Genomic DNA, 72089 nt, shown 5'->3' with positions numbered 1-72089 from the left:
TGAATTAAAAATTATATTAACAAGAATCAGAAATCAGAAATTGGAATCGGTGAGGCTGCCTGAAACCAGATTAACATGAATACATGATGCAATTTTTTTGAAGGATGGGTGAAATCAGATTATGATGTATTAAGAAATATTGAAATCGGAAATTAAAAAACATAAATTGAAATTGGAAATCAGAAGGTTGAGTTAAAAAACCAGAGTTGATTTATTATGAATCATTTTTTTTTCTTTTCTTTGAGAAAACTAGAATCGATTCATAGAGTTCTTCGATCGATGGATCTTCGGGTTTACACGCAGATCCTTGTTGGATCTTGGGTTGCTTCATGGAGCTGCTTGCCCCATTATATTTAATGAGTTGCTTATTCTCATTTTGTTCATTCACTTCTTAAAATTTGTATACAATTCTCTCTTCCGTATTAGGGTTTTCTCAGTTTAGGGTTAGATAGATTTGAAGGTTCTTCTGTAATGGTTGATCTTGAGGTTTATGTAACCATCTGAGAGTGAGTGTGATTGTAGAGAGGTTTCAATTGTAAGTTGATGTATGATCGAACTGGTTTATAGTGAATAAACTGTTCAAGTTGGGAGTCTTTGGTGTTTTTCACTTTCTTTACATGTAACGACCCAAATTTCACGTCTAAAAATTTTCTTTTTAAATCAATACTTTATAAAACGGTTGTAATTAAAACATTGTCTGGTCAAACCATTTCAAAACATACATCGTGTCTGAAAACCGAAACATGAAAAACAATCAACTATCAGAGTACAAAATCCCAAAATAACTCATGGTACGGAAAACAAGGTGCGTGTATGATGTGCCGCTACCGCGCCAACTCCTTCCCTCTTGAAGAAGAGGTACCTGAAAACAAAACTGTAAACCGTAAGCATGAAGCTTAGTGAGTTCCCCCATAATACCTCATATCATACAAACATACAATGAACAACTAGGAGATATGGGCCTCGCCCACACTCATGAAGATACGGGCCTCACCCACACTCTGCTGGCTGGAGATATGGGCCTCGCCCACACTCCGCTATCTGGGAGATACGGGCCTCGCCCACACTCCCCTATCTGAGAGATACGAGCCTCGCCCACACTCCACTATCAGAGAGATACGGGCCTCGCCCACACTCAGCTGCTACCATAACATACAAGTATCACACAGACAACAAGTATAAACCATTCTATCATACTGGCATATATCATAATCAACCTCAACTATGAGATATGGGCCCTGCCCACACTCCGACACTAACATATCGTCTGTACGGGTCGGCCTTGGTGCCTTAGACCCGTTACTACTAAAAGGAAACTCACCTCGTAACGTAGCTACCGAAAGTCTGACTGCTAGACGTCTGGCGGCTATACCGGTAATCCTCCGGCTACAAATCCATAAACATAGATTAGCCACTCATAAATACCCTTAGGTCAATTGACTGACCCACCCCTGGTCCAAGGTCAACTCCTTGGTCAAAGTCAACTTCCAGTTGACTGGACTCGCCGAGTCTTGGCACAGATTCGTTGAGTCCTTCTCCTACTAACCCGGTCCTACTCGCCAAGTCCCTCTTCCCACTCACTGAGTCACCCTTAACTCACTACTCGGGACTATAGAACTGACTCGTGATCCGACTCGCCGAGTCCAAGAACGACTCGCTGAGTCCCCACGAGCAGATCTCCTACTCACTTCCAAATCCTCACCAGAGCATCCCTTAAGAGGATTTGGGGGTTCTGGGACTATTGCTACACGTTAAATTGCTAATTCTGCGTGCAGATACGATGGGTTGGACATTTAACACTTAAACCCCTCTTACTCAGTGACAGTTCATATGACTCGCCGAGTTTGAAGAACAACTCGTTGAGTCCTAGGAAATCTTCATAGGACTCGCCGAGTTGTTCATCCAAGTCGCCGAGTCTAAAGCCATCTTCATAGAACTCGTCGAGTTCCACTTTGGGACTCGCCGAGTCCCTTCGACCCACTTCCCATACAGACCAAATCTGAGACATGCAATGCTTCTAAACCATAGATCTATGCTCCTAGGGCATGCTTATCACGTAAAGTTGCAAACTTTACGTGCATGCATGGCCTTACAAGCTCAAGAAGGCAAATCCAAGCTCTTTAAGAGGTTATACACTCAATAGGGACCTCAATAACTCCAACCACAGAGACTTTACACTTCTAAGATGTCTATAAGGTCCCAATCTGAAGTCCTTTCAGAACATAGAGCATGAATACATGGAGTTTGAGGTTTTAGGGCTTGAAAACCACTAATTTGGGACAAAAAGGGGATTTAATGAACTAGTGATCAAGGTAAGAACTTTTCTACCTGAATGGAAGCTTCTCACAGTATAGATTCCAGATCTACCTCCCCTCCATGCACACTTCAACCTCTTCCCTCTTCTTCTAAGCTCCCAAACCTTCCTCACAAGGCCAAAATCACTCTCAAGAACAATATGGGGGCTAGGGTTTCTTTCTACAACTCTCTGGAAGTGTTAGGGACAAAGGAGGCCAAGTTAGAGTGTTTAAATTGGGTGCAAACACCCAGATTAGGGTTTTTGCCCAAACAGGGTCTACTTGCCGAGTCTGGGGGCCGACTCGCCGAGTCCAAAGTTCAGACCCCGCGTCTTATCCCGCTTCTACTCGGCGAGTTGGTCCTTCAACTCGCTGAGTTCAAGGCAAAAATGCACTATTTTAGAATATAAATCACAAGGAGTACGTACCAGGAATTAGGTGCTACAAATCTCCCCCACTTATTTTAGACTTCGTCCTCAAAGTTTGCTACTCGATCCTGAAACAGCTTGGGGTAGTGCTCCATCATCTCTTCCACCGGCTCCCAAGTCCACTCCGACCCCTTCCGGTGCTGCCATTGCACCTTCACGAGTGGACCCTCTTATTCCTTAGATCTTTCGACTTCCTGTCGAGGATTGCCACAGGCCGCTCAATGTAATTCAAGCTGTCACCGACCTAAATATCCTCCAAAGGCACCACTGCCGAGTCGTCTACCAAACACTTCCGCAACAAAGAGACGTGGAAAGTGCTGTGGATCTGGCTGAGTTCGGTTGGCAGATCCAACCTATACGCCACCTTGCCCACCCGGGCTACAACCCTAAATGGCCCGATGTACCTTGGGCCCAACTTGCCTCGCTTCCTGAATCGCATGATGCCTTTCCATGGCGACACCTTCAGGAGAACCATATCCCCGACTTGGAATTCCAAGTCTGAACAGCGCTAGTCGGCATAACTTTTCTACCGAATCTGAGCAGTCTGAAGCCTGCTCCGGACCTGCTGGTTCTTCTCTGTCGTCTAGAGCACCACTTCGGTGCTTCCCATGACCCTCTGGCCGACCTCTCCCCAACATATCGGGGTCCTGCACCTCCTCCCATACCACATCTTGAAGGGAGGACGGTCGATGCTCGCATGATAGCTATTATTATATGAGAACTCCGCCAACGGGAGGTAGGTATCCCAACTACCTCCGAAATCCAGAACACATGCCCACAACATATCCTCTAACGTTTGGATGGTCCGCTCGCTCTGACCATCCGTCTGCGGGTGGAAAGCGGTGCTGAAATGCAGAAGAGTACCCAACTCGTCGTGAAACTTCTTCCAAAACCTGGAAGTAAAACGCACATCCCTGTCTGAAATCACTAATACTGGCACCCCGTGCTGCGCCACTATCTCCCTGATATAGATGTCGGCCAACTTCTCGGCCGAGATGCTTTCCTGAATCGGAATAAAATGGGCGTTCTTGGTCAATCTATTAACGATGACCCATATAGAATCCACTCATCGCACGGTCCTGGGTAGCTTCGTGATAAAATCCATCGTAATATCTTCCCATTTCCACAACGGGATATCCAACGGCTGCATCTTGTCGTGTGGTCTCTGATGCTCGGCCTTGACCTTCCTGCAGGTCAAGCACCGCTCGACGTACCAAGCCACATCCCGCTTCATGCAGGGCCACCAATAGTCCAGACGAAGATCCCTATACATCTTCGTCGCGTCGGGATGAATGGAGAATCGAGATTTGTGCGTGTCCTCTATCAAGACCTGGCGCACACCTCCGAGGTATGGCACCCACACCCTACGGTGTAATGTCAATAATCCCCTGCTATCATAGTCGAAGGAGGAAACCCGACCCACTATGCGCTCACTCTTCCGATGTTCCTCCTTCATGGCCTCCTGCTGGGCCTCCCGGATCCGCTCCAAAAGCGGAGTCACCACTGTCATCCGCATGCAAATATCCCTGATCGGCGCCGCCTTGCGGCTAAGAGCATCGACCACCACATTGGCATTTTCCGGGTGGTAAAGGATCTCACAATCATAATCATTCACCACATCGAGCCACCGATGCTGCCTCATGTTCAGGTTCGGCTGATCCATGAGGTACCTCAAACTCTTGTGGTCCGTGTAAATGGTACACCGAACCCCATAGAGGTAATGCCGCCAAATCTTGAGGGTGAAGACCACCACCCCCAACTCTGAATCGTGCGTCGGGTAGTTCGCCTCGTGAGGCTTTAGCTGCCTCGAAGCGTAGGCAATGACATGCCCTCTCTGCATCAGTACCGCGCCCAACCCTGAAATGAATGGGTCACAATATACCACAAAATCCTCTACGCCCTCTGGCAGGGCTAAGATTGGCGCCTCGCACAATCTCTGCTGCTTAGGCCCCCATCGAAAGACCATGACTTTCTTAGTCAACCGTGTCAGTGGTACGACTATCTTGGAGAAGTCCTGAATGAATCTCCGAAAGTAGCCCGCTAATCCCAGGAAACTCCGAATCTCAGATGGAGACTTCGGAACCTCCCACCTCAACACGGCCTCCACCTTGGCCGGATCGACCGAAATCCCATTTTGGTTGACAAGGTGCCCAAGAAACTGCACCTCGCGCAACCAGAACTCACACTTGGAGAACTTAGCATATAAGCTCTCCCTCCTCAGGGTCTCCAACACCTCTCACAGATGCCCCTCGTGTTCCTCCTGCATCTTGGAATAAACCAAAATGTCATAAATGAAAACTATCATAGACCGATCCAGCATCGGTCTGCACACGCGGTTCATGAGTTCCATGAATGCGGCAGCCGGCAGGGGCATTGGTGAGCCCAAACGGCATCACCACAAACTCATAATAGCCATAGCGTGTCCGAAACGCGGTCTTCTGCACATCCTCTTCCCTGACCCTCATCTGATGATATCCCGAACACAAATCGATCTTGGAGAAACACGATGCTCCTTGTAACTGGTCAAAGAGGTCATCAATCCCTCGGGAGTGGGTAACGGTTCTTCACCGTTACCTTATTCAGTTCCCGATAATCTATACACATCCGATGCGACCCGTCCTTCTTCTTCACAAACAGAATCGGGGCTCCCCAGGGTGAACTGCTCGACCTAATGAATCTTTTGTCTAACAGCTCCTGCAACTGTGTAGACAACTCCTGCATCTCGGGATGAGCTAACCGATAACGGTGCCTTGGCTATCGGAGCCGCACTGGGGACTAGGTCGATCCTGAACTCTACCTGTCGCTCCGGAGGTATTCCCGGAAGCTCCTCGGGGAATACATCAGCGTAGTCTCGTACCACCGGAACCTCGCTTATCGTCGCCTTACCCGCCTCCCGGGTGTCCATAATATACACGACATATCCCGTGCAACCCTAGTGAAGGTAGCGCCTAGCTCTCGCTGCCGATAACACTGCGGGTCCACATTGTGACCTCTCACCGTGGATCACCAACTCTCCCCCACTTGGGGTCCTGATCCATACCAGCTGCTGTGCGCAATCTATCACCACCCCATTAGGGCTCAACCAATCCATGCCTATAATCACCTTGTTCCCACGCAACGGAATAGGAACCAAATCCACCAAGTAGCGCTCCTCAAACAACCTTAGAACACAATCCCTGAACACTGCTGATGCTCGCACCGATCGATCATCGGCAATATCCACCTCCAAAGGGCAATCCAACGTGCTCGAAGACTCACGAAACTTCTTGCTAAGCGCAAGAGAAACAAATGATCCGGTAGCCCCCGAATCAATAAACACCTGAACCGTGATACCGTTCACATGGAACGATCCTAAATAGAGCACATACATATAGCATATCAAAATTACATCAGCATAACATAAAACATAAATAAGAAATCATACCCGTCACCACATCTGTAACGTCCCAAAATTCAAGACTAAAAATTTCTTTTAATAAAACATTACTTAAAGTAAAATCATCAATTCCAAACATAATCAGAGTATTAATTTTCAAACTACATATCCGTTATCAGAGTAAAACATTCCCAGGCTGTCTGGTCTATGGTGTGTGCTATGCGATCACCCCGAGCTCTTCCCTCCGCTACCGGAAGTACCTGAAACCAAAACTAAAAACCATAAGCACGAAGCTTAGTGTGTTCCCCACCCTACCACATACCATGCATAACCACATACTGCACAAACTGGGCCACACCCGCTATCCTGGGCCTCGCCCCTACCTCGGGCCACGTCCGCTACAACGGCTCCGCCGCTCCAGGCCTCGCCTAGCTTCGAGCCCCGCTCGGATACAGATCTGTTTCACTTTGGCCTCGCCTGTCACAGGGCCTCGCCCGCTAACATATAATAGCACATAAACATATCACAACACATAAGCTAAACACATACTAACAGATCCTGTCCGAAGGCCTCGCCTATCCTGGGCCTCGCCCTTATACTGCTACCGATGAGTCATGGAACCCCGTCTATGCTCCTACTGATAGTGAGATACGGACCCAACCCACACTCACTATTTCCCTAACTTGGGCCTCGCCCCTGATCTGCTGTTAATGAGATGTGGAACGCCATCCACACTCTGCTATTGGTGAGATACGGAACCTTGCCCACACTCACCTCCCTACCAGGCATATACAAGTATCACACAGACAACAAGTATAAACTATCACATAAACCATTCCTTGGGCACCCGCCCGCTATCGTTGGACCTCATCCTGAATACCATACTAGCATACTATACCTAGGGCTAACCCCCGGGTCTTCTACTCATAACTACATGGGCCGGCATTGTGGCCGTAGACCCATTCACACAAAAAGGGAAACTCACCTGCACCGGCTAAACACGCTGATGAGCCCGCTAGCTGCTGCTCTAAAACTCTCTGAACTCCTGCTCCACTAGCTCCCCGAGCTATCAATATCAATGCAACACTTAGTCTAACTGACCCCCGAAAGACAACCAAGTCAACTCTGGTCAAGGTCAAAGTCAACCTCCCAGGTCAACCCTACTCGCCGAGTCAACCTACTGACTCGCCGAGTTCATAAGTTCAGAGCCTTCCATTCGCGACTCGACTCGCCGATTCAGTCCATGACTCGCCGAGTCTACCGATTTCCGAGTCCTGACCTGTCTAACTCACCGAGTCTCCATTCGACTCACTGATTCGAGTCTAAACTTGAAGGGTTTGGGGTTTCGCGACTTGACTCGCCGAGTCTTAGAACAGACTCGCCAAGTCCAAGACAACCTTCAACAGACTCGCTGAGTTGTTCTTCAAACTCACCGAGTTCCTGCCTAACTTCATTCGACTCGACGAGTTGTTCATCCCACTCATCGAGTTCCTCCTAATCTTCATGCTACTCGCCGAGTCCACTCAAAGGACTCACCGAGTCCATTCAGATCTACATACATGCAGAGGACTTTCGAGTCATGCATGGACTCCAAACCATAGATCCATACTTCCAAAGCTCAATCCCCACGTAAAGTTGCAAACTTTACATATAACTAAAGAGATCTAGGCTCAAAACACACTAGGGTTTGGTTTGAGGACAAAAGGGCTTCACCAACTACTCATCTTATGATGCTTTATGACATACTGGACCATCCCAACACTAGATCTGAAGTGGCAACAACATATCTAAGCCCCCAAACTCAAATTGGGTCTCAATCAACCATAAAAACCCCAAATCTCATAACAAAATAGATCTAGATGCAAAGGAGGGAAAATGGCAGTTTATTACCTCCAAGATGAACACAAACTGAAGTAGATATCGGATCTACACCTCTCCTTTGAAGCAACCTTCTTGATCTTCAAGTTCCTTTCCAAAATTTCCTTCCTCCAAAGCTATTTCTCTCAAATGATGGAAGCTCACACGAAATCTAGGGTTTACAGGTTCTCTAGGATGATATGGAGGCCGAGGGAGGGACATAACACCCTTTATATAAGATACAACTCTCGGAATTAGGGTTTTCCTCGTTCAGACCAGACTCGCCGAGTCGGTCACTTACTCCTCGACCCGGATCCCGCTCGGACTCGCCGAGTCATCCCTTTAACTTAGGGTTTCCTTTCCTTTCTTGGCCTTTCTGACTTTGGGTGTTACAATTCTCCCCTACTTAAACTAAAATTCGTCCTCGAAGTTTGCTATGGCCCACCGCCTGCGATTTGCTTTCAATACCCAACTAATCATTCCAACACCTGCTGCCTACCTTCGCTGGTCTTCCGCCCGATCATTCTGACTAACATCAATCCTTGCGGATAATAGTCTCGTGTGACATCCCCAAAATCTCGGTCAGAAAAGACCGATTTCATTTATGCTTTTTAAACATTTTCAGAGTAAATCCTTTTAATTTTAAAAGAGATGCAGAATTTGTTCCCCAAAAACAAAACATGATAAAATAGATATTTATCAAAATATTTCATAAAGAAATATGATTTCATTTCATAATCAAAAGTCGGGATGTCATGTTCCAATACAGATCATAAAGCATAAACGATAACATTACAAGTCATTCAACAAATATATACATATACAGACTTGTAAACAAAAACAACTTGATGATTTGCCCATCTTAAGCTCTTGCGCCACTTCCTGTAATACAAATAAACTGAGTGGGTCAGGCTTGGGAGCCTGGTGAGCATATAGGGTTTTCAACCCACAATAATTATATTTAATTTCAACAATCCACAATAAACCCGATTACCCATTTCCGTTATCCTCACTTTTACGTCCCTAAAATAACTTCTATTATAAGGAACCTAATTCAGGATTTTCATCGGGACGGACATTACTGTAGAGGGGCTTCCTCAACAATAAGTATCCTAAAGGCAACCATGTGGGGGATAGAGTACACCGGTGAACACGTCGTTCACAACACCTATAGGTAATGAGCCTGCTAGTGTTCCACAGGACAGTCTAGAATAGTCCGTGGTCCTCATCCATACTCTGCTGAATGACTAGAATAACACCAATAACACCGAGGCCTCTCATCTGTTTATTTCACACCAATTATCTACCCATGTTCTACCTAACATATTAGTAGATAAAAATATACATTTTTATACGTTGTTTAAAAACCTGTATAGCATGCTTTAATCAATACATATTCTACATAACAGATGAGGCATACACACATAACACGTATTTCATAGAGAATATATCAGATCTATGAGGTAGAAGAGAGTGAATATACATTCACACATATAACCACAAAATATTTACACGTAGCACGTATTTTATATTAAATACTTCATAATATTGCGTTGGAATGAAAATAACTACACACTCACTTGATCAGAAGATGATCCGACAGCACTACGGCTTATAGAAGTAGTGTCTCTCCGTAGATCTAGAAGATCTTCACAAAAACCGGGCTCCTCACGGGCAGAGCTTTGGCTCGGGAATAACGCTCTTCGGGATCCTCGGGACTTCGGATCTTGCTTCGGGGCTCGGGAATAATACCGGGGCTTCGGGGTATAAACGGCACGCAAAACGAGGCAAAAGACTAGAGAGAAGGAAGAAATTGTAAAAGAAAAGAGCTGCCTTCGGATCCCCTTTTATAGGTGCTGAACCCTCGCACGTACGCGGGGCGTACGCCTCGGTTGTCGTCAGCGCTTACGTCATCGGTCCTCTACGTCATTGCATACGACTCCGGAGTACTCGAGTGTTGGTTCGTCACCCTTCGCTGTACGCGGGGCGTACTTCGGATAGACCGGCTGACTCCTCTTCGGATAATATCGGAGGTTTAATTAAAAATAAATATTAAATATTTAATAAACTTCAAAAATTCATATCTCCTTCATACGAACTCCGTTTTCGTCGTTCTTTATATCCACGCGAAGGTGAGACTACGTTCTACAACTTTCGTTTAGACTCCGTCGGCTAATTTTGACTTTTATTTTTATTATTAATTTTTAGAAGGCCGGGACAGAAAAACTTCGTTATAAATTCATAACTTCTTCGTCTGACGTCCGTTCTCACCTAACTTTTCATCGTTTCGCTACTAACAACGAGATCTTCGATTCTCATTTAGATTGTTTCGTCTAAAAACCGCTCGATCTCAAATCGAGTATTCGGGCTGCATACTGCCCAGTCGAAACTTCAGAAAATCATAACTTCCTCATACGAAGTCAGATTTGGGCGTTCCTTTTATGCACGCTCTCGGTTTAGCGAAATCTACGACTTTCGTTTAGATCGCTAAGGCTAAATATCGCTCTATCTTAAATTCATATTTTACGTCACTCGGCGTCGTGCCGGTTCTGTCGCGAAACTTCGACAGGTCATAACTTCTTCGTTATAACTCGGATTTTGGCATTTCTTATATCTCCAGAATCCTTGTTTCAACCACTACAACTTTATGCAAAGATATCAGGCATATCTAATACTTTAATTTTGACGCTTATTTTATTCTAAATTCATTAAATTATAATAATTAAGAACACACACATAAATCACATAATTCACAAATAATACATTTTTATTATTTCAAATTGGGGTTACAAAGGTTAACCTAGACTATTACATTGCTAAAAATGGCAAGCCCAGAAACACGGGCGTTACATCTCGGGTCACCCTGACCCTGAACATCCTGGAAACACGACTTACTCAACCGACAATCCTTCTGGTACTCACCGAGTACCGCACTAAACCTATAGGGGTTCACCCCTTCTTTCCTTGCGCGATTTCCTTGCCTTCCCAAGGCGATGTTCCATAACCAACTATTTCCTCTGTCTCTGTGAAGATCCTATATTTACCAAATCCATTACTCGCGCTACCTCCAGAACGGGTCATTATCGCCAGTATCCACTAGGCAATTCTTTCTACTATACTTTGGTGTCGAGCACCCCACGATCATCTAACTGAATTCCTCCATAGACTGCTTACCCACACTACTACTGACTGAAAATTTCTGCCATTCCTTATCTGCCTTCCGGATAAACTGAGACCACCCTGGTCCCTACCAACCCATCAATATCTGGATTACCGGCTCCCACCGGTAGCTAGTCCCAACACAACTCCTAGTTGCTCCCAGCGACTTTCGAAGAACTTCGACCACCTATAACTGCTCAATCTATTCTGCCATTCAGGCACTAAAGTCCTGGGATCCCCGATCCCCTATCTTGACACTATGGTCCTTACCAGGTCCCACCTGTGCTACTAAAACTCACGGGCCTCGCCCACGGGTCCCACCCGCCTCTATCCTTCTAGTCCTACTTGTCTAACCACTCTCGCTCGGGCCTCGCCCACAGGTCTCATCCAACCATATTACTAAGCAACCCTGCTCTCAGGTCTCACCTACACTGCTAATCTCATACGGGCCTCGCCCACGGGTCTCACCCAACTATATCCTGGAGCGGCCTCTCCCAAGGTCTTCACCTCTCTAGGGCTATACAGGCAAACTCCCTATCACTCTCATCCACTACCCATTCCTGATCCCTATCTGATCACTAGGAGATAAAGGCCTCACCCCAACTTCGCCAACGAAGCTACTATGGAACGCTACGGCTTACCCGCAGTCTTACATCACCTTCCACCACTGACTGCTAGTGAATGCTACGGCTGCCCCATAGTCTTACAACACTTTCCACCACTGACCGCTAGTGAATGCTACGGCTGCCCCGTAGTCTTACAACACTTTCCACCACTGTCTGCTAGTGAATGCTACGGCTGCCCCGTAGTCTTACAACACTTTCCATCACATACTAACCGTCGCCAATGCACGCACTAGCTGGGGGGGGGGGGTTCTCGAACTCCCAACCCTGAACTCCTCTATCCATCAAATGTTGAACTACTTCTTTTCCTTCTCGAAGGTCGCACACTCATTCTGGGTCTTTGTGCTCCTACCTTTGCACACTCGGGGGATTCTCCCCCACTTCGATCCTGCTTACCCCTTGCTGCTCAATACTCAAAAGAAATCCCAATCCTTGCTACCATTCCATAATCAACCTGCTGAGGAACCCAAGCTTACTATAGCCAGGGATCTAACCAATCCATCTCTAAAACTATGCTACTCCGAACTAGCAAGACGTACCAAGTCCTTCCCAAGCATGCTACAGTTACTGAATCCTATGAAACCTTCTCCAATAGAGTACATCTCCTAACTACCATTCAAATATCCAAGGTATGCAGATGGCATATAACTCGATCACAATCAACCTCTCAAAAAATAAAATACTCAAACCGATGATGATGCAGAACCATAACAATATAATCATACACAAATAAAAGAACTGAAAACGGAAATCGCATACCTGCAACGTCCGGTGCTGATCGCGCCTCCAAGGTAGTCATCTGAAAATCCCTGCCTCCTACCGTAGGCGCCTTTGCAAGGCCCTGAAGGTCGTCTATGATCCTCAAAGTTGTAGGGGCAGGTTCCATCAATCGTCCTGCTGAAAACAAACTGGGGCATTGGGCCTTCTTATGGCCCCGCTGATTGCAGTGAAAACATATCAAATCTGATCCCTGAGTGGTGGTAACAGTATAATCCCTTCTAAAATGACCAGTTCGACCACACTTGAAACAGCCAGACTCACCACCGCTACCACTCCTGCACGCCCCCCCCCCCCCCCCCCCCGTGTGCCCTGCCACACTTCCCGCACCGGCTGCGGTCTTGATAATCCCTCGATCTCGAATCCGATCCCTTGGGCCTTTTGCCCAAACCTGTGGCTACCTGAACCTCATCCGGCTTCCTCTTCCGGATTTGCTCCAAATCAATTTCCCTCTCTCTAGCCCGAGAAATCATATCTTCCAGCGTCTTATAGTTGGATCTGCTCACGTACTCCCTGATATCATCCCTCAATATCTCATGGTATCGGGCCTTCTTCATCTCCTCATCCGCGACATACTGCGGTACAAGAAGAGCCCTTTCCCTGAACTTGGCGGTGATCTCCGCCACAGTCTCACTGGTCTGCGTCAAATCCTGAAACTCCCGTGCCAACTACTGCACCTCAATAATCGACGAAAACTCCGCCCTGAACCTGGCCGCGAAATCGCTCCAAGTCATCGCGTCCAACGCGGCATCATCCCCCAAAGCATGACCAATCTCCTCCCACTAATCTCTCGCTCTGTCCTTCAGAAGATAGGAAGCGAGTATGAACTTGTCCCCGTCATGACATTGGCTCGTACAGAATGCGTTGGCAACATCAGCCAACCATCTGCTGCTAGCGATGGAGTCCCTAGCCCCATGATAATCTGGTGCCCTGCAAGCCCTGAACTCCCGAAATGTCAAGGTACGCGCTCCCACCAAGGCCATCATCTCGGTACGGAAGGCTCCCATTCTCTCATCCAAAATCCCCAGTATACCCTCCTTGACCGTGCCAAAGATCACAGGAGTTTGGTCTAGAATACTGCGCGTAACCTTGGCTGATATCAACTCCCTCATTCGCTCCTCGAGGTGCTCGGCTCCTGAACCCGAGCCTGATCCCTCTCCGACACCTGATTCGCCTGCTGGTCTCTCTCTCAACGTCACCATGCTGAAAATATAATACATCCACTATCAGAATACTCATCACTACGGCGAGACCAAACACACACCCTACCAGGTTCCCGATTTTGTCTCGGCCTTTCCCGAATCGAGTACGGATCCTCTGCTTTCAGTAGTACGGGCCCATACTACCTTCCACATCTATCCATACTTTCCTCAGGAATTACTTTGAATCCACCAGGTCCCTTATCCACTACTACTGCTCCCAGCACTATCTTATCCTAGGCTTGCCCTAGGGAAACCTCTGACTCACACCAAACCAGTCCTCAGCTGTTGAAGGACTCCTTGTGATGCCAATTAGCCATCACCTGAATACCATCACATGTGGTGAGGCTCAGATAATCCTTCGAGTAAAATACTTGTCCCTACAACGGTTGGACTCAGACAAGAGCTGCGTAATAGGGCCAAATCCAGTACTCTGAGATTATTCAACCCTGATCACATGTGAAGTGACGTACCCACCTAATGGCTAACTCCTATCACTCAAGATCCTACAATGCACAAAGCAAGCAGCATTCAGACAAGGAAAAATCTAACCATAACGTACTCAAGCAATCATATCCACATAGCAAGAATCTGTACTAGCATGTAACACAAACTCATAAACTCAGGCATAACCTAAACAGGCTATCCCACTACTTTCTAACCAGCACTATCATGCAGCTCAAAGCACATATAACAGGCACATAAGGCATCCTCCCTAGATCCTTAGTCCTAATCTAGTATGCTGTTCTACTAACTGATAATCAAATCATAAACTTGTATGGGTAATTTGGGGTACTTACTTGAGCTCGGCTGATTGCACGCACCACACCCTTTTTCTCTTTTCAAAGTTCTTTTCTTTCTGAGTTATTTTTGCTTTTCTAAAACTGTTTTCTTTCCCAAAACTCTCTTTTTACAAAACTGTCTTTTCATTTTAAAAACTTTTTATCCGACCCCTTAGTTTGAGTTCAGGCACACCCGAGAGTATGCCCGAATCCCTCAAACCAAGGCTCTGATACTAACTTGTAACATCCCAAAATTTAAAAATTTCTTTTAATAAAACATTACTTAAAGTAAAATCATCAATTCCAAACATAATCAGAGTATTAATTTCCAAACTACATATCCGTTATCAGAGTAAAACATTCCCAGGCTGTCTGGTCTATAGTGTGTGCCATGCGATCACCCCGAGCTCTTCCCTCCGCTACCGGAAGTACCTGAAACCAAAACTAAAAACCGTAAGCACGAAGCTTAGTGTGTTCCCCACCCTACCACATACCATGCATAACCACATACTGCACAAATTGGGCCACACCCGCTATCCTGGGCCTCGCCCCTACCTCGGGCCTCGTCCGCTACAACGGCCCCGCCTAGCTTCGAGCCTCGCTCGGATACAGATCTGTTTCACTTTGGCCTCGCCTGTCATAGGGCCTCGCCCGCTAACATATAATAGCACATAAATGTTGGATAAGGTGTCTAAGTCCATAATTTATTTGGTATATACTTGACCCGACCGGCATGGTCCATTTGGGTTGCATCTCATCCAAACTATTTATGGATAATTTTACGAGAGTTATACACATATGTTTATTAATATATTATAAGTTATAATATATTAATATGAGGTTATGTTATTTAATTACTCTTAGTCTTAAATTAATTATGAATTAATTTAGAGATTAAAAGAAAGACTAATTAGATTATGGGCTATTGGTTTTATATGGTGTGGGCTAACACTCATTTGTTAATGGGCTAGGATTGGATGGAAGTCCATGGATGATCCATGGAGCTTTTAACCCATGGGTCCTTGGAAAAGGAAAGGTTATGGGTTATTAGGGTTTCACCCTAACCATGTACACTATATAAGCATGCTTATGGTGCATGAAATGGCAACTAGTGAACTAGTGTGTGTGTGCTTGTGTGTGGCCGAAAATACAAAGTGTGTATACTCTCTCAAAATTTTCCAAGATTTTGTGGTGTTTTGTGATTCCATTTGAGGCATTCACACTATTGGTGCTTGGCCCTCAAACTCCTTAAGAATCAAACTCATCAAAAAGGTATGTAATCTCTTCTAACTATTTTATGTTGAAATGTTCCCCATGCCATGTTAGATAGGTTATGAACCTTGGAAAATTATTATTTTGCATGTATTTAGACAAACATAGATCCAAGGTTTATTAGGGTTGCATGCACACTTAGGAAGTGTTAGATTGCTCAAAACCCAACAATAAACATATCACAACACATAAGCTAAACACATACTAACAGATCCTGTCCGAAGGCCTCACCTATCCTGGGCCTCGCCCTTATACTGCTACTGATGAGTCATGGAACCCCGTCTATGCTCCTACTGATAGTGAGATACGGGCCCAACCCACACTCACTATTTCCCTAACTTGGGCCTCGCCCCTGATCTGCTGCTAATGAGATGTGGAATGCCATCCACACTCTGCTATTGGTGAGATACGGAACCTCGCCCACACTCACCTCCCTACCAGGCATATACAAGTATCACACAGTCAACAAGTATAAACTATCACATAAACCATTCCTTGGGCACCCGCCCGCTATCGTTGGACCTCGTCCTGAATACCATACTAGCATATTGTACCTAGGGCTAACCCCCGGGTCTTCTACTCATAACTACATGGGCCGGCATTGTGGCCGTAGACCCATTCACACAAAAAGGGAAACTCACCTGCACTGGCTAAACACGCTGATGAGCCCGCTAGCTGCTGCCCGAAAACTCTCTGAACTCCTGCTCCACTAGCTCCCCGAGCTATCAATATCAATGCAACACTTAGTCTAACTGACCCCCGAAAGACAATCAAGTCAACTCTGGTCAAGGTCAAAGTCAACCTCCCAGGTCAACCCTACTCGCCGAGTCAACCTACTGACTCGCCGAGTTCATAAGTTCAGAGCCTTCCATTCGCGACTCAACTCGCCGAGTCTACCGATTTCCGAGTCCTGACCTGTCTAACTCACCGAGTCTCCATTCGACTCACTGATTCGAGTCTCAACTCGAAGGGTTTGGGGTTTCACGACTTGACTCGCCGAGTCTAAGAACAGACTCGCCGAGTTTAAGACAACCTTCAACAGACTCGCCGAGTTGTTCTTCAAACTCGCTGAGTTCCTGCCTAGCTTCATCCGACTCGACGAGTTGTTCAGCCCACTCGTCGAGTTCCTCCTAATCTTCATGCTACTCGTCGAGTCCACTCAAAGGACTCGTCGAGCCCATTCAGATCTACACACATGCAGAGGACTTTTGAGTCATGCATGGACTCCAAACCATAGATCCATACTTCCAAAGCTCAATCCCCATGTAAAGTTGCAAACTTTACATATTACTAAAGAGATCTAGGCTCAAAAAACACTAGGATTTGGTTTGAGGACAAAAGGGCTTCACCAACTACTCATCTTCTGATGCTTTATGACATAATGGACCATCCCAGCACTAGATATGAAGTGGTAACAACATATCTAAGCCCCCAAACTCAAATTGGGTCTCAATCAACCATAAAAACCCCAAATCTCATAACAAAATAGATCTAGATGCAAAGGAGGGAAAATGGCAGTTTATTACCTCAAAGATGAACACAAACTGAAGTAGATCTCGGATCTACACCTCTCCTTTGAAGCAACCTTCTTGATCTTCAAGTTCCTTTCCAAAATTTCCTTCCTCCGAAGCTATTTCTCTCAAATGATGGAAGCTCACATGAAATCTAGGGTTTACAGGTTCTCTAGGATGATATGGAGGCTGAGGGAGGGACATAACACCCTTTATATAGGATACAACTCTCGGAATTAGGGTTTTCCTCGTTCAAACCAGACTCGCCGAGTCTCCTTGGCCGACTTGCCGAGTCGGTCACTTACTCCTCGACCCGGATCCCGCTCGTACTCGCCGAGTCGTCCCTTAAACTTAGGGTTTCCTTTCCTTTCTTGGCCTTTCTGACTTTGGGTGTTACAACATCGGGCGTGGCGCGAGCCTCCTCTGTAGTCAGCTGAAAGGCCCGACTCCTCACCACTGGAGACTCTGACTTGCCCTGCCAGCCATCTGTGATCCTCAAAGTCGTTGGAGATGGCGCCTTCACTGGCGTTGATGCTGCTGTCAACTAGGGGCAATTGGCCCTCTTGTGGCCCCTCTGGTTGCAGTGGAAACACATCAACTCAGATGTCTGAACAACCGAGACAGGAGCAGTACAATCCCTGCTAAAGTGCCCCGTCTTGACGCACTTGTAGCAGCCTGACGATCCTAATCTACACGTTCCCTCGTGCGACCTGCTGTATTTCCCGCAGCAACCCGACCCTCCTTGGCCTTTTGGCCTACCATCTGATCCCTTGGGCTTCTTCCTCGAAGCCCTAACCACCTGCCCCGTCTCTGCCTTCCTCTTCCGAATATGCTCCAAATCAATCTCTCTTTCCCTCGCCCAGACAATCATGGACTCCAGGGTAGGGCAAGCTGAAAAACTAACATACTCCCGGATGTCAGCCTGTAGCATGTCATGATAGCGGGTCCTCCTCATATCCTCATCTCCCGCATACTGGGGCCCCAACAATGCCCTCTCCCGGAACTTGGCGGTGGTCTCCGCCACAGTCTCCGTAGTCTGTCTCATGTCCAAGAACTCCCTGGCCAGCTGCTGAAGCTCAACAGCCGGTGCAAACTCTGCCCTGAACCTGGTCACAAAGTCCGACCAGGTCATAGCCTCAACAGCCAAGGCGCCCAATTAGTCACCGACGGACTCCCACCAATCTCTAGCTCGGTCTCGTAGACATCCTACTGCATATCTCACCTTCGACCCCTCGGGGTAGAAGCTGGTCAGCTGTGCGGACTCAATGTCCGCAATCCATCGTCTGGCAGCAATGGGGTCCTTCGCCCCATGAAAATCCGGCGCACCACTGCCCCTGAAGTCCTTAAAGGACAGCGTGCGAGATCCTAACTGGCCAGATGCCATGTCACTCTTGAACGCCCTGAGCCGATCCTCCATCAGCTCAACTATCCCTTCCTTGATCGACCCGAAAATGATGGGGGTCGACTCAAGGATGCCTCTGGCGATCTCTGACGCGATGAACTCACGTAGCCTCTCATATATTGGCTCGGAACCCGATCCCGAACCCGATCCCTCTCCAGAACTGCCACCAGCTGGCCTCTGGCGTAGTACCACCATTCTGAAATACACACAGACAACCATTAGTGATACTGATACCTCTAAAGGGATCACATCTATTTCAGGTTCCCTGGTCTCGTCTCAGTCTTCCTTAGTTTGGGTACGGATCCTCTGCTTTCAGTAGTATGGGCCCATACTACCTTCCACATCTATCCGTACCTTCTTCAAGGACTGCCTCGACTCCACCAGATCCCTTTCTCTACTGCTAATCACTGTTATACTCATCCTAGGTTTGCCCTAGGGAATATCTGACTCCACCCTGCCCGATCCTCAGCTGCTGAAGGCCTCCTTGTAATGTCAATCAACCATTACCTGAATACCATCACGTGCGACGAGGCTCAGATAATCCTTCGAGTAACAGACTCGTCCCTACAACGGTTAGACTCAAACGAGAACTGCGCAATAGGGCCAAATCCAACACTCTAAGTTTATCCACCCTGATCACATGTAATGTGACGTATTCACCTAATGACTAACTCTCATCACTCAGAGTCCCACAGAGCACATAGCAAGCAGCATTCGGACGCAGGAGAACTACTCAAGCAAGTCTGTCCTCATAATGAGAAGCTGAACTAGTATACAATGCTAAGCTCATACCACCAGGCACAACCTAAACAGGCTATCCTACTACTGTCTACTCAATACTAGCATGCAACTCTCATAAGCTGAAGCACATAAAGCAGGCACATAAGGCATCGCTCTGAGATCCTTAGTCCTACTCTAGCATGCTGTTCTACTGGAACTGATAAACGAAACATAAACTTGTATGAGTACTTTGGGGAATACTTACTTGAGCTCGGCCGGTCGCGCACATCACACACTTCGTTCTTTTCTCAAAACTCTTTTCTTTAACTTTTTTTTTTAAAAAACATTTCTTTTTCCAAAATCTTTTAATCCCTCGATTTGAGTTCAAACACCCCTAAGGGTGTGTCCGAATCCCTCAAACCAGGGCTCTGATACCAACTTGTAACGACCCAAATTTCACGTCCAAAAATTTTCTTTTTAAATCAATACTTTAGAAAACGGTTGTAATTAAAACATTGTCTGGTCAAACCATTTCATAACATATATCGTGTCTGAAAACCGAAACATGATAAACAATCAACTATCAGAGTACAAAATCCCAAAATGACTCATGGTGCGGAAAACAAGGTGCGTGTATGATGTGTCGTTACCGCGCCAGCTCCTTCCCTCTTGAAGAAGAGGTACCTGAAAACAAAACTGTAAACCGTAAGCACGAAGCTTAGTGAGTTCCCCCATAATACCTCATACCATACAAACATACAATGAACAACTAGGAGATACGGGCCTCGCCCACACTCATGAACATACGGGCCTCGCCCACACTCCGCTAGCTGGAGATACGGGCCTCGCCCACACTCCGCTATCTGGGAGATACGGGCCTCGTCCACACTCCCCTATCTGAGAGATACGAGCCTCGCCCACACTCCACTATCAGAGAGATACGGGCCTCGCCCACACTCAGCTGCTACCATAACATACAAGTATCACACAGACAACGAGGATAAACCATTCTATCATACTGGCATATATCATAATCAACCTCAAGTATGAGATATGAGCCCTGCCCACACTCCGACACTAACATATCGTCTATACGGGTCGGCCTTGGTGCCTTAGACTCGTTACTACTAGAAGGAAACTCACCTCGTAACGTAGCTACCGAAAGTCTGACTGCTAGACGTCTGGTGGCTGTACCGGTAATCCTCCGGCTACAAATCCATAAACATAGATTAGCCACTCATAGATACCCTTAGGTCAATTGACTGACCCACCCCTGGTCCAAGGTCAACTCCTTGGTCAAAGTCAACTTCCAGTTGATTGGACTCGCCGAGTCGTAGCACAGACTCGCCGAGTCCTTCTCCTACTAACCCAGTCCTACTCGCCAAGTCCCTCTTCCCACTCACTGAGTCACCCTTAACTCACTACTCGGGACTATAGAACTGACTCATGATCCGACTCGCCGAGTCCAAGAACGACTCGCCGAGTCCCCACGAGCAGATCTCCTACACGTCAATGTTCATCGGAGTTTTTTGTCTCTAAACAATGTCATAAAAGGTTGTTTCTAATTCCTTTCTTCTTTTTTGTTGTTTCTTTGCAGTTTATGTTCAATCTATATATTTATTTTTTGAATCTCTGGACCATTTACTTAAACTGTTTTGTTTCTAGTTGATCGTTTCGATTTAGGGTTTTCTCCTTGTGTTTTCACATTGGAACTGATTTTTGCTCTTAAGATCCTGGCACTCTTGTAAAAATCCTGACTAAGTCCTGATTAATCTCCGATTAATCCCTAGGCGCTACTCGACCGATTAGAGGGCGCCTAGCGATTAATCCCTGCATAAATAATGAGTGAAACATTATAAAACATTGAAATTTTAACATTTTGAATAAGTTTAATTTCAATGGAAACTATTTGAGGCATGATTAGTGTTGTATTAATCATATTAACCTATTTTTTTTATCATATTATTCGTATTTACGAACTTTGATATGATATTAGTCATATTTAATTTTTTAAAATTCAACAAATTAATTAGCAATTAATGGTCCCTGATAAATCTCCGCCTAGCCGATTAATCCCTTGACCCCAGTCCACCGACTAGCTAACATCGAACGATTTTTACAATCTTGGATCCTGGTAATGTGAGTCTCTTTGTGATTTATTGCAGGATTGATTCATCTGGTGCTTGTGCTGGTTGCTTGCTACTTGAACGTCTGTTGAACTATAATCGGTTAAACTTCGGTCGATTATCTGTTTTTCTGAAATAACTCTCTAGGGGTTGGATTTTGTCACCGATAAACCGTAAGTAGAAAACGGACAAATAGAGTCGATCCTTCGTTGCTTCATATTAATAGCACTGTGAGGGGTTTCTTGTTCCTTATTTCTTATCTCTTTTTCATCTTGTAGCACTGTGAGGGTTTTTGCTTCTTATTGTTGTTTGTTTCTATTGTTGTTGTTATTTCATTTTTCCTGACTCTGTATTGATTGTCTTGAGCCCCGACAAACATGGTGACCATCTAGACTTTAAGTCAATACGTGAGTCAGATTCTTGGTTGTTGATTCCCTCTTTGTCCGATTAATTGGTTATTTGTTTGTTGTTTGTCTTTAACTTGTCTGTATGGCTGGTTCCACTGATCCTCCTAGTGGAAGTGGAAAGGATGATCAACTTAATTTTGATGATCCTCTTTTTTGTCCATCCTTCTGATAATGCTGTTACTACTATTGTTACAATAAAGTTAACTGGTAATGAGAATTTTAGAATGTGGAGAAGTTCTATGTCTAGAGCTCTTAGGGCCAGAAACAAACTTGGATTTGTTGACAGAACTTTTAAGAAGACTAGTATTGATGAGTCTAAAAAGCCTAAATAGGATAGGGCTAATGTTGTTGTCTGTTCTTGGCTGCTGTCATCTATTTCTGATTCCATCTATCAAAGTCAAGCTTATTCTTATGTAGCTGAGGACATTTGGAAGAGTCTTTTTGAAACCTATAACAAGTCTAATGGGTCTGTAGTTTTTAATATTCATCAACAGATCAATACTTTTAAACAAAATGTAATTTCTCTTTCAGATTAATTTAATAAGCTTGACTCTTTTTGGAAGGATTTTTGATGGTCTTACTAGTCTTACTGAGCGTACATGTGAAGCTGCTATTAAACTCAAGGATCATTCTAATCTTATGAAACTTATGCAGTTTCTTAGTGGTCTTGATGATTTATATAGTCAACTCAAGAGTCATATTCTACTCATGGAACGTTTACCTAATGTCAAAACTGCATTTTCTATATTTTCTAGAGAAGTGTCTCTTCAAAGAAATGGTTCTTTGTCTTCTCTTCAGTCATTTAAGTCTCAGTCTACTGCTTTCAAGAGTAGGTTTAACAATAGATTCAACTCAAACGATTCTAATAAGTGTAAAAATCAAGTTTTTCAATGCAAGAATTGTTGTATTAAAGGACATTCAATTGAAAAATGTTACAAGGTAATTGGATATCCAAAATATTTTAAGCAAAGAAGTGATTCAAGTAGTCAAAAAACCTTTTATGCTAATACTGTTACCACTTCTTCTGGGAATTCTAATGCTCCTGTCTTAACTGATTCTATTGGAGATTCTGAGTTTCATCAGCTTACTAAGGAACAGTACATCAAGTTTTTACAACTAATAAATGATAAGCAAGTTAATGAGGAAGCACCTGCTAGTGCTAATATGGCATGTACTTGCTTGTTTCAAGCTTTTAATTCTTCCTTTGATTGTCAAAAGTGGATTGTTGATTCAGAATCCAATCCACATATGATTACTTCTGAATATCTTCTTCATAACATTGTGGATGTGTCTAAATTAAATCTTCTTGTTAGTCATCCTAACGGTACTTCTGCTAAGATTGAGAAGATTGGTAATATGAAAATATCTAATTCCTTAACCTTGTTTGATGTTTTTGCTGTTCCAGACTTTAATGTAAACTTGTTGTCTGTCCACAAAGTCTGTAAAGACCGTAATTGTAAGGTCATTTTTAATGAGCATAGTTGTAAAATTCGGGGTTTACAATCAAAGGAGATGGTAAGGAATGGTAAAGAATCTGGAGGTCTCTATTATATGAATAGTGTGCCTTCAGGTAATCTTCTTGGGGTTCATCATTCCTCATCTATTTGTTGTGCTTCTAAACTTACATGGCATAACAGACTTGGTTATCCTTCTAATCAAGACTTAGGGTCTCTAAAGCATAAACTTAATTTTGAAAATGATACTTTTCCTCCTTACACTACTAGAAAAACAACCTTTTACGACGCTCATTGTGCGTCGTAAAAGGCTCAGACGACGCACAAATGCGCGTCAAGGAAGGCCCTGTCATAAAGAGAGACGTCGCTCATTTATGACACACAATTACGACGTGCGTTTATGACACGCAATGCGTATCAAGGAAGGCCCTGCCATAAAGGAAGACGAAACACATTCGTGTGTCGTAACCTTACGACGCACGTGTTAATGACACGCAATGCATATCAAGAAAGCCCATGTCAAGAAAGGCCATGTCATAAATGAAGATGACACACATTTTTGCGTATCATAATTTTAAATGTTAAAAAAAAATTATTTAGAGATTTACTTATTTTCACATTAAATTTGTATTTAATGTTTCATAATAGAAAATAAAATATCATATACAAAAAATAGAATCCATTGCATAAATTTAATGTCATACAAATAATCGTTCCATGGAAAGATAAAACAAATATAAACCTTGATTGGATAACATCAAGTGAGCAAAAGTAATTACATTGACCGACTATGCAGTAAAAAAATATGTATTGCTTGAATTATGTTATACTAAATCAATACGAACCTTTTGCTGATGAGAATGCTTTTGGAAAAAAGACTTCACTCTATCAAGAGCTTTTTCAAGAGAAGATGGGACTGCGACAAAAGTTACACGAATCCAGTTTTTTCAAACCTACAGTAAGTCCTACAACACCCAAAAAGAAAGACATTTATTAGGTCATTATAAAATTCAACAAAATGTTACCTGGAAGAAGAATCATGGATTCCTATTTGGCTAGCTGGAAACAGAAGTCAATATCATCACTAATATCTTTTAGTGAAGAAACATTCAGTTTAACCTACACAAAACAAAAGAAACAATTTTAACAAAACTTGAAAAGTATTTACCATTAAATTTAAACCAAAACACCTAAACCCTTACCATAACAGCCATAGCTCCCTGTGGTTTTTCATTATGCTAAGAATTCTTGTAAAGAACATTTCTTCGTATCCTCAAGGATCCCAGGAACACAACAAGAAATTACCTAAAATACAAAAGAAAGATTTAAGTACTAAATTAAGAATTTATAAAATGGGACAAAAGGGGAGTTGGGAAATACCTTGTCATCATCTTGCAACATCATTTTGCTACTCAAAGATGAAACCATATGTTACAATTTATATTATACCTCAAGGTCACCATCATGTTCACTCATGGCAAGGCCATGCAATAGCATGCTGCAACATAAAACAAAAGTTCATAAAGAATGATATGAGAGGATTTTTTTTATAAAAAAATGAATATATATATATATATATATATATATATATATATATATAATACCTTCCAAAGGACACTTTTATGTCCTCTTCGAATCCGGCATTGGTTATTGACATAGGCTGAGGGATTAAAGTAGAAGCTAACATTTTTTGACCATCGCTATTTTTCTGATTAAAAGAAAAAAAGAGAGATAGGAAGTGAGTTTGGTTATTTAATCATAAAAATAAAGTCTTGTGGTGACAATTTTGTTGGATTCTTTTATTCATTGTTTCATTTTTTTCTACTTTCCCTAAATTTTGTTGTAAGCAAGTTTATAGGAGATCAAAAATATTGTTGAATTCTACGATCCGATTAAGTTTTCATTTTTTGTTTACAGTCATCAAAAGCTTATAGGTAGTCAAAAAGTTTATTGTTTCAATTTGATGTTGTTTACAAGAAGGAAGTGGTAAAATTTATGTAAAATGGATCAGAAGTTGAGCAGGGAGACAATCAACATACGGTAATTTTTTACAGAACTTTGACACTTTGATACATGGAACACTAATCTCATTCAACCCTGATGTGAAATTGATGATGTCTACTTCATGTATAAGGTTGCAAGATTTTGGCAAGGAGATTCAGCAAGAACAACAAGAAGATATACATAAGGTAATTCTAAGACCAAGTTACAGTCCAATGGATAAAAAAAAATATGAAAAACCTTTTTGCTTATGTTATATTTGAACGTCACCAGATTTCTACTATTCTAATAAGGTAATATTTTTATAAGCTAATGGGTTGGCTTATTATTTGTTTTTTTTGTTTCAGTCACTGAATGTGAGCATTCACCTGTTGTAAGGTATCCTGTTGCCATCTTTGCAATAGTTCAATCTTATTATCAACATCAGGTTTTATGTTTTACTTTTCCCCATTTCCAGTTACAATTTTACTGATACCATTAGAAGTGTAGTTTTTTTTTCTTTTAGAGAACATATAATGAAATATCTTGTAAAAAGACTTAGAACTAAATGCTCATTACATCTTAAATAATGCATGGTTTTTTGTCTGCCTGTTCCAAAATTGGTGGACGTAATGGTTTGCCACACGACCCATATGGATCAATATCTGATAAAATATTATGCATATCAACTGTTTGACAAAATGCCATGCCTATACCATTTATGATCTTTAGTCCTTTTGATCAATACTAAATTTGAAATTAGACATAAACAGTAGCACCAACGCCCTGCCAAAACAATAAAAATGATGACCACTATTTTCATGAAATTTTTTCTTCATATGAATTCCTTCTACATAGGGCAATTAAGCAAACTAACTTGACTAAGTTGACATGGTTTCTAATTGGAACTAGTTTCTAGATGATGATTGGAATATAAATTCAGAAGTAGGGTTTTGAACAACAGATATGTTGTTACCTTAACGAGGCCAGGTGGACCAATGATAACAAGATCTTCTAGAGCTTCTACTTTGTCTAGTGATAAGGTGTTGTATAACATATCAACATCCTCAAACTCATCAAAATCCTCCTGCAGATGAAATGGTTTGTGGTGGTTTTAGATGCTTTATGAAAAGTGAAAACCCAAGATTCTTTTATCATCAATGAAGTCCTTATTTCATTCCACATAGTGGAGAGAACCTTAAAGAAACTATTGAGAAAATGTGAAAGGAAAAAAGTATATGATGACCTGGTGTCGTTCCACATAGTCATCAATGAAGTCCTCAACTCTAGCTTCATTATATGAGCCTTATGTCGAACAATTGATGAATCTAAATGTGTCTATCAAACAAAAGAGTGAAAGACATCCATTAAATTATCAACTGTAAGGTAGATATTGAATAATGGCGGTTGATTGAGTGAATGTAGTAAATAAAACATACCTGTATAGAGTTGTAGAAATTAGAAAATGAATGCTTTTTTGATTGGAGGGAGATGAAGAGAAGAAGTTACCAGAATAAAACGAGGACAAAAACTGCGTTTCTGTTGAAATTGTAGAGGATCATGTAACCAATTCTTTGGTAATTCCAGTGTCCGGGGACTAACAAAATAGGGACCAGAAAACAGAATTGAGCCATGGCAAAATCCGATGACATCACACACTACTAAAAGTAATCCCAGCAAAAGAACTACATTGCAGTGTCATTTGTAATATTGGTAAAGATGAATACATACCCTGTGCTTTGTACAACCTGACCAACAGTTGCAATAGAAACCTCACGTTTAGTAGCAACAGCTCCATCCAACAAAGCTTCAACAGTTCTTGGCATAAGTTCAAGGATATATTATCTCATAACAAAAGCACCTTACACATATACAAGTAAGACTCAACAAATCAAACATTTTACACTTAAGAGAACAAAAAAAATGTAACAATCTCCTACCACTCTAGCAAGATATCACACAGTTACAAGAACACCACTGATGGTGCCATTGTTTGCATTCACTTCTGCTGTTCCTTCACATAGTTTTGCCAAAAGCGCCTGAAATATGCCACGTCAGCTTATAGAATAACTAAATATGCATATATATATATATATATATATATGTGTGTGTGTGTGTGTGTGTATGTGTGTGTGTGACAGTTTAATTATAACTTAGGGTAGGATAGCTTCCAGTTGTGAAAAAGCTTATGGATTTTAGTGTTTCAGATCTGAGTATACAAACCTCACCTCACTATATAAACCAAATCATCAGCATCCATACACCAAGGGTATAATCGTCATTTAACTCTTACATGCTTAAGCCAAAGCCTAAGACTGAATGTATCAAGTCATTAACTCTTTACCTTATGTAACTTATATCATGTTCAAATTGATGATATTATGAAATTTGTTAACTGGAATGTAAAGGGTATAATGGTCATTTTCTCTCCACACCAGAATTGAAGAGATGAAAATTATTTACCTTAATAGAGACCTTGGTCTTAACCTGATTGTCCAGAGCTTCAGCCATTGACTACAACCAATGAAACATGAAGTGATAATGATATCCCATAGATTAAATAATCATCAAAACACATACTACCTTCACACTGAATTAACACATAGTTAAAAAAGAAGAAGAATAAGAAGAAGCTCTGAAGAGTTAAGAGACCTTATCAAACTGAACAAGAACTTGAATAGCAAGCTCAGGACCAATAATCCCACTGAACAAGAACTTGAATAACTAGTCTGGTACGTATAGACTCTGTATAAACTTTGTAAAAATCGACTACACAAACAATCATTCTAAAAGATGATTTCAAATTGAGTATTATATACAAAATTATAGTACCCAGAATAAGAAATTGAACATTAGTGTGTAAGATGGTTCAGTGAATTAGAAGAATTAAGAGTCTAAGAATCGATGTGGAAACAGTCGACAGTTTCCCGCCATTCCATAAAATCGGCGTGCCAATATCAGAAATCGAAATACCAATTTCAGAAATTGAACCTGAAATCATGTTTTGGAACTATTAAATTACCGAATCAAACTTGTTCCAGATTCCAATTGGGAACTATCTCGACACCGTACCGGTTTGCGATCCAGGTCACGTTCGGAACACTTTCGTACCCGATTGGGTACGAAACGATTTGGTACACAGTTCGTGGCCTTCTGAGCGAATTAGGTAACTATGATACCATCTCATCCAAAGTTTCAATCAAACACCTTATTCATGATTCTAAGATAGTGGCATGTGACTCAGTTACATAGATATTAAAGAGAAGAATTTGGAGAAGGGTGAATCGAACACCTTATTCTTTTTGTCTAATTTACACCTTACCTAATCATTTGAAACTCAGATCCATTGGTGTATGCATGACTATCTCGCATCATTGATTTATCACTAAGACTCATAATTAGGCGTTACAGCGTGATTCTAGGTTGTCGCCTCCAGCTCCTCTGCATATATAATCTAGAAACTGAAAGTATTAGGCTTAAAATTGATATGTAAAAGATGAGAAGACAGATGAGAAGATGAGAAGATATATGTACCATGGCATTAAAATTGATACAAACCTTTGTTGGTCAAGTATGGATGTTTGATATGGGTGTTCTGGTCATCAATCTCGTTTTCTTGATTTGTCAGACCATCTGCTGATAGACTCATGCTTGCTGCTAGGTCGGATGGTTCAGATGGATTAGAGTTAACCCTGCCTCCGGTGGCATGAATGCAAGGATTAGTTAACCTAGCCACGATTTGAGGTTCGGGAGTGGTGCTTCTAGACAAAGAACCACCGAGTGCAGATGCGTAAGTAAGACAAGCATCACGTGAGGATGGTTTGGGCTCGAAACGTAAAGCTTACATGGAAACGAGATCTTCGTGAAGACCAAAATACGCAAAGAAATAGTGTGTTCGCCGCCCCTTACGTGTTTTGAACCAGGCGAGAGGGATGAGATGGAAATACGAGAGTGAGATAGAAAAAATTAGGGTCGGATTTAGGAACCTTAAATCATCGGCTCAAACTGATAACTGGGAGGTAAGAACCCTAAATCCACAGCTCATTAGGGTTGAATTAAGAGTGTAAGAACTTGTTGGAACTGAGAATTAGGTTTTTGGTGGAGGTGATGGATCGAGGAATTGAGGAAGCTGTGGATGAAGACGAAGGCCCTAATCGAAGAGGCGGGGAATTTTTAGGATGAATAGGCGGGGGTTAATTTTTTGGATTTCATTTTCCCACTAAAAACGCGTGTTTCCAAAAAAAAATAAAGCGACACAGTTACACGACACACATCTTTTGATAGGTGCCCTCCGTATTTCTTTTTTTTTCTTTTCTGACACTAATTTTAGGGTACGCAAAAATGGTTGTCCTCTATCCTTCAAATTTTGGAAAACTAACATTAATTTTTAGGTCACTCTCAAATCTACGACCTCTATCAGTGTGTGTCATTAAATACGCGTCGTAAAAGGTTATTTTTCTACTAGTGTTATGATGTGTGTCATAAGGCTAAACAAACCAGAGAGTCATTTCCTGTTAGTCAACATGTCACATCTAGTCTTGGTGAATTGATACATCTAGATGTATGGGGCCCTTATAGAGTGACCACTACAGAAGGATTTAAATATTTCTTGATCATTATGGATGATTATACTAGAGCTACTTGGGTTTATTTGTTAAAGTCTAAGGATGAAGTTTTTGATTGTGCTTTTGTGTTTTTTTAACATTCTTTTCAATCAGTTTGAAGTTAAATTTAAAACTATTAGGTTGGATAATGGAACTGAGTTTTTAAATCATAAGATGAAACAATTGTTTGAGTCTAAAGGAGTTTTACATCAAACTTCATGTGTTCATACTCCACAACAAAATGGTGTTGTGGAGAGAAAACACATGCACATTTTAAATGTTGCTAGATCTTTAATTTTCCAGTCTGGTTTACCTCTGAAATACTAGGGAGAAGCTGTTTTAACTTATATATTTTTTTTATCAATAGAACACCTACATCAGTTTTAAATGGTGCTTCACCGTATGAACTTGTTTATAAATCTTCTCCTGTCTTTGATAAACTTAGAGTCTTTAGATGTTTGTGTTTTGCAACAAAGTTGAATAATTTGGATAAATTTTCTAAAAGAGCTGATAAATGTATATTTCCTGGTTATTCATTTGATAAAAAGGGATATAGAGTTCTTAGTCTTGATTCAGATCTCATTTTATTTTCCAGGGATGTAAAATTTTATGAATCTGTGTTTCCTTTCAAGCTGAAGTCTTCATCTGTGACTAATAAATTCAATGTTCCATTGTGCTCTAGTGATCCTTTTTCCTATGACGAGTCATTGTATTCTAGTTCTTTACTTGATAAGTCTAGTATAGGTAACTTGAGAGATGTCCATCAGTTGGATGGTGCTAGTGCGGACCAATACTTAGATGAGACTAGTCCCTTTGATGTCAGCAACCAGACTGGAGAGGCACATGTGCCTTCATCTGGTGAGACGTTTCCTAGTTCCTCTACATTGATTGAGGAAAGTGGTCAATATAATACATATCCTTTTGATGGTCAATCTACTAGGGCTACTAGCTCTGGTCGTGTTGTACATATGCTGGCTAGATTTAGTGACTATATTGTAGAAGGAAAACATAAGTATGGAATTCAACGATCAGTTAACTATTCTTCTCTTAATAATGAAAATTATTGTTTTGTTTCAAATCTTAATAAAACAGTTGAACCAATAACTTATAGTGAGGCTGCTTTAGATCCAAATTGAGTAAAAACAATGAATGAGGAAATGGAGGCTCTTTATAGAAATAATACTTGGGAAATTACTGATCTTCCTAAAGGAAGAAAAGTTATAGGTTGTCGTTGGATTTATAAAATCAAATATAAATCTAACGGTGAAATAGAAAGATTTAAAGAAAGACTTGTAGCAAAAGGTTACAGTCAACGGGAAGGTATTGATTATGAGGAGACATTTTCTCCTGTAGCTAAAATGGTATCTATTAGAATATTTTTGTCTTTAGCTATTCATCATTCTTGGCCTTTATATGAACTTGACATAAATAATGCTTTTTTATATGGTGATTTGTCTGAAAATGTTTATATGGAACTTCCTGAAGGACATCATTCTAAGGGTGATATCAAAGTTTGTAGACTTATAAAATCACTTTCTGGTCTTAAACAAGCTCCCAGGAAGTGGAATGAAAAATTATTCTTTATTTGTTAGAAATCATGAAAATACAGTTGTAATTTTGTTGGTTTATGTGGATGATATTATTATCACGGGAAATTGTAATATTGAATTGGAAAAAGTCAAGAATTTTTTAAAATCATAGTTTTCTATAAAAGATTGAGGAGAGTTAAAATATTTTTTGGGAATTGAGGTTATTAAAACTGATAAAGGAATTTGTCTAAACCAAAGAAAATATTGCTTGGAATTGTTAAATGAGTTTGGAATGCTTGCTTATAAGCCTGTTAAAAGTCCTCTTGAAGCAAATTTAGTTCTTAAAAGAGAGTCTGATTTGGATGGTTTTGATTATGTAGTTAATATAATTGAGCTTCAAAAGTTAATTGGAAAGTTAATCTATTTAACTATGACTCGTCCAGACATATCATATGTTGTTCAAATCTTAAGTCAATATATGCATAAGCCATATAAGTCACACTTAAATGTTGAATTCAGACTTTTAAGATATTTGAAAGATAGTCCAGGAAAAGGTATTCATATAACAAAAATAATTCTCTGAATCTTGTTACTTTTGTGGATGCTGATTGGGTTAAATGTTTGTTTAGCCGTAGATCGGTTACTGGTTTTCTAGTATATTTTGGAGGTTCTCTTGTGTCCTGGAAAAGCAAGAAACAAAGTATTGTTTCTTGTTCTTCAACTGCGTCAGAATATAGAGCACTAGGTTCTATTACTTGTGAAGTAATATGAATTTTGAAGTTGTTATTTGATTTTGGGATAATAGGTTTAACTCTAGTAAATGTTTTTTGTGACAATGATTCTGCGATTAAGTTGGCTTTAAACCCTGTGTTTCATGAATAAACTAAACACTTTGAAATTGACCTTCATTTTATTCGTGAAAAGATTGAAAAAGGTGTTTTCAAAATAAATAAAGTTGATTCATTAAATCAAAATGCAGATATTTTGACTAAAGCTCTGGGTGTTGGTCAACATGAGTATATTTCTAATCGACTTGGGCTTATTGATGTTTTTAAAAAATAATGATAATTTGGTTTTTTAATTAATGTTTAGTTTGTGTGTGTGTGTGTTTGGGGGGGGGGGGTTGTTGAAATATATTAATCTCTCATAATCAAAGTTAACATTAATTCGTAAAAGGGTAAGTTTTGTATGGTTTGTATTTTTGTTGGGTGTGTTGTGTAAATTATTATACATGTGAGGAGTCTTCGGGTTTACACGGTTCCTTATTGGATCTTGGGTTGCTTCATGGAGCTGCTTGCCCTGATATATTTAATGTGTTTCTTATTCTCATTTTGTTCTTTCATTTCTTATAATATGTATACAATTCTCTCTTCCGTATCAGAGTTTTCTCAGTTTAGGGTTAGATAGATTTGAAGGTTCTTATGTAATGGTTGATCTTGAGGTTTATGTAACCATCTGAGAGTGAGTGTGATTGTAGAGAGGTTCCAATTGTAAGTTGATGTATGATCGAACTCGTTTATAGTGAATAAACTGTTCAAGTTGGGAATCTTTGGTGTTTTTCACTTTCTTTACATGTTACCTTTTAAAATCTATGAATTAAAGACATCCACCTAACACAATTATTTATAAATCCACATAACTATCACCTTGCACCTCACTAACATCCACCGAACAATTCATCCAAATTTTATATAAAGTATGCAAATACATAAAAATTCTCACACAAAACTAGTAACTCTTTCCAATGTGATTGACCAATTTTGCAGTACAAATACCAGTAATGACACACTTTTAGGCGTAATACACAAAATTTCAGGTTCAACTTGCAAAATGGGGTTTTGTAGGTTTGGCCAATCAAATGATTGTTTACTTGCAAAATATGATTCCACGGCTAAATTTAGAGAATTTTGTAAGTATGACCTGTGAAATTCAAAAATTGAATGAAGGTGTTTTTTTTGCTTAAATAAATGAGTAGTGGTCATTTTTCCGCTATTTCGTAGACATAACATGCCAAATTGGTGTCCATTTCCGAAAATTCATTATTATTTTTTTGTCTAATTCTTGTAAAAAAGGATCAACGTCAATATTCCAAGACCACACAGACAGTTATCATGTTGTGACCATCTATCGGTCACGTTGTGACCTAATAAGACATATTTGTGAAATAAGTTCTTAATCCCTTCAGCCATGAAACCAAAACTTCCAGGAGGTCTTATCTACTTCCAAATACCATAAAAATCCTGGCTTTTTAGACATGCATGGCTAATGCATGTCTTAACACAAGCTATGTCTAAAATGGTGCAAAATTTGGCCAAGATCTCATACAAGAGCTCAAAGTCCTATAAAACATCAGATCCATGACCTCTAACCATCAAAGGATCCTGGGATCCATAAAGTTGGCAACTTTATGGAACTCCAACACTCCCGCTAAAAAAAACATGAAGAAAATCCATGGAAAGCTGAGATTTAAGTACTTGGAATCATAAAGTAAGGAACTTTGAATACTCACAAAGGTCCAAAATATGAGAAAATGATGATGAAGCTTGCAAGTTGAGATGGTGCACCAAATACTCTTCCTCTTCTTCTTCTTTCCTAGAAAACACCACAATGGAGCTTAAAATCAACTATGAAGGATTAGGGTTTCAGAGGGGGGGGGGGGGGGGGTGATGGAGGCTGAAGGTGGGCTAACCCTAGCCCTCGCTTCCTTTAAATACTGAAAAATCCCCAAAATCAGGGTTTGGCTCGCAATAGGTCTCACGTTGTGACCGATAAGTGGTTACGTCGTGAGTCCCAAAAACACGCTCATTTCTTCCATCGTGGTCACATCATGACACATAAGTGCTCACGTCGTGACCCGAGTTTAAAACTCCAAGTAATTAAATCAGAGATTCAGAAAAATTTCTATGTGGAACTGGGTGTTACACTTGACAAGCTGAACATTCGTGACCTTCATGCTCCATCTTGAGAGAGAGAGAGAGGGGGGGGGGGGGGGGGGGGGGGGTAAAAATTAATTTATTTATGGATTCTTGTAACCTTATCTTTTTTTTTTCCCTTTTATCTCTCCGATTTGTTTAAGAGTTTGTTTGTTTTCTCTCTATTTAATTTTGGTTTGGTGAATAATAAAAGTTAAGTTGGGTTAATATCTCTTTCTTCAGAGTTTAAGGTTATTTTTCTAATGGAACATCGTTGAATCCGATAAGTATGGAGAGATCTGTCAAAATGAACTAGCCCTCGAAGTGGGGGAACCAATATAAATTCTTGTTTTTGATCTATTCACCTTCCTTATCTTTTAGTATTCCACATATCTATTGTTGTATTTTGTAATAGTATTTGAGACTAAATATTATAATCACTTCTATCTATTATACAGGTGTTATATGTGTTTTGTTCTATAAAGCATAAACCGAATTTACGGAGTTTTTATTTATTTATTTATTTATAAATCTAGGTGACGTTTGCACCTTAATACTCCGTTTCCCTTCGGTGCACTTTGTTTCTTACCAAATCATATCATTAACCCAGTTGACCAAAATACCTCTTTCTACTATATAAAGCCTTATCCTAAGACACTTTATAAGTTAGCCTATTCGTCATCTTTAACCCTATTTTAGCATATTATATTTTATTCATAATCGTAGCCCCTTTATTTCCTTCATTTAATCAATATGATCAATGAATTGATTTATCCATAATTATTCGCATACCACTTTTTTAGATTCCATTTCAATTGATATTTCATTGCTTTCAAAAACATTTTCCAATATGTCAAAATCAGATGATGTAGCAAATGCTTGGGAACTTTGACCATTTTGAGTTTATTCGAGTGCATATACTTTCATCAAAAACATAAAAATATAACCTAAAAGAGAGATATATACCCTTGATTGTCATTCCTTATATGTGTCCAAGATCCATATCCATATCCATATATAATAATAAACAAATTTGATTCAATTCATTGCCATATCTGCCACGTTTTCCTTCAAAAGAACCAAAACAACCTTCCTTATGATCTCCAAACATACAAAAACAATAATATCACAAAACAATAAAAAATTCAGAATCATACCATGTAAACAAATGTGAACACATTACCAAAAAAACAACAAATCGCCCACAAGTCGCCAAAAAAGTTAGTTCGATCTCATCATTACACTTTCACACTTCCCCATATCACATACATGATAAATCATCCCACACCCACGTTCCCAAACTCACAAATGGAGTCCCTGAGAAGCGCCCTACCGTTGCTCCTTCTGTTTCTTTTACCGGCCGCCGTCCACGGCTGGGGCGTCGACGGCCATTACACAACTTGCAAGATAGCTCAGGGCAGATTGAGTCCAGCAGCATCAAACGCAGTCAAAGATCTGTTACCAAAATACGCAGAGGGTGATTTAGCGAGTCAATGTTCATGGGCCGATCATGTCAAGTTCCGATATCATTGGTCGTCGGCGCTTCATTACATCGATACCCCTGATAATCTCTGCACTTATCAGTATACCAGTAAGTAGTACTGGAGAATCGAGATTCTTGTTTTCTTTTCTGTTAATCGCAATTTTTATGTTCTCAAATGGTGATTTGTAAACAGGGGACTGTAAGGATGAAGATGGAGTTGCCGGAAGATGTGTCGCCGGAGCAATTAATAACTACACCACACAGCTACTCGACTATGGCAAACAAACAACTCAGTGTAATTAAATTCGCGAATTTCTTCATCTAATTCTTTGTTTCTAGATCTTAAATGAACTATGAAGATGAAAAACATTAAACATATCTTTGCAGATAATCTTACAGAGGCATTGCTTTTTCTTTCTCATTTCATGGGAGACATTCATCAGGTATATGTTAATAACCAATTTGACTTTATTATCTAACAAGTGAAAAGACTAAATTGCCCCTGTTACAGCCGCTACATGTAGGATTCACTTCGGATAGAGGTGGGAACTCGATTAATGTTCATTGGTTCACAAGAAAATCAGAACTTCATCATGTAAAACTCTTTAAATAATTACCATTACGTAATTTAAATTAAGATTGATCTTATTAAACTAACGATCAAAAATACATTATACATACAATATGTTATACAGGTTTGGGATGACAGCATAATTGAGACTGCAGAAGAAAGATTCTATGATTCTAATGTTGAAAATCTTGTCAACGCAATTCAGACTAACATAACGGTATTATTACATTACAATATTACATGACTTGTTTAATAATTTTTGATGTTTTTCTTTGGGGGATTTTAGTTAGTTTTTTTTTTTTTTTTTTTTTTTTTTTATACTTTTTGTTTGGCAGAAAGAATGGGCAGATCAAGTTCCAGCATGGGAGAAATGCGCCAGAAATCAGAATACTTGTCCTAACATGTACGTGAAACAATATATATAATACATAGATGCAAAAAAACAATTAGAAATGAAAATTTTTTATTTTTTGTTTTTATAAATTTGATTGCTTTCAATAGATACGCAAGTGAAGGAATAAAAGCAGCATGTAGTTGGGCATACAAAGGAGTTGGGAATGATTCGGTTCTTGGAGAAGATTACTTTTTGTCTCGTTTACCAATTGTTAATTGGCGATTAGCTCAAGGTGGTGTTAGATTGGCAGCAACTCTTAACAAAATATTTGGATGAGATATTATTCTTCTTATAATGTTAACATTTTAAGATATAATATTGAGATGAAATATTGTTCTAGTGTTAACATTTTTTCAGATATATCATGCGTTATCATTTTAATTCCAAAACATGAACTTCTTTATTGTTTTATACATACGTTGTTATTTATATTATGGACATATGAAAAGGTATACAGATTAATTAGTCTGTTTTCTTGACGACAAGAACTGGGCAGTTGGCATGGTGGACACAATAATTGCTCACACTCCCCAACAACGTCCTGTTCAAATGAAGCAAGTAATATTGTTTTACTATAAAGTTATACATATGCTATGTTAAAGATGATTCAAGTAATATTGTTTAAAAAAATATCAACTTTCTAATACTATTAAAAAGAGCTATTGTTCATAGTTACGACAATAAATTAGTTATTTTTAAAAACATATATTGAAGCAAACCTTGTGACAGCTCCACGACCATGGCTACCAACCACGAGCAACTGAATGTTTAACTTGTCTACTGCATTGCAAATGGCCACTTTAGGGTCTCCCACCTCTGTCATTCCTTCTGCAATGATCTGTGAATTATTCAAGAAGAACTTAATCCATTTCTTTGTAACAAAATCTAAGTTACTCAGTTTGTAATTAGTTGTAAGTTTGGAGAAAACGAAATCACACCCCGTAATCAGTGCATGTAGTTTTAGCTTTCTCGAGTAACTCAAGAGCTGCCTTCTTCTCACTTTCTTTGAGCTCCTTTATCAGCTCAGCGGCTGCAATAACAAGGAAGTGAATCTAATTAAAACCATTTCATCCTTAGTAGTAGTAGTTATAAGGATAAATTGATATATAGATACATAAACAACGACATACTTCCCCAAGAAGATGCATACAAATAGCCGATATCAACTGGGGTTCGGGTTGTGTAGATAACAAGTTGTGAATCACGAATGGTGGAGCCAAGGTTTTTTAGGACCCACATGAGGGCATATTCGCTAAACTCACTATCATCGATTGCCACCATCACCTTGTAATTCTTCATGGGGCTATCTATGGCTGAAATTCCAACATCTTCCTCCGCCATCTGCAACAACACATAAATCTCTCTCTCTCTTTCTCTTATGCTTTCTTAGAGTTTTGAAAAGTTGAAAACAAAAAGAAGGTTTATATTTAGTCTAGAGAGGCAAACGGTTGTTGGTATTGTCTTTTGTGCTCTTATCTGATCTGACTTGTGAGTGCTTTGAAGAGGTTAAGATTGTCTTCATATGTGAGTGTCATGTGAACTCGAGGTTCAATGCTTGAAGTCTGCTATTGCCATTATTGATGTTTATCCATTTGGATACAACTACTAATATATATATACATATATTTGGGGCTGTTAAGGGGTCAACCCGATCGGGTTTCAGATTAAACGGGTCGGGTTAGTCGGGTTTTAACAAAAAATAATTTAACCCGGTATCCGACCCTATTAAGGTATGGGTTGGTCGGGTTCGGGTTAATCGGGTTTCAGGTTAATAGGGTCGGGTTAGCCGGGTTAGTCGGGTTAATACACCAAACACTTAATTTAAACATAATATATATGGTTTTTTCAAAAGTGCAATCTGATATAAATCCAAACCATTTTTTTACTTTTTTCTTAACATCAAGAATGCATACAAATTGAAACAAATTAAAAATAAAAGATCATGGACCTCATGGTTATTACAACATACGAGAAAGCATGCATACCACAATAGCTAAAAGCGTTTTTCCATTATAAATATTAAATAGATGAACTTTCAATCTCTAGTTAGCGATCAACACCATGTAGTTTATTCATGTTTATAGTTAGTTTAAAGTAGAAATAACTATCAAAATAAAATCTTTACTTTCTCAGCCGCTCCAGTAATTTTGAGATGTGGAGGTTTTATATCTTTGTAGACTTCAACTTCACAAATGGGAGTTACTTGACCCTCGTATGCTTCTAGAGTCACAAAAATTTACATTTTCAAAGGATTTGTAGTCTTTTTTTATAGTTCAAGTAAAGAGCAGTGGAATATGTAAAGGTTGTGAATTCCTAACTGGGTTATTCGGGTTGACTCGAAACCCAATTTTTTTTGTAAAAATCAACCCTAAACCCGACCCTAACTACAAATCGGGTTTGTCGGGTCAACCCGAATAACCCGATTTGGAATTCTAACCTTATTGAACCCGACCCTAATTACCTTATTCGGGTTAGGGTCGGGTCAGGTTCGAGTTTTTTTAACACCCCTACATATATTAATCGATTTGGCAAACGTAATGGCCCGACTATAGGAAACAAATTTCTTCTCCAAATTAAATATTTTCTGTTCTTTATATTTTCTGTTTATATTCTTTAATGTTTTGTAGGCGAACAAATGAAATAATAGCTTCACACATGATAAATTTGGTACAAATGTAATAATGATGGATTATTGCTAATGGGTGTTAATTATTGGGATAAAGAGTTAAAAAGGATAATATAATTTTTTATTTATAAACATTTGCTCATTGAATTTTTATTTTATTTTTTTATTTTATTTTATTTTTAATATTCCCCCCTTCAACTTATTAAACTGTAAACATGACTATAACACCCTAAAAAATTTGAAACTTTTGCATGCTATGGTTTTAAAAATATTCGGGTATTAACCCACATTTGATCCCTCTAGTTTGCCCATATTGGCCAAAACCCACCAAACCTCAATATTTGTGATTTTAACTTAGGTTTTGACATAATAAGCCATCATCCATGAATTATGTAACCTTTAGTCCATCCCATTAATCCCTTTGGTCAACTAACATTTCCAACTTGACACTTATGGTCCTTTAACTTTTAAAATGTTATTATTTTCACTTCTAAATTTCATTACAACTAATGATATGGTTATTCCTTGATGATTTAAACATATAAATCATTTTTCATTTTTTTTATTTTACTAATTTAAGAACCCGGTCTTAAATTTCAGGATATTACAATGATCAGCTACTCCAGGTTAGTCGGTAAAAATGACTTAATAGGGTAATATATTTCTTACTGTGTATACATTTAGTTCTTAATATTTTTCTACACATTTATTCCTTAATATTGTTTTGTTACAAAATAAGTTATTTTTGCTTTTATACTCATTCAATATTTTTCTTTTGGTTTTGCTCATGATATCTTATATGAGACAATCATTAATAAGTTACTTGGGGCTTTTGATGCTTATGTTCATCACGATCTCGACTATTTGGTTGCTTAGGTCATGCGTTCTGAACATTATAACTTCTTTATATGATCTCAAATTTTAACGATCTTTATATACATTCTTTCATATTTTAATCTACTACAACTTTCGTTTAGATACCCCCGTTAAAAAGTAATATATTTTTACTTATGATCTTTATATCTATATGTTTTTTTATGAATGCATGTATGAATGTTTTTTTTATAAAATAGTAAGTAAAAATACATTACATTTTAACGGAAGTAATCTTAACGAAAATTATAGTAGACTCAAAAAACGAACACATGAATATAAAGATTGTTAATATCTAATATCGTATGAAGATATTACGACGTTTAGAACACAAGACCTAAGCCAAACTACAAGACCTATGCAACCAAACAGTCAAGATCGCGATGGATATAAGCATCAACAATCCCAAACACCTCATCAATGATTGTCCCACGTAAGATTTCGTGAAAAATACCTAAAGAAATCATTCATAAGTATTAAATGAATACAAAAACAAAAAGAACTTATTTTGAAAAAATATATATATTAAGGACTAAATGTGTACAAAATATTAACGGATAAATGTGTACAAAATAAGAAATATATTATCCTATTACATTATTTTTCCTAGCTAACCTGAAATAACCAGTCATAAGAATTGAATGTGTACAATTTAACAAGTTGAAGGGGTAAATGTGGACGAAAAAAACTTAGTGACCAAATATGTATAAATCAAAAAATATATTACCCTTTTAAGTCATTATCCCTTGATTATTTGATATAAATTAAAACATTATGATTTGATTTAAATAATTTCTCTCTCTCTCTCTCTCTCTCTCTCTCTCTCTCTCCTTTTTCATTTTGCTTTTCTGTCTAGTAAACACATTTTTTATTTGATTTTTTGTTTGTTTTATTGATTTGTTTTATTATTATTATTATTATTATTATTTGACAGAAATTTATAAATGGTTCATATGGTTTTTCAAAATCTAGGATATAATCTCTAACTTTAAAAAAACCTTATAGAAGGTTTCTATGGTTTTCAATTTTTATCATGGTTGATCCCTTACACGTCTAGAGAAACTTTTATATCATTTTCATTTCTTTTTATAATTACATTGAATTAAGACTATTAAAAAACAAAATAAATAACTCCATCTTGGGTCTGTCTGTCTGTCTGTCTGTCTGTCTGTCTCTCTCTCTCTCTCTCTCTCTCTCGTCATAATTAAAGAAGTAAAAAAAACTCACTCTCATCTTCTTCTTCGGCAACCAAGAAAATCTAGCTTGCCTGCTGCTTCGCTAAAAGTTCTTTTGGTTAATATCTTCAACATAATCACATCCAAAATGATGCATGTAACCTAAGAATAATATATGGATGAATTCGAGATAGAAACACAAGGAGTTGATGAGACCAAGAAGACGAGATTAGACCTTCTCCAGCGGATTATCAATTCCTCTTCTCCATCATCTTAGATTCTTCTTCTATTATCGTTATTCATGTTTATCCAATTAATTTCATCAACTATCATCGACACACCAGCAACATACGATTAGCTATTTAAAGTATGATTTTCCTATTGGCCTTCTTCCGGAAGGTGTGACAGGCTACGATCTGAACAAAAAGACTGGAGAGTTCAAGGCTTACATGAAAAAGACTTGTTCTTTCAAAATTCAAGGCTATGATCTCAAGTACAAGTCAATCATTAGTGACATGATAGAGAAATGTAAGTTGAAAAATCTCCAGTACAAGTCAACGATTGGTGGCATGATAGAGAGGTGACCAATTTTCTAGAATCACCATTGTATGGTAATGGATTTGATTGTACTAATATGTCTTGGTTTCGTGCAATTTTTCGATGTTTTCCTATTGATCTGAGTTTGCTCCATAGCTGTTGTTGGTGTAGGTCTATTTGTTAGACCCGAATGTAGGCGCTCTGGCTAGACAGCGAGCCAGCGAGATGGTACTGCCTGGCGGCCACGCCTAGCAACATTTCCTTACAGCTCAGCCCAACCTTGGCTAGTTGGGCCTAAAATGGATTGGCCCATGGAATGGCCTAATTCCCTTGACCTAATGGTCCCTTGTAAATAAAATTACTCCTCCTCTTTGAGGAGGCAACTTCAGATCAGCTCCTAGATATCATTTGACCATCCCCCACTACACTCAGGCCTCTCCCACCTTGAGAGATCAGCCACCATGCCCATATAGTCTCCCCATATGTCAAGAGGTTCTTTCCGTCCAGGAGAACCCATCTTATCACATATTGATCTGACTTGATCATCAAAGCCTGCTTTCGGGGCATAATCCTTGGGGCGGTTCTAATGACTTCTTGATATGATGGCAACTATGTATCATGTCGGCAACTTGCTAGTGGCACCACTTCCATATCTCCAGTCCAGATCCGAGACTCCAACACCCGGTGTCATGAGCTAACATCGCAACAACTGTGATGACAACCACACAAATAGTTCCAAGGAGCAAGTCTATTTGATTAATTTCTTGAAACATTTCAAGTGTACGTATATGTCAGATGGAGTTATTATCTTTAAGAAACTAGGTTTTTTATTGGGTGACCCCCCTTTTTTGATTCTTCCACTTTCATCTTTTTGGTCACGCACCATTTTCCCTTTCAATAACAACAATTTTTGGAGTTCATATTTTGACAAATCGTGGTGGAGGTTATGGAGATTGAGGCGAAGGTACTGAAACATAGAGAATGGTAGAGAATGGCATTGCAGGTGAGGAACAACAAGAAGAAGTTGATGAGGTGGGGGAAGTGAGTTTCTTTTTCTGATAATAAGTTGTTTAGCAATGCGAATACGTTCAACCTTACAAAAATATCGTCATTTTCATGCATTCTCGCTAATTATTATTTATTTTTGTTCTCACACATCATTTTTCACTCATTTTCATTCTGACAGAATACGACCCAATAAATATTCTAACAAACATTCTGATAGAAATGAGAATAATAATAATAAGGGTATAATAACCTTATAGACTATTTAATTAGTGAGAATGTGTGTTAATGACAATAGTTATATAAGATTGAACGTATTCGCATTGCTAAACAATTTATTCTCTTAGTAATTGTCATATCATACAATATTCGGACAATAATTAGTTACAATAGAATAATCTAAGCATATATATATATATATATATATATATATATATATATATATATAAAGAGAGAGAGAGAAAGAGAGAGAGAGAGAGAGAGAGAGAGAGAGAGAGAGAGAAAGAGATTAGCCCAATATCAAGTTATTTATTTGGCTTTTATTTTTTTTTTAATAATCTTAACTAAATTTAATTATAAGAAGAAACGAAAAGGATATAAAAGTCTATTTAAGTGGGTGAGGGACCAGCCATGATGGAAATTGAAAACTAAGATTTTTAAAGTTAGAGACTATACCTCATATTTTGGAAAACCATGGGGACATTTTATGAAATTTATTATTATTATTATTATTATTATTATTATTATTATAGTTTTCAATATGTTTATTTAAAAAAATTACGAACAATTATATGTATGTTTATGCTTAAGTTTTATTTACGAGTGATTGTATTTTATCTATTGTTCAACAATTATAAAAATTGACACAATATAGACCATTCGATTTTTTTTTTGCCTTTGATTTTTTTATTTTTAAATTAAAAGTTATTATCATCGTCTTAATATATTGCTCCATGAAAATCGTTGGGTGGTCCGAACAATCTTTTTTTTTTTTACAAAAAATTACGTATGTGTGTATTTTGTTTTAGAAAATGTTTTTTAAATTTATACATTTGTAACGTCCCAAAATTTAAAACTAAAAGTTTCAATTTCATAATAATAAAATCTCCAATCAAACATGTTCATAAATCCATAAAGGAAAAAAGAGTATATCAATCAAGCATCCCAAATACATCAGAGTCAAGTAAAGCGGAAATCATGGTGTGTGTGTGTGTTCGAAGCGATCATCCCAAGCTCTTCCCTTTCCATCCATGAGTACCTGAAAACATTTAAACATGAATTGTAATCATGAAGCTTAGCTAGTTCACCAAAATACCGCATACCATACATATTTGTCAACTTAAGTATGTGTCGGGTCTATTTCACTCCCATGTCTATTTCACCCTGAGTCTACTTCAACTCAAGCGTCGGCCTAAAGCCGTACCAGGTCTATTTCACCCCCGAGTCTATTTCAACTCATATGTCAGCACAAGGCTGTACCGGGCCTATTTCATCCCTGGGTCTATTTCACCCCACATACATATAGCAAACATGCACAAATGCATATAACATATACAACAAGAGTCACAAAGACCACAAGCACATAACATATCCTAGTGTCCTACTGTATAGTGAGCAAACTCACCTCAGTCCGTTGTCAGTTAAACGAATGATCGGGCTGCCAAACAGGAAAATCCACATGCTAATCAATCAAATAAAGATCCCTATTAATAATCAAGCTATAAACCATATCTAGGAATCTAGTTCACTTGTCCAACCCCCAGGGTAAATGACCAATTTACCTTTTCATTACTTATCCCAAATCCAATGCCCAACCCAATGGCCCCCAAAAGCCTAATATGGCCCAAAATTCCTAAATGACACCCAAACCCCATTATGAGCCCAAATCTGAGAAGGTCCAAAGCCTAACAGTAGCCCAAAGTCAGAAAGACTAGATCCCAACTAGGCCCACCACCCTAATAGTCCAAATACGGCCCAAATCACAAAAGTCAAGGTTGCTGAGTACGCCAAGCGTACTCAGACTTTTTCCATACGTACACCTCTTTAGGCTAGTACCTGTTGTGTGCGATGATGAAGAAGTTGCAAAGCCCACGCAACACATATCTTGCCTCAATTGACGCAAAGGGGGAGATTGTTGAGTCTAGGAGTTGCGTCATTGGGCTTGTTAACTCGGTCCAATATTGTCACGGTCTGGGCCTGTTCAGCCGTGTTTATGTCATTAGGGTTTAGTATATACGATGCATGCATGCATCGTTATCTGTACGGGTATTAGTTATTATTTCTTTCATTGTATGGCAACCCTAGCACACCTCTATAGTATATGTTCTTTGTCGAGCTCTTCTGAGGTGTTGCAGTTTTAATCATTCAGTACTTGTTTGATTCATTGTGTGTTCATGCTTTTGTTCACTTTCTGATTTATTTGTTAAGAATCTATATGATCTTAAAAGAGTTTTCAACTCATCAAGGACCAAACTTCCCTTCTTTCTTTCCAAGGACTGCATAAAATCTCAACTTTAATCTATTGTATTCTTCCTTGTCATCAAACTTATCCACCAACTGATATTGAGATGATATAAACATCATATGATTGATGGGAAAATCCAGCTGATTGAAATCAATATTTTCTATCTCATAGCTCTTTTTTTGAAATTTCTCAAAATCATACATATTCCCAAGAGAAACAACCTCTTTAATTATCTCGTAACAACATTGCTTGGTTGGATTTCCTTTATCATGACCCTGTGGATCACCTTGCCTTTGTCTCATGATATTGTTAATCTGTCATTATCTTTCGATTTATTTCTCTACATTCTTCTTCCTCCGAAATCTCCTTCTTAATACCGTTTCCTCTATCACATTTAACTTTTTTTGAAGGTGGTGGCTTCGAACTCGAACCCCCAACAGTAGAACCAGTGACTATGCCTTTGGTTAATGGCTTCGAAGTCATTGTGGTTGAGGTTGTTGACAGAGAAGTAGGAAGTGATTTTGGAATTTTTGTGCTTATCACCTTCCTAACAACCTTTCCTTGATCAGGGTCCTTCGATGAGCCAACCCCCTTATCTCCCCCTTGCACCACTGGTTTGATAGGTGGGTCATCCGTTGGCAACAAATTAACAAGTTTTAGGAGAGGATCAATTTCGGTTTTCAGATTAGTTTCTAAGGAAGAAAACATCTGTGATAAAGACTCTTGAGAAATAGAGGATTTAGGAGAAGTATTAAACTTGGAAATCGACTCCTTCAAGCTCAGCAAAAATTCTTCTAACTTGGTAAACACCATCGAATCAAATTCTATCTTAGAATCAACCTTAGTAGAAAGTGAATTGAAATACTCCACAACCTTCGTAACAACTTCATCAATTACATCAACCTTGGTATCAAGAGTTGAATAATTTTGATCAAGTTTGGCAACCTCCTTTGACATTTCAGATTTGATCTCCGCCACTTTAATATTGACAGACTCCTGAACCTTCTTCACTTCTTCAACAAAAAGAATATGCATTTCTTTTGCTACATCACGAAGCTTCTTGACTTTAAACTCAAATTGTTTACATGGAGTTTCAAATGATCTTCCTATTGTCTTTCAATATTTTCGACGACCAACTTTAACCAATGCTCTTGTGATTTAAGAATCATATCAACCTCAATCCCAAAAACAGTATTTCGACCTCCAGTATTAGCCTGAATCTGTAACAACGAATTTGGCTTATGATTTAAAATCTTGAACTGCTTTCCTGGAATAAGCATATGATCATTAATGTTGTCCTCCTCTGGGTCGAACTGAATCTCAGCAAAAGATACCATCACATCATTTTCATCATGATTTTTTTTAGGAACTGAGTTTTCACCCTCTGTTAATTAGGAAGAGAAAATACAAGTAATGGGTTAATTCATGATATTGGAATAAGTAGGTGATATGGTTAAAGCAAGTAATGAAGTGGGATTGGGTGTATGAACTGGTGGTATGGAAATAGAAGTGTCGATGAGTGAAGTTTTGATTGTGGATGATAAAGTAAGGGAAATAGGAACTGATGAAGTTGCAACAGAAGTGTTACCTTGAGTTTCGAAGGTCCACATCCCATCACCTTTGTTGAAATTTGTGTCCACATTAGATATGTTCACAAGGATGACAGAAGTTCGAACCTCCTCCAAAATGGATTCAACCATCGAAACATCGGGTGGTATGACTGTTGTCTTCTCAGGGATGGAAGTAGTTGAAGTATCACCCAAATTAGTGTTTGTGTCTCTTTTAGATACTTTCACAGAACCACCAAGATTTTTAGTTGCCTCGAAAGTCGAATTGACTTGAGAGTCCCTTTGATGTGATGCGACTCCAATATTTGTAGTGCGAAGAGGAGAACGTTTACTGCCACTCTCGAAATCAGTTTCGAGAACAACCTCATCCAGAGGATCTTCTAATTGCTTCTTCTTCTTCTTCTTCGTAATCTTCTTTACCATAGCATATGCTCTTCGTTTCTTTGAAGCAGGAGAAATAGGAGCATGAATTTCACGAGTGATCATAGCCATTCGATTGAGCTGTAGTTTGTGAATCTTCTTGATTTTTACAACAGAACCCTCCTTTGGTGAAGAGTGAGGCTCCTCAGGAACATCTTCAACAATGGGAAATTCGAGTGAATGACAAGGTTTGTGTGTTGGCTTCTTAATTCTTTTAAGAACTCCTATTTTCGAAGGAACCACTTCCTTTTGAGTTTCGTGAACAACAGGATCTTGAACAGTTTTGACAACCTCCTTCGCAATTGGTGTAGGATTAGACTTAGGTTGTGCAAAAATTTTCAATTTCTTTGAAGTTTTACCAACCTTCGATGATCCTTCTGCCCCTTTAGGTAATTTGTTGTGACATGTTCGTAGATGGTTTGGATGTTGAACCATGGATCCGACTTGGGTGCTTTCCTGAGAACACAATCACAAGAGAATCGTTAAAGGATGACCGGGTGTTCTCCCGGGACGTCACTTCGACGATCAAGTTGGTTTTTGAGATAGAGAAAAATTAGGGGTAATTTTCATAAGAGAGAAGATGGATCCATTCCTTGAGGTGGAAGAGATCCTTTTGTACCAGTTACTAATAGATCGTGGGGACCGTGCCTCGCGAGCATGAAACATGGCCTCCTTTTACTGGGAGAGCTATTTGCGCTAACTAACTATCAAGTGATGTCAGTTATGGGCGTCACCCAGGCTATTTGTTGCCTCCTCATTGGTTGTGAGTGAATGAGAAGGTCACGTGGAATGTTCTTCCTATGTGATGAGAAATGAGCTGCTGCCCTGGCCTTGGCTCTCTTAGGCCAAGACCGGGTCTTAGCCAAGGTAGTAACATTTCTGTTACATTTTCTATTACATTTAGCATGTCCGTTAGGTAACGTTAACAAGTCCCTTAGACCAGTAGGTTTCTGCATTCGTGACGTAGCAGAGTTGTTTTGGTCTACTTACAAATATGTGGCTGGCTGCTATTGATAGCCTATGTTGATGGTAGGGTGAAATTGCAGTTGCTCGGCGGTTTCATTATGAAGACGGTTCGCTGCCCCTTTCTTTGTATTTAAATCTCTTCCTTCCCTGGCACATTTTCCCCACCTGTTGCCTTACTTTCTTTACGCTTCTTTTTGAAAGAAACCTTTTCGTTTTGTTCCTCCAAATCCTTCCATGGCTACTTCTCGTACTTTGGGAAGAAATCTCATTGTTGAGGAGTGGGAATCTTTTCAATTCTGGTTCGGGTTTGTTTCTGAACATGGGGTGCAGGTCTGCGCTTGCCTGCTACTAATTTCTTCAACTTGATCATCTGGGAATACGAGTTTTCAGTAAGAGAGTTGACCCCTATCGTTATCAATAAGATAGTGGGCTTTGAACTCCTTTGTTGTGCCCTAGGCCACTTGCCAACCATTCCTTCTTTTAAGCACTTCTTTAACGCGTCCACCCAGTCGGGGACTCGGACCCTTTCCCGCCGACGGGGAGTCGTTATTCTTATTTGTAACTCCCATGTTTCTAGGCTAGGCATTAATATTGACATAATAGTCTAGGTTAACCTTTGTAACTCATTTTGAAGAAATGAAAAGGAATTATGTGAATATTATGTGAATTATGTGTTTTATGCTTAATTATTAGGATTTAATTAATTAAGAATAAAAATGAGTGTCGAAAATAAATATTAGATAAAGCCAATATCTATTAAGAAAGTTGTAGTGGTCATGACAAGGATTCCGGATATATAAAGAATACCGAAATCCGAGTTATCACGAAGAAGTTATGACCTGTCGAAGTTCCGCGACAAAACCGACACGGTCCCGAATGACGTAAAAGGTGAATTTTTTATAAACTACTTTTTAGCCTTAGTGATCTAAATGAAAGTCATAGTATTCATAAAACCGAGAGTATGTATAAAAAGAATGTCCAAATCTGACTTCGTATAAGGAAGTTATGATTTTTCTAAGTTTCAGCTTAGCAGTAGACAACTAAAAACTTGAATTTTAGATCGAGTGGTTTTTAGCCGACACAACCTAAACGAGAATTTAAGCTCTCGTCAATAGGAGTACAACGGTAAAAAGACAGACAAAAACGGACATCGGATGAAGAAGTTATGAATTTTTAACGGATTTCTTGTCCCGGTCTGTTAAAAATAATAATATTAAAATTAAAATCAAAATTAGCCGACGAAGTCTAAACAAAAGTTGTAGAGCGTAATTTTACCTACGTGTTCATATAAAGAACGTCAAAAACGGAGCCCGTATGGAAAAGTTATGGATTTTAGAAGTTTTGGCTAAAAAATCAAGAAAAAAACACGAAATCCGAGGAATTTCGCATGGACACACTTCGGCCACGTCACCCGGATTCTCGCATGCATGCCACGTGCTCGTTGCTGATTCGACCGAAGGGAGGCCCAACCGAAGCAGGACGCGTGCCTGGTGACTCCTCGCATCCGAAGCCGCCTCACCTCGCACCGACGCGTGTCGCACCAGCTGTCTGAGCTTCGCAGGCGCCATATCCCACCCCTCGGACCCTAGACCTCGGTCCAATCAGAAGAAGACACATGAAGCCTCGCATGCAAGCCGCGTGTTCCCTTATCTGCCACCTCGGTCCGAAGCCTCCCCTATAAATAGAAGGGTGCGAGACCTCTCGGGGATAATTTAGAAAATTGTCATTTTACACCCCTAAACCCATATTTCTTCCATTCCAACTTCCCCCAAAGCCCCGATATTATACCAAACACCCGAAATACGCCCCAAAGTGCCCATAGACCCGGAAAAAATTATCTTTTCGATTTTGAAGCCCAACCCTCGCAGAGCCCGGTTTCTCAATAAAACTCCCGGTTTTATTAGAAATGATCGTTTTAGGAAACGAAGTATTGTCCGATTATCATTAAATCATGTGAGTGTGTAGTCACTTTCATCTTACACATAGATATAAAGTATTTTATATAAAATACGTGCTATGTGAATATATATTGTTTGTTTATTTGAGATGGATGTTGAAGGAATGATTTATATAGGTTTTTAAATAATTTAAACTGTATATGTATTCTTTTTTTTTTTTATCTACAAAAATGTTGGTTAAACATGGGTAGATGAAATAGTTGGTATGTGATGAAAGATGAGTTGGATAAATGAAATGATCGGTGATATAGATCATGAGATGAGGGTGAGTGGTGAAATATGAGAGAATCACTTACCCAAATGTTGGCCCCCGTCATTCAACAGAGTATGGATGACAACCATGGACTATTCTAGATGATCTGTGGAACACTAGCAGACTCGCAACCTGTAAGTGTGTGAACTATATGTTCAACAATTGTACTCTAAAAACCCATTAAGATGTATTGTAGGGAGATTCTTGTGAATAATATTGTCGATAAATAAGAGCTATGGACTTAGCACATGTTGTATAAACCCTAGCGACGATGTGACTTCGTGCCTATTCCTTAGGATGAATCCTTAGGAATGAGTGATAGTTGATTCTTAGGGTAAATCCTTAAGAAATAAATATGATAATGGGGTTGGGGTGATTTGGTTGATTGTTTGATGTTTAAGCACAATAAGTTTATTTATTGTGGGTTGAAAACCCTACATGCTCACCAGACTCCCAATCCTGACCCACTCAGCTTTTTATATTATAGGTAGTGGACCCCGAGCATAGTCGGATGATGATGAGTGATTTTTGGATTATAGTTTAGTAGTTGTACATAACTTTTTTAAGGCTTATAATGTCTTGTTTATACTTTTGATCTGTATCGGAACATGACATCCCGAGGTTTTGATATAAAATATATATTTCTTAAAGAAAGGTTTTGATAAAATTTTATCATGTTTTGTTTTGGGAACAAATTCCGCAACATCTTTGAAAAGGATTACTTTGATTTTATTTTAAAAAAATCATAAATTAAATCGGTCTTTTCTGGCTGAGAAATTTGGGGATGTCACATTATCCATGATAAGAAGTCAAAGAAGAACTGGAAAGAGAAATTCTTGTGGGTAAACGATGATCTCGTGGTACTCAACTATCCGAGGGCTAAGGTGTACGTCGACTGTGCTCCCTTATTGTTTGGCGTTGACAAGGAACTGGCTGATGCCTTGGAGAAGATCAACATCACCGGTAAATATTGGTTTGACTGTTTCTTGGCCGTCGCGGGATGAGTGCTACTTGGAGGGCTCGCCGGAAGATGCCTGAGTTCTTTGTTGAGAAAGAGGGTATCTCTTTAGCTTCTCTTTTCTCCCCCCTTTTATTTTTTTTATTTTTTTTTAAAAAAGAAGATTGTCAAATCACATTTGTAGCGGTGCTTCGGCTTAATCGACATTAGTTCTTGTTTTTACCAGGTGTGGAGGAGACTGTTTCTTTGGAGAAGGCTCTTCGGGGTCTGTATGACGGCGAGCTTCAGGTTCGCGACATTGACCTGGTGGAGGCTCTTCCACCTCCTTTTTCTGGCCAAGGATTCGTGACGACTATCGGTTCTGACAGTGTTGCCGGCGCTGGTGAGGATCCGGACTTACAGGATGTTGTCGTCACTGGTGCTTCTCAGAAGGATCCTACACTGTCCGGGTTCCTGAGGAGTCCTTACCAGATTAAGAGGCGTTTTAATTTGAGTCTCCTACTGGGGGGTTTTAAGGATTCTAATCATGCCCCTGATGAAGGTCCTCCAAAACTGCTGGAGGTGGCACAAATCGGGGCGAGTGAACTATCATGTCATACAGGAGAAAGAAGCACCAAGGAAACCATCCCTATTCCTAAAACCAAAGGGGCCTAGTCAAATACTGGGTCTTTGCCTCCTCGTGATCTTGCATCCACCTCTTTTGGTAAAACCACAACTGTCCCCTATTGATAGGTTCTCATCCGGATGTTTATAAGCAAGCTTGGCGACTAGCTGCTCAAGGTATTATCTCTGATCATGGCATCGCTCTCGAGTGGTGTCAGCACATATTTCCTCCTGCCATGATTGAGGTTCTAAGTGACCTATCCGACAAGCATATGGATGACGACTTATGTTACGCTGTCGCCCAAGTTTCGTCTTATTTAGTTGCGACCGCCGAATGCGTATCCGAGATGGAGACACTCCAGTCTGATTTGGACAGGAGGGGCATTGAATGTGAAGAACTGAAGGCCCAAGTGGCGAAGTTGGAGGCCGATAAGAGCGAATTGGGGGCTAGACAGGAGGTGGTGTTACTTGAGAGGGCTATCTTGGTGGATCAAGAGGAAAAATAGGGGAGAGGGGGTGGAGGGCCTGAACGATCGTGTGGGGATCCTATCATTGGAGAACACCAGTCTGAGCAAGCGGGTGGCAGAGCTGGAGGTTGATCATGTGACTGAGAATGCCACAAGGGGAGCGCTAGAGAGGGATATTTCTTAGATCCTTGGCGACGGGCTCAGTCAGGTTGTGGATAGGTTGATTGAAAGTCCACAATTCCTCAAGGCTTGGTTCTTGTGAAAGAAGCTTGTGTCGCCGCGGGTGTGGAGCAGGGTAAGAAGATAGTCTGGGAGTAGGTGTTCGCCAGGGAGGTTGACCGAAAGTCGGAGGAGAATGTGGCGGACAGGGCTCAAGAGATGGAAAACGTCTTAGTGACTTTCACGGAGACGGACTTTGTTGGCCATCTTCGCTTGGGCACCCTAGACATGGTTGGGCTTCGAAATCTCTGTCAGGAGTCTCATAAGAAGGAATCTTCCCCCGGTGATGATAACACTTTTGTTGGTAAATAGCTTTCGTGTTTGGCTTGTTTTGATGTAACTTTGCCGAACATTTTTCTCTATTTCTTGCTTTTTTTTTTGTATTTGCTGCCCTCAGTGGCAGCTTGAAAGTCCGGGAGTCCTGCGACGTTGATAATATTTATTTTGTATTTGTGGGTATGAATGCTTGCTATTACCATACATTCTTTTATTTGCTTCATGTATGATTTATGTTGGCCATCACATGGGATTTATGTAGGGTTTGCTTACACCCTTGGTGGGAGTTCTCTTGCTAGTGAACTAGAGGTATCCAGATTTTTCCTCTGGTCGGGAGGTCTGTTTGGAGGTAGTGGAATATTCTTTGAGGAAATGGGAGGAATAGAGGAAGAAGATAAAGTTGGTTGTTGTTGGGATTAAAACCCTAATTGAGATTTGATGAACAAGATGCGGAAAATAAGAACAAACACAAATATGAAGATTAGGTCGAATGATCACTCGATTTATTCAAAACATGAGGAATAAATTACACTTTTAGCATAGACTAAAGAATCTAACACTACATAAGAAACCTCACATGGCGGCTACATTTTGCCTCACTCTTAACCCTAATAATGAATAACACATGACTATTTATAGGGAAAAAACAAGTCTTGGGCTTTTAACCTACACTTCATCAAAGGGGCCCATGCCATCATCCATGGAGTGCTTTGAAACCCTACAATCTCCCCTCAAAGTATGGAATGGATGACAATGCTTTAACTTCCAAAACAAGCATCTAGCAAATAAAAAGATCTGCAACGAGGAATATATGAAGCAATCCACGAATCTTGATTCTTCAATAGTCTTCAAACATGGGCTCTAGGATATATAAATCAAGCATTGAAGTAATGTCTTTAAACTTCATTTTCAAATGTAATCCTAAAAAAAATCTTCATGAAAACCAAACCCGCCATAAAAACCCACTTAAGAACAAAGAAACCGAATCACTTCTTGTCTTTGAAGAGCTCCCCCTCCAAGTCACAATGATCTTCAAATAAGCTAATGATATAAGCCATCAAAGATATCATGTAACAACCCAAACTTTAAGATTCGTAATGTCGCTTGATCGAGAAAATACTAGAAGTTGGAGATATAACAAGTCCTTAGCAGAGCTCAATAAAGAACTTCCGCTGTAAAGGATACTTCTCTGTAAAAGCTTTAGCAGAGCTCGATGAAGAACTTCCACTCTAAAAGCTACCTTCATAATTCTACCACAAGCTTTATCAAAAATCTTCAACTTTGAAAAGTCACAAATCCAATTTCGAATGGCCATGACAAATTCTCCCCCGATTTATAATCAAAAACATGATTATAAAGCTTTCAAATGGTCATGAGAATGATCTTGAATGGATAAAAAAATTACTATGCTCCCCCGCGACAAAATGATATAAACGATGAAGTATAAAATCCGAAAAAGTCGAGAAAATTTGACGTTATTGCGAAAAACGACTTTCCGAACCGCAAAGACTTGATGGAATCCTTAATTTTCTGTTCACGAAAAAAATATGTGCGATAAAAAATCCAAAACTGTTCACTAGCCCTCAAATTTGCAAACTTTTTGAAAAAAGGGCTGAAACTGTCACTTTGCTGAAATTATGGGATTAAAGTAATAAATTTGCATCATATTCCCCTTCATTTCTAACAGTTTCTGGAAATGGACCAAAACTGCCAAGATGCAAAAGATATAGCGACCAAAAGTGTCAAATCTCTGAAGTTGCAGGGACCAAAAATGTAACTTGAGTCTTTTTCCCCATTTAAAGAATACGACTGGAATGGTGACTTAATTCTGAATCCAATAATTCCAAACAACGAACACTCGTAATTTGAACACGAATCCAAACCACTCAGATTTTCACTTTCGTTCCGAGCACAAAGATGTGAATCCGAGTATGGGTTCTTGAGACGAATCCGAGTCCAGTCCCACCTTTCGTTCCGAATCCGTAGATTACACACCCAAAGCGAATCCCCAATAAAACGAATCCGAACACAGGTTCGTTGCGAATTGCTATCAACGAACGACCATGTTAAAAGGAAAGCGAGCCCAGATAAGACTTTCGTTCGCAGTACACCCCAAATCTCAATCAATTTTGATTTTCTTTTGTTTGACCAATGTTCATCCCAATTGAGTTCCAGCTCCAATTTCATTGTTCGCAGGTAAGGTTTTTCATACCAAATTTGACTTTGAGGCATGACCTGCAACTGGCGAGCACCCCTAAATAATTCAGTTAAGTGCCAAATCCGATTGCGAAACTTATCGTCACACATCATTCTTTCATCCCGAGCGTTTAATTTCACCATTGTTCTCGAAACAAACATTCACTTGATATCAATATTCAGAACATGTCATCCACATCCAGTTCCGACCTTTTTTTTTTTACAATTCTGATTAATCCTAGCGATCTGAGCATAGAAACAATTAGAGATGAATGTTGCGTCACTGATACCTTCAAATCCGATTACACTCATAGATGAGAGCACCGTTCACAGATCAACAATTCAAATTTTGACTTTTTATACTTTGACCATCAAAACCCATTATTGACAAATACCAAAATCGACATCCTCATATCAATACCATCATGATATAAAATCAGTAATCAATGAAATAACGGATTAATAAGATTAAACCCAAAATCAAATAAAATCAACAATTGATTTTGACAATAATCCCGTTTATATATTACGACTTAAGAATGAAAGAACAAAGATGAAGTTGAAGATGACGGTTGGCATCAAAGAAACGATCGATATTCAAATTGAACACAGAAGACTCAATCGGCAACCATATATAATATTAGGGCCAAAAAGTGAATATGAATCGATCGAATTGGCTTAAAACAAAGGAATAAAATCAATTGATTTGGGATTAAGTAAACGATCTGATCCAATATGAACAGAAAAACAAATCAGATAAAAGAAATACCAGATGAACAACGGAAGAACACCATAAATTTCCATGAACAGTGGCTTGAACAGAATTTTGATTCCAAGACGTCAAAACAACAATAATCTTCAATAACTTGTGCAGAAAATCATCAAATCAAGAACCGATACTTCAAAAATCAATAGATCTTCAAAGACCCGCTCTGATACCACTTGTTGAGATTAAAACCCTAATTGAGATTTGATGAACAAGATGCGGAAAATAAGAACAAACACAAATATGAAGATTAGGTCGAATGATCACTCGATTTATTCAAAACATGAGGAATAAATTACACTTTCAGCATAGACTAAAAAATCTAACACTACATAAGAAACCTCACATAGCGGCTACATTTTGCCTCACTCTTAACCCTAATAATGAATAATACATGACTATTTATAGGGAAAAAACAAGTCTTGGGCTTTTAACCTACACTTCATCAAAGGGGCCCATGCCATCATCCATGGAGTACTTTGAAACCCTACAGTTGTGTAGACATGAATTTCGAGAATTATGAACACCATGGCCATACGGTCGGCGCCAAATTGTTTTGCTAAAAAAATCAATCAAATGAATATTAATCATTATGAATGAGAGGCTATGGTGTTTTTGTTGAAGTGATTATCGAAATTAAAACAAAATTGCACAAGTGGTTTACAAGGAAACCCCTTGATCCTTGATAGGATCTCCGACATAAAACCTTGGGAGGTAATAATGATCACCTGCCTTGTATGATCTTATTGATTTGAATGTAAATTATAGAGATGATGATAAAAATACAATTGCAAGTGTTTGCCTAGCTCTAGGTCTATAAGGTGTCAAAAGATTATGCCCGTTGTGTGTGTTTTACAATTGTATTTTTAGTCTAGGTTATGTAACTAAAAGTCTGATATTTTCGGGATCTTGCTGAACTGGTATTTGCAATGTGTTTTGGCTTGGTATTTTGGGGTTTTAAGCCTGGTTGAATCGTTTCTTCGTTGTGAGTGAGTCTTATGTTGACTATTTTTGCATATGTGAGAAATAAACAAGAAATATTGCCGCTAAACTTGCATTACAAACTAAATGACATTTAGTAGCACAATTTTTTAGTGGCATATTTCTTTTGTATCGCTATAAAACAGCACTTTATTTATGCCAGTATAAAAAATAATTGTTATAATGACATTAATTTCTTTTGTGCAACTATAATACATTTTTAGTGGTATTTTATTTATGTCACTATAAAAGATAATAGATATAATGACATTAATCATTTTATAACTTTGTTTTCATAATTATTAGTTGCTAAAAAATGTTTCTAAAAGTTTTATATATCATATATTATATATAATTTTAATTTAATACAATTTAAAAAAGAAATTAAATCATTATAGTGAAAACATGAATTAATGTGTCTAAGAGAATCATATCAAATTTTTTTAAAAAAAACCTTCTCTTTTTTGTTGACACTGGGAAACTGTTTTCTCAAAAATTACAAAAACCTCGCCTACACTTGTTTCCTTCCCATCGAAAATCCCCCCCCCCCCCCCCCCCCCCCCCCCCCCCCCCCCCCCCCCCCCCCCCCCATTGAGATTTCTACGTAACAGATTAAAGAAACTTTCAAAATTTCAATTTCACCATTCTCCATCGCCATTAATCCTGATGATAGTCTCCAAATAGTCGCCGCTCATCCTCCGCAACTTGCCACCGCTGCCTTCTTTTACTGCTTGTTGTCGAATTGTCGCCGCTCAACCTCCTTCAACTTTCCCTCGTTTCTCTGTTGTATAATGGCTCAAGTATAAAATAAAATTTTATCTATCGTTACGACGTGACTCTTGAGATGAATGTAACTTTGAAATCAGAAATCGACTCTAGGATTCATACTAGGCTTCGATGATTGTGATAAGATTTGGCATTTGATCTTGAATTTATTGTGAAAATTGATGCAGTTAAGAAAACATGCTTATTTAAACTCCCCACGAAGCTCATACTCTAAATTCGTCATTGAAAAAGCTGCTCCTCAAACTTACTTAAAGATATGAGCTTTTTTTTCAATGGCAACCTGATTCCAAACCCATGGACTCTTAAACCCCAAATATTCAACTCCCACTATGATGCACACTCGTTCTTCGTCTTTGTACTGCTCAAGCTAGGTTTTATGCTACCTTCTCTGATCTGCAGCTAAGTTACCATTCACATAGTTAAGGTTTTATTTTTGATTCATATGATTTCTCACTTTTTTTTTGTTAGAATATTAATTTATTCTTTGCATTTTTTCCATGTATCTGAATGGAAAATATTTGCACCCTTTAATACAATTTAGTTGTAGCAAATGTTTTTTAGGGTACATTTCTGTATATGATGATGCAAGATGTTTTCAATATATGAATCAAACCACTTATGTGGCATTGTGGCTGGTGTATTGGAGAATGTTTGATAATTATGTATTATTTTGAGTCAGGTAGTAGACAGACAGTTGAATGGTAAACGTTATACTAAAATAGAATCGTTCACAACCCAAGTTGGGGACATAGTTTCTAATCTATGAGCTTCACTTGTTTCTAACTACCTTTTTTCCTAAGTATAGTTCTTGATACTACAACAAGAGTATAGTGTGATATGATATTCGTTTATGGTGGATTATTTGGAGGTAAGAAGAATGTTATCATGTATAAATTTTGATATCAGTATACTTTTATTTAAATATTATGTGTAAATTCATAATAACCAGCGAATGAATTTGGTAAGTTTATTTATTAGTAATTATTTATTATTATTATTATTTATTTTTCAAATTTTGTTTTAGAAAATACCAAAAGTACATTGTTATTCTTCTTATTTATACTTTCAAGTGTTTGACATTGCAGGACCTAAGACTGTTTATGTGTGTGTATTATTGTCTAAAGAAGAAAAACTCAAGATGAGCAATTAGTCAAAGTTCGCAGTCAATCAAGTTTCTTGTTTTCCCCCGACAAATATTTAGTTCGATAGTATTATGTTTTGAGTATTTGTAAAAGTTTGAATATTGTTGTTAGACAAGGTTGAACTACAATAATAATAATAATAATAATAATAATAATAATAATGTGTTTTTTTATCTTTTATCAGAAATGCCTTATTATTATATTATATTCCATTTAAATTTTTAAAAAAAATCAGCCTTGATTTGTTAATATAAATTTTTTGGGTTATTAAAAGCATGAAAATAATATATATTTTAGGAAGTTAACTGGTGACATAAAAATAGGGTTACTAAAACCTACAAGTGCTATATGCTATAGTGGCAAAATATGAATGTGCCGCCAAAACCCATTAAGGCAACATCGACACAACCAAAAAGTGTCACTAAAGGCCTTTAGTGGCAGCACTTTTAGTGACGCTTTTTTTGTGCCGATCATTGCCGAGGGGGCCTTTAGTAGAACTTTTTCGATTTTTAGTGGCACTTTTTCTATGTCACTAAATATCATTTTATTTGTAGTGCTGTTAGGAAACAATAATGGTGATGTCCAGGATCCTGATGTATGCTCGTGATCCCTGAGTCTCCTTTAAGATCCGGGATCCATGATAGGTTTAAGGGTCCTTAGATCTTTGAGTGCCAGGATTGAGGATCTTGGCCCTAACAGAAAGCTTGATTAATTCTTTGTTTCTAGTGGCGCGATGGATCTATTTTCCAGCATGGTGGGTGTGGTTCTCCCCCAAGTTTGGTCTGATCATAGTCTTATCATGCTAAAACAAATGAAAGTATCGATTATGTCCCTAATTCCATTAAAAAGTTCCACTCTTGATTCATGTGTGAGGTGTTTAAGACCCCAGTTTTAGACGTCTTTGTGAAAACTTATGGGTTTGGAGAACACTATCATTTGGGCTAATAAGTACAGCTAAAAAGAAGAAAAAGATGTGGGGCTAAGTTTTGGGCTTAAATTGGATTATTTTTGGGCTATCTTTTAGGACATTTTCAGATCTAATGGAGGTTGGACAAAGAAGGAGAAAGAGACATGGAAGATCAAGGATGAAAAGGGCATGACCATGCAACTCAAAGGCTGCTAGACTACTTTATGCGACCCATATATATATATATATATATATATATATATATATATATATATATATATATATATATATATATATATATATATATATATATATATATATATATATATATATATATATATATATATATATATATATATATATATATATATATATTATTTTTGGGCTTACATGGCCCGCATAAGCCACTAAGGGGCATATTCGTCTTTCAACATTTGGGAGTGATACTTGGAGTATGGTTGGTGCCATTTTCTATTAATCTCAACCAAGAAGTTGTGATGAAGTTTTAGGAGCATTCCTAAAGGCCATTGTTAGGATTTTTGTCCATTTAATCTTACAACTTCAAATCTTTGATGTTTGGTGCAATTAAACTCTATTTCTTTGTAGTGACGTAGCCACGATCAAAGTAAACAATTATCTCCAAAAATATCATGTAATATACAATAAGGAAAAAAAATAAAAACCACAATTTCATTAGATATAAAGTTCAACTTCCAAAACAAAGTTACATTTTTAAAGTTCACTTATTGACTCTTTCATTTTACGAAAGTGAGTAATTACATTTCCAGCCTTAACATTCTCAAATGCTTCGTTTTCTACACTACAAATCAAAGCACCATTCATAAAATCGTCACGTATTATATTATGCAAATCGGTCTTCAAGAACTTCATTGCAAAAAAACACCGTTCAACAGTTAAGATTGTGACGAACAAAACCAAAGTTAGTTATAATAATCTAATAAACCAAAGGAAAATAAAGGTAAGTTTCCACCAACAAACGAGAGATGTCCGTAATTCCCTTCAAGTTGAAAATTTTTTCATCAAGAAGCAAAAAGTGATAATAGATATTTGTGACATCCGTTTCGATTTTTGTAATCAATCTTTTATTTGTTTCAAAAGATAATAATAATAATAATAACAACAACAACAACAACAACAACAACAACAACAACAATAATAACAGTAATATTGATAGTAATAATAAAAATAAATCATCACACATACACACACATGTATATATATATATATATATATATATATATATATATATATATATATATATATATATATATAAGAGAGAGAGAGAGAGAGGTTCTTTTGAGAACCAAAAGATTTGTAAGAACTTGCGAACTCATAACCAACTTATCATTTTTCAATACCAAAAACACCGTTCTTCTCCAAATTGTGCGTCTAAGCCATATTTAGGCTCAAAAAAAGATATGACTTTTTTTTTTGTATTACTACTGATGAGCACAATCAACAATCATATATACTGTTGATGAACACAATCAGCAGTTATATGGACTACTGGTTACTCATTAGCAGTACATATGACTGTTGATTGTGCAAATCTGCAGTACATATGACTCCTAATTGTGCTCATCAGCAGTCCGTACAACTGCTGATGGTGCATACATGCAAATTTCGAAAAAAAAAATTGTCACATCTTTTTTTAGCCTAGATATGGCTTGGATGTATAATTTGGAGAAGATTGGTGTTTTTGTTGTTGAAAATTGATGAGTTGATTATGAGTTTGTATGTTCACATGCTTTTTTTTAGTTCTCACAATATATATATATATATATATATATATATATATATATATATATATATATATATATATATATATATGTTAAAGGGGTAAATAGCAATATCCAAAAACGGTTTTCATTACATAAATTGGCTTAAGGGTAGATTTCGTTTATACCCTTAAACCGGAGGGGTCAGTTATATCAAAAATGGAATGTCTTGATCTGTTATCGGACGCAGTTATGTATCTGCTTAACCATCTTCTTTTTGCCCGATTTAAACATACAAACAGTCGAATCTTTGAAAGTCTCTTAACCCTTAAACTTCCCTTGGACCATTTGAATTGCTTCTCCCTCCCTCTTAGCTACCAAACCCAAGAGAAAAAAGACTGAGAAAGGAGTGAGGTCGACCGGGGTTTTAGTGAGGAAGAAGACACTTCAATTTCGATCGCTGGAACATAAACGAAAGTTTCCAAAAAAATTATACCACTGAATTTTTTTGAAAGGCATCCCGAGCTACCCTAGTCTCCAAGATAGATTTGCCCATGCTTCTTTGTTTTGATTATGTGTGGCTAAGTTTCTATTAGTCAATATTGGAAGCAATCCATGAAAATTTAGCTTATCTTTGAAGGATTTATGAGCTTTTAGTTTCTCATTTATGAATGCAATTTCTAATTGAATTTCTAAGTTATTCTTACATGTTTATGCATAAATTTTAATATTCTAATGATAACAATTAGTCTTTTTCTTGATTACTTAATAGATATTAAAAACAATTAGTCCCAAATGGTTTTTACGGATGATTTCATCTAATCAAGTGAAACTACAAAACAAGTTTGGAAAAAATTATAACGGAAGGAAATACAAATATCATGATATAAAAGTCTATCTTCAATATTCATTCGGTTAGACGAATGCAATTTTCAAAATGAAGTGGAAGAAGAATCCTTTATAAATCGAAAGAATTGAGAATTTATAGTTGACAAAATGAGTAGGAGTTAACATAAGTCGGTTTTGAGCTCAAACTGAACCCAAACCCAATAATATTGATTTTTAAATATTCAAACCGAACGCATACCTAAACCAATCTATCCGTTTTCACATTTTTCTAGTCCAATTTTGTTTTTAAACTGAATCCAAACCGAAACCTTGAACTAGGTAACAAACACTCGAGAAATCATTATATAAGAAGGGATAAATGTTTGTTCTACCCCCACAACAAAAAGAAAACTAATAATTAAATATGTTTTTCATAAATCATCTCTAATAAATGAAGGTTTTTTTTTGCCATTTGTTACACTCACATTCATTTTGCCACATGTGATTTTGTGGTTATTTTAAATTAATTTTTATTCCACATGTAATTTTATAGTTTTCCTATTTTATTAATTCCATATGATATTTAAATTTAATAATAAATACATATCAATTCTATTAATAGACTTTCCTTATAATTTTATATTTCTTATAAATTCAAAATTTTCAAATGTTTATTTATATATATATATATATATATATATATATATATATATATATATATATATATATATATATATATATATATATAATTGTTTTAAATACACCCATGTAATACATGAGTCTTACACCTAGTAATATATTGACCCCTTTAAGATAATATATTTTGTCCCCATAATTTTTTTTTGCCCCCTCTTCAAAAAAATTCATGGGTCCATCCCTGAAGAAATAAATACATCTTTGCAATGTTTGTGACTTCTCATCAAGATTCAAGATTTTCTTGTGTTGCTTTACTTTTTGATCACCCACAAATTCACTCTCACAGATTCCAAACAATTTCCACTTCATGAAAAGTACACTTACAAGTTTCAACAACAAAATAATATAATGATTTACCAATACTAAAAACTGAAAATAAACATTATAAATATAAGTATATAATATCACTGAATACAAACAAGGCCTACAATTACATGATGAACAATAGTTATGAAAAATTAATCATGTACACGTACTATTTATCATGCAAACATATCTCTAATACTTTATTTCCCCCACAAAAAATGGTTAGATAAAATATGATAAAATCAGTTTCCCTCATCATGACGAAGATACATTACAAGTTTGGATCTTACCTCTGGTGGAACACGAATTGGGCGATAGTTTTTGTCAAGCCAAACTGCAGTCGCACGTGCCTCTAAAATTGGCTACATCAAAAAATACCACCATTGAAGGGCTTTTCTGTCTTTTAACATCTTAGAATCGAGTTAAATAAACCAAGGATAAAAGAATGTAACCTCTTGATTTGGGATCTTGAAGATGAAATGTTCAAAGTATATGCGAGCAGCTGATGAGTCAGATATCCTCGCTCTCACAATAAACCTATCTCCAATCTGTTTTCACCAGAATAACATCAAGAAACTATAAAGGGTAGTTAAATTTTGAGAATAATTATTAAAAAATATAAAGACATACTCTCAAAGGTCCAAGAAATTTGAGTGATAAGTCTGAAAGAGCTATTGCGTTGCCAGTTTGAGCAACTGTATCGATATTTATTCCAATCTTTTCCAAAAGTTCATGACGAGCTGTTTAATGATTGAAAAGATTGTAGCTTTTTGATCTCATTAAATAGTTAATTGAATTATTTGAAGTAAAGACTCACCATGTTGACAATAATTAGCAAAGATTGCATTGTTCACAACTCCATATTGATCCAATTCGTAATCTCTAACCCTGAGTTCAATCTCATGAAATTGATTCATTCTGTAAAGAAGGATTAACAACAAAATTGGATTCAATCCACCGATAGAAAGTTCAGAATCTTTTTCTCCCAACTAGGGCATTCGTATTGAAAATGCCCTAACTTACAACATTTCTAACTTCATAACATCAAATTTCAAAGCAAACAGTGGTAATTGAAGAAAAAATTGATTACCCTGTGATTGAAAATTAATAGAACAAATGTTCTGCGTATAATATCAGGAAAAACTTATCTGAATTGGACGCCAAATAAGAGGATTGATTTAGTACTCACCCTTTGCCACTTTTGAGATCGAAGGAAAAATTGGTTGAGCACCGAATAGGCGTTGTGAGTGACCGTAGCAGCGGCTTCCGCCGGTGGTTTGTGCGGCGAAGTAAGTGAACATTTGATGAAGGAAGGTGGAGTCCGTCGGCGGCTGACGTCTTGACACGTGAGGCCGGAATGATCACGTGCCCCGGGGAGAAGACTGCCTGCGACATTTCGCCTTCGTTTCTATCGAAAGATTGGGGATTTCGCCTGCTTTTCGGCGAACAAGTCTATATTAATGGTAGTCAAAGACTCAAATATACAAGTACCACCCCTACTCCTTTACCAAAACTTATGAATCACCCCTTGTAAAATTAAATGGGTGAATATTATTAGATAGAAAGCCAGCTAAGCTAGGAAAGAAAAATGGAACAATTAGTTCATTAGTGGATTTTGCATCCACTCATTCCCATTAATACTAGACTTACGATTTCTAAATTGACACTAATTAAAAGACAACGAAAAAATGAAATCAAATAATGAGATTCTCCTAACCTCCAAGTTCCAGAACACAAGCGCGTTCTGACACATCCATAAAAGCCATAAAAGAGTAACATACACCTAGTCTACGATCAATCTATGAAATTGAACCACACTATGTCCTTCGATCCAAAGGAAAAACATATCTAAGTTCTCATACTTCAGAATAGTCTTCTCCATCTGCTTCCCAATCTGATGCCAAAGTTGTACCGCAAATGAACAACTGAAAACAAATAATTAATGTCTTCAAAATCACTATAACAAGGGCACAACAAAGAATCCAAATCCGCCTCTCGTAAATCCAGGTTGCAGCGAGTGGGTAGCCGAATCGAAGATGCCAAACAAAAATATTAACCTTGATAGGTAGCTTGTTCTAACAAACCCTCATCCTGTTAGCCGGAAACAACTAATGATCTATATGAACTCTCACCGACTAACTCCCCCCCCCCCCCCCCCCCTTCCATCTGAGTGAACCACCCAGACCTACGAATCCTTTTTATCTAAAACTTGCACAACCTGAATTGTAAAGTCCAAAAATACTAAGTAATTTTTTTTAAGTGAACCAAATCAACCATTCATCATTCTAAAAGTCCATCAAAGTATAGAAATATATCAAATATTTATCAGAGTACAAAACTGCTAGGTTTTAAGTAAAACAAATAAACTAGAACAACAGTTCCTAAGTTCGCATGCAACCTACTTTGGATCTATGTTTTAACTATTGAACATATAACGTTGAATTGCAAAACAAGAACCCTAAGGGAAGAAGTTATTTGTAACGCCCAGACTCTCATGTATTAATTTCTAGCTTTATTTTTCATATTGAAAAGTCCACTCGACGAGTTGGAGGCCCTGGCTCGTTGAGTAGGAACGTTTTTGACCTCGAATTTAAGTGACCAACTTGGCGAGTCGGAGGACACGACTCGACGACTTGGAGCTGGACGATGAAACCCTAATTTTCAGGGTTTTGCACCCTATTTAAAGGGTCATTAGCCCCCTTAGCCTCTCTTACAGCCCCTTGTGAGTCCAGAAACCCTAAATCACAGTTTTCTCTCCATACTTGTGTGTTTTAAGCTTGGAAGGTGGATCTTGGTGAGACGAGCTTGAAGATCAAGAAGTCTGAGGTAAGGAACGTGCGTGGATCTAAAGTCTACCCCAATTTAGCATAATTTGAAGGTATCAAGTCATTACCTTGATCTTCTTTGTAACACACGTTTATTTATTAAGTTAAATAAATAATTTAATGAACGAATGGTACCTTAAAATAAATAATAATATATCAAAGGATGGCTTTGAAGAGCTAATGGTCAAAATTTTAGAAGTTGGGGGTTAAAACTATAAGTTTCAGATTTATTTTGTAAGAATTTATTGAATTAGGGGTTAAAGAGTAACCATTAGACTTATTTTGAGAAGAATTCGTTATAGAGGGCCATTGGTAAAAGTTATAGACTTGACTTGAAAGGAATTCCAAAGTCAGGGTGGGAAAGGTAAATTATGGACTTAATTGGAAATAAAAGAGAAGGGGAGGGGCTAATAGTGTCATTATGGAAAATTAGTTAAAGGATCGGGTATATAACCCATCCCCTCTTCTGGAACCCTAGAAACCCATTGCATCCGCCAACCCTCTACCACCTTATACCTCCCTCATCTCCAGCGGTCGTTCCCTCCTCCGTCGATATTGTTAACCACCGATCGAGTGACTTCGGCAACAAGCGTGAAGGACGAGACTATGGCTGCTGTTGCTATTTCCCGAATGCTGCTCTTTCTCTCCTTTTCTTTCTTCCGATTCGATCCCCGTTGGGCTGCGCCGCCGTCACTAAACACCACCTGTGGCTTCGTCGCTGTTGCTGCTGCAATCATGGCTCGAGTCGTTGCTCTAGCAATCGCAAAATGCCGCCGTAAGCACCGCTGTCGCCGCCGTTTGGCACGTTTTGTTGCTCTGGTCACCATTTCCCATCTCGAAATGTCGTTGTGTTCGTGTGTATGGACTGTCGGTCAAGTAGGGTTGTGAAGAACCACCATGGCAGTCGGCCATGGTGGCTACTATCGTCCACGTGTCGATTAATTGTGGCTGCCATCCCAAGTCCGCTGTTGTCACCGCTATGAGTGTGTAATCGGGTGTATGGTCATTTTCTGTTGGCCGGAGTTGTCAAGAAACCACCATGGCCGCCAGCCATGGTGGCTACCGCCGTTCGCCACCGCCAAACACCATTAGGTTGTTGTGTACATGTGTTGTATTAGTGCTTGTGTGATTATTTGGGGTTTTAGCATTGTAAAATGTAACCGGAAAGAAAAATAATAAAAAGAAAATTGAAAACCACCACCTTAGGGTGGTGGCTGCCGCCTCCTGCCACCACCGGCCGCCGTGTCGGGTGGCAGTGTGCTTGTCTTGTGAGTCGACTCGATTGGGGATGCTTGAAACCCTAATGGGCTCAAAGGAGCTCTAATGGGCCCAATGAAGCTTAATGGACTCTAATGGACCCAATAAAACCCTAATGAGCTTATTAAGATTTTAGTGGGCTTGATAGGCCCAATAAACCCCTAATTGACATAAAAGGCCAACAAATTGATAAGTGGGCTAATATTTGGATTGGAAAACCCTAATGTCAATGAAAACCTAACTTTAAGAATTAATCGGGTCACACACACGAGAATTATTTAATAACTTGAGATATTAAATAATAATCATTGGCGGGAATTAATCTAAGCAATATTGGATTTAATGGATTAAGTCCTTAATGGGTTAAGTAGGAAACTTAACCCAAATCATCATTTTATGTGAAACCCTAATTTCACTTGGGTTTATTGTTGGGACTTTCTATCGGGCCTTGATGATTGGGTTATTAAATGGGCTATCCAAGATCAAGCAAATGGTCTAGAGTAATTTAATGGGCCTAGGGTAAGGCCCATGTAAGGGGCTTGGGCCTAATTTGGAAAATCGGGCCATAGATGGGCCATAGTTTGGGCCTTAATGATTATATGATGTTGGGCCTTAGAATGAGACCATGTATAGGCCTAGGCCCAATTTGGAAAATTGGGCCATGTGTTAGGCTTTGATTCCTAATTGACTTTGGGCCTATGGATTGGGCCTTGGGCTTGAATAAGCCAAGCTAGGGGTAATGTAGTAATTACCCAAAGAATGTACTTATGGTTATGTAGTGGGACCCAATTATTAATTGGGTGTTATTTTGGTGTTGACAGTTCGGGAATCTGTCAGGCAGCAGCTGGGGTTGAGTCTGTGGGACTTCAGCAATATGGGATTGTGTCTACGGGACTTCAGCAGTGTGAGGTGAGTTACCTTCCACTAGTGGTGGGTCTACGGCCAAAATACCGGCCCACCAGTAGGAGTTGTTAGATGATTGTCTTTATGATAATTGTCTATGTTTGCTACTACCTGTTATGTTTATGTACTAGCATGATATGATGTTATGTGATAGTGGTAGTAGGGGTGAAATAGTCCCTGGTTATTGGTCGATAGGGCCGAAGGGGTAGATTAGTACCCAACTATGCTAGACAGATTATGATATATGTGATATGATATTATGTGGTAGTAGTAGGGGTGAAACAGTCCCCACTTACCGGTCGACATGACCGAAGAGGTAGGCCAGCACCCATATATGCTAGGCAGTATATGACTTATGTGTTTAGGCTATGCTTTTATGTGGTAGTGTTAGGGGGTGAAATAGTCCCTGGTTACCGGTTGAAAGATACCGAAGGGGAGGCCAGCACCCAGATATGCTAGGCAGTACCCGGACAAGAGGACCGAAGGGGAGCCCAACACCCAGATATGCTAGGCAGTATCCAGTCGAGAGGACCGATGGGGAGGCTAGCACCCAGATATGCTAGGTAGTATCCGGTCGAGAGGACCGAAGGGGTAGGTCGGGCACCCAGATATGCCTGACAATATATGTATGTTATATGATCGTATGGTATGTGGTATGATGGGGGAACTCACTAAGCTTTGTGCTTACGGTTTACAGTTTTGGTTTCAGGTCCTCGTTTTCAAAGGAAAGGAGCCGGCTTGATCGCAGCACATCACACTATGTTTTCCGCACATGAGATCTTTGGGATTACACTCTGATATGGTTTTATGATAATATGTTTTGATTATTGACACTTTGGTTTTGACATGAGATATTAATATGAATGTTTTTATACTGATGGTTTTATATAATAATGTATTTAAAAATGAAATTTTTGTCCTTGAATTTTGGGATGTTACATTCTTCTAGCTAGATCCTTCTATATTTGAGTTTTAGGGCCACTTTGGTGTGTTGGTACTTCATTTCGAGTGATGAACCAAGATCTGAAGTTGCAACTTCAGATCTAGGCTCATCTTGGTCCTTATAATCATAAACTCTCAGTCTTTAGCATGCTAGTGTATTTACCTTGCCTAGAATCTCTTCTTTAGCTTGATTTAAGTCATTATCACCTTGCATGTACGTAAAGTTTGCAACTTTACGTAAGAAGTATGCCTTAGGATCTTAGATCTACATTTTGGAGCTTTGGAATGGCTTAAAAAACATCTAAATGGAGAAACGACTGAAGGGACTCGATGAGTTGCATGGTCAACTCGGCGAGTCTGATGAAGATTGTCGTGCAAGGGTTTCTACATGGACTCGGCGAGTCAATAGGAAGACTCGACGAGTCAGCTGGGGTTTTCCCGACTTTTGAACATGCATGAACTCGACGAGTTGCAAGGAAACTTGACGAGTCGATGGGGGATTTCACAATTTCTTGAGTTCAGGAAGGAATCGACGAGTTGGTGAACTGCACTTGACGAGTCGGGTCAGCATGGATTGTTCACCTTGACCATTGACTTGGACTTTGACCAAGGGTTGACTAGTTGACTTCTAGGGCATTTTGGGAAATTGGAAATTTATGGATATGGTTCAGTGGTAAATATAGGTGGTAGAGTTTATGGCGGTGATCCGAGAGCTTGAGCTTATCACTTCACCATCACAGTTGTGAGGTGAGTTATCCTCACTATATCAAGTTATCAACTGGGTCTAAGGCACCAATTCCAACCCTTATCGGATTTGTATCCGGGTTTATTGTATGATATGCTTATTGATTTACATCCTAGTAGTTAGGATGGTGATATGCTTAGTGACATGGTTAGGTAGGTATCCTAGAATATAGGATGATGCTACGTTAGTGACCAGTTAGGTCTGTATCCTGGTAATAGGATGTTGCTATGAATAGTGATTTGTTAGATCGGTTTGACTGTTATATATGCTAGCGTATGATATGTATGTGCACATGTTTGTTGATAGGGGGTTGGGTTGAGGCGATCCTGCTTTGTGTTGAAGGCCAACATACCTAGGACAATCCAGATAAACTGAAGGCCCTGCAAAGGGGTTCAGTTAGGCCAAAGGCCGAACGAGCGGTCCGGATAGGTTGTAGGCCCTCGAGGCGGTCCAGACATGCCGAAGGCGCGGAGAGCGGTCCAGTCAGGCTGAAGGCTCATTATGCATGTTGTTTGCTTATATGTTATATGATATGGTCATATCTGTTTGGCGTTGGTATTTTGGTGGTAACTCACTAAGCCTTCGAGCTTACATTTATCGATTATTGTTTCATGTACTTCTGATGATCGCGGGAAGGCGAAGGCGTGATCGTTCACCTCCTTATATTTTCATGATTGATTATGGGGATACTCTGATGTTTAAACTATTTTGAAAGTAAATTGTAATAACTTAATGGTTTTAAATGTTTTAAAAAGTTTTAAATTGGCTTGAATTTTATGAGTGTTACAAGTTGGTATCAGAGCCTTGGTTTGAGTGAATTGGAGGAACACTCGTGTGAATCCCTTCTCAAATCAAGGAAAGGTTTTCAAAATGATTTTTAAATGGTTTTCAAAATAAGTAAAGCAGGATGCAGAGTGTACGCTCAGCCGGAGCCAGTAAGCAGACCCCAAAATACCACGCATATTGATTATGTGATATGTTAGAAACAACATGCTAGTACTAGGCTAGGGATCTTCAGGAATTGCATGGTAGAATTTCCTGATTGTATGATGCCTGATAGTCTAGGGTTTTCCTTATATGAAATTGACATCATTACTGTAGTTGCTTACTGTATGCATCACGGTCGTACATAATTAAGATCTTATAGCCTAAGAATGTTTGGTTTGGACTTATTTCATGTTCTTGTTTGATGAAGGGATTAGGGTAGGATCAGGTATTCGAAAGTCTTTAGGGTCCAGCATTATGTATGGCTAGCGTACACTGGTGCTGCAGGGTTAGTGGAAGTTTGATGGATGGGTGGGTTGTGTGAGGCCGATAGGTCAGTTATGCGACATTTAGTTTTCCTCTAGGAGTAGGGATTGAGCGACCACCATGTATGTGTATATTGTTGGCTGTTGTGATGATACTTGAGACAAATATGGGTGGGTGTGGAAGGTAGTATGGGCCCATACTACTGAAAGCACATGACCCATACGCGTAGCAAGGAAGTCACAATGCCTAGGGTTTAGTTGGGAGTTGGTTCCCTGTTATTCATGCAGATTATCTGATATCTTCATGTTATATTTTCAGTATGGTGGTTACGAGGTGTTTTGTGGCAAGATCCAGATCGGATCAGGGCAGGGCGATCAGGAGGCCCCGACAACGCTCGAGGTTATTGGCCAAGATGGGTTAGTGTTGTCGGAGGATCGTGTCAGGGAGATGATCCGCAAGGGGGTGGTCGAGATTGTCCGGGGTCAGATTCTGGAGATGTTTGGGTCTATTAAGACCGTTATGATGGAGTTTTTTGATGACAAATATGCAACCCTTGCTGAGACGACTACCGCAGCAGCTTCAGCGACTGTA

At 38.9% G+C, this 72089-nt stretch overlaps 3 protein-coding genes across 3 annotated transcripts; 1 reads left to right on the top strand and 2 right to left on the bottom strand.

Annotated features, from left to right (window-relative positions):
- The first annotated feature begins 35481 nt into the window (after window positions 1–35481).
- On the top strand, window positions 35482–37273 carry LOC111894484 (endonuclease 2). Its single transcript, XM_023890560.3, has 7 exons — window positions 35482–36003; window positions 36089–36190; window positions 36283–36338; window positions 36407–36490; window positions 36591–36683; window positions 36802–36869; window positions 36968–37273. The coding sequence occupies exons 1-7, from the start codon at window positions 35682–35684 to the stop codon at window positions 37134–37136; spliced, it is 894 nt and encodes a 297-aa protein (XP_023746328.1). The 5' UTR covers window positions 35482–35681; the 3' UTR covers window positions 37137–37273.
- LOC111894485 (universal stress protein A-like protein) lies at window positions 35550–38428 on the bottom strand. The gene is made up of 4 exons (XM_023890561.3): window positions 37991–38428; window positions 37799–37890; window positions 37580–37698; window positions 35550–37401 (listed from the first exon to the last, which is right to left on the bottom strand). The coding sequence occupies exons 1-4, from the start codon at window positions 38199–38201 to the stop codon at window positions 37323–37325; spliced, it is 501 nt and encodes a 166-aa protein (XP_023746329.1). The 5' UTR covers window positions 38202–38428; the 3' UTR covers window positions 35550–37322.
- Window positions 38429–63632: 25204 nt separating this feature from the next.
- LOC111894476 (acyl-acyl carrier protein thioesterase ATL3, chloroplastic) lies at window positions 63633–65031 on the bottom strand. Its single transcript, XM_023890551.3, has 5 exons — window positions 64765–65031; window positions 64393–64493; window positions 64206–64315; window positions 64028–64123; window positions 63633–63937 (listed from the first exon to the last, which is right to left on the bottom strand). Exons 1-5 carry the CDS (start codon window positions 64968–64970, stop codon window positions 63818–63820), a joined length of 633 nt encoding a protein of 210 aa, XP_023746319.1. The 5' UTR covers window positions 64971–65031; the 3' UTR covers window positions 63633–63817.
- Between the last annotated feature and the right edge of the window lie 7058 nt (window positions 65032–72089).

Source organism: Lactuca sativa, chromosome 4 (assembly GCF_002870075.4).
Source record: "Lactuca sativa cultivar Salinas chromosome 4, Lsat_Salinas_v11, whole genome shotgun sequence".
In the NCBI taxonomy this organism is placed as follows: domain Eukaryota; kingdom Viridiplantae; phylum Streptophyta; class Magnoliopsida; order Asterales; family Asteraceae; genus Lactuca; species Lactuca sativa.
Note: the sequence above shows the minus strand (reverse complement) of the source record. Positions and strands in the feature narration are given on the sequence as shown.

Bases quoted from the DNA above. Each gene is read 5' to 3' on its own strand.
- LOC111894484 (XM_023890560.3), top strand. From the start codon at position 35,682: ATGATAAATCATCCCACACCCACGTTCCCAAACTCACAAATGGAGTCC. The intron at 36,004-36,088 runs GTAAGTAGTACT...ATTTGTAAACAG, and splicing joins CTGCACTTATCAGTATACCA to GGGACTGTAAGGATGAAGAT. The intron at 36,191-36,282 runs GTAATTAAATTC...ATATCTTTGCAG, and splicing joins TGGCAAACAAACAACTCAGT to ATAATCTTACAGAGGCATTG.
- LOC111894485 (XM_023890561.3), bottom strand. From the start codon at position 38,201: ATGGCGGAGGAAGATGTTGGAATTTCAGCCATAGATAGCCCCATGAAG. The intron at 37,699-37,798 runs GTGTGATTTCGT...AATAATTCACAG, and splicing joins CTACATGCACTGATTACGGG to ATCATTGCAGAAGGAATGAC. The intron at 37,402-37,579 runs GTTTGCTTCAAT...TCATTTGAACAG, and splicing joins GGTCGTGGAGCTGTCACAAG to GACGTTGTTGGGGAGTGTGA.
- LOC111894476 (XM_023890551.3), bottom strand. From the start codon at position 64,970: ATGTCGCAGGCAGTCTTCTCCCCGGGGCACGTGATCATTCCGGCCTCA. The intron at 64,124-64,205 runs GTATGTCTTTAT...TGGTGAAAACAG, and splicing joins AATTTCTTGGACCTTTGAGA to ATTGGAGATAGGTTTATTGT. The intron at 63,938-64,027 runs GTTACATTCTTT...TTTTTGATGTAG, and splicing joins TCAAGATCCCAAATCAAGAG to CCAATTTTAGAGGCACGTGC.